Here is a 65,359-nt window from a genome sequence, read left to right as displayed (position 1 = left end):
AGGCCTGCTCTGCGGCCCCTTGGGGCAGGGTCAGCCCATCCTGGCCCCCTTCTGGTGGGGTTCTCCTCTCTCTGCCCTGAAGCCAGGGAGAGCTGAGACCATCTCCACAGTGGTCTTGCTCCCAGGCCTACAAGGGGGCCTCAACTCAGCACCCAGAGGCCAGAGCCTGCCCAGGTCCCTGATATGCTGTGTGTTCTCAGGTCAGCACCTTGCCCTCTATGGGTCCCTGGGGGACAGAGCCTGGTCTGGTTGACCCCTGAGGGTGGCCCTGCCCCTGCATTCTCCCTTTTGACCTTGTGGCCATGCCCATGCATTGCCCCCCACCCCACCCGCCTCTCCAACCCTTTCATCTGTGGAGCCCCCAGCACCTGGTACCCAGCAGGTGCCAATTAGGGCGGCTCCTGCCTGGGCCCTGACTCAGAGGTGCTGTGTGGCCACGCTGTCTGTGTGTGGTGGGTGGAGCCCAAGGGTGGCTGGAGTAGGGCACCTGTCACCCCCTACCTCCAGGGCCTGACACTGTGCCGAGTGTCTGATCCAGCTTTATAGCCCAGGATGGCCTTCGGGCTGCGTTCAGACTCCCCTGCTCTGGACTCACCCTGTGGAGGAGGCTGGCTGCCTATGCTCCTGCCTCGGCCTGGGCCCTGTGCACTTAATCACCGGCTCCTTCTTATTAGAGCATCGGCCTGCAGCCCACCTGGCCCAGGGGACCCCCCGGGGCCCCAGCTGGGGATCCCCAGTGGTCAGCTGCAGCCCTGGAGCAGGGGCAACCCAGCCTGCAGTACACCTGGTGGCAGCACAGCCAGCAGGAGGCCATGGCCTTGGGGTGGGACATGGGAGGGCCAGCCCGGTGAGGTGTGGTGGGAGGAGTACTGGGAGTTCAGGGCAGGGTCTGTGTCCTGCCCCACTGCCCCACCTGGCCCCATAGGTTCTGTCCTATGGGATAAGGCCATGACTCCCCACCCACAGCATATCTCTAATGGCCCTCCCTCTAATCCTACAGGGCTCTGTTGGATTGCATACTCCTGCCTGCCCTGGGTCTGTGAATCCCTGTCCAGAATCCTCTTCCTGCCCTGGGTCTGCATCCCCTTGTCCGAGATCCCCTTCCTGCCCTGTGTCTGTACCTTCCTATGTCTGTACCCCTGCCTGCCCTGGGTCAGCACCCCCTTGTCCAGGACCCCTTCCTGCGCTGGGTCTGTACCTTCCTGTCTGGGATCCCCTGCCTGCCCTGGGTCTACACCCCCTTGTCTGGGACCGCCTTCCTGCCCTTGATCTGCACCCCCACCTTGTCCAGGATCCCCTGCCTTCCCTGGGTCTGCACATCCCTGTCCAGGGCCCTTGTCCAGCCAGCTGTGGCCTTTCTGCAGAGAACGGCTCTTCACCCCTGTGCCCTCAGGGATGCCCTGGGGCCCAGACACTCCAGATACTGAGCTGGCGGGCACAGGGCTTCTCCCCATCTGCCCTGGTGAGGCCTCCTCCAGCCTGCCCCAGCCTCCTCCCTTCCAGCAAATGGCCCCTGCAGGGTGGCTGTGCTGGGCCTGACCTCTAAGAGGGTGGGGGCTGGGTCTTCAGCTCTTAGCTTCCTATCATCTCTCTCCCATCCCTCACCCATCCCAGCCTGTGCCCCCACCCCTGACCCCTCTGCTTTTTCCCTCCCTGTGCATTGGTCTGGCACGGCACACAAATGGGGCACAGTAGGGCAGAGACAGGAAGAGGGATCCTGCACCTGGCTTGGAGAGGTGAATGTGTGGCCTTGGGAAAGCCCGGCCCCCACTGCTGTTCAACCCTGCAGACCCCACATACCCCGAGTAGAGTGGACGTGGGTGGGCAATAGCCACGGAGAGACCAAGTGGGACTCTGTCCAAAAGGATGCCTCGCTTACCCTGGGGCTCTCCCTGCCTGGCCTGAAAGGAGGTAGGGGGCCCCAAAGGCAGGGTCACCCCATCCTCATCCCCAGGTCTTGAGCATGGTGCTGGGACGCAGCCCACCATACACTTAGAAGCTGCTGACCCCTGCCAAGCCTTGCACACTTGAGCTATGTCCTGCCACAGAGGGGAGGCCAGGCACCCAGGGTCAGCTCTGGCCCCTGGCCTGACGTGGACATGAACAGGTGGGGGCCCCTGGGGGATCCGGGCCTCGTGCAGTGGCTCTCTGCCAGCATGAGATGTTCCTCGTGGCCTCCAGGCTGGATTCCAGCCAGGTGAGCTGTGGTGTCTAAGTTAGCCTTGGCCAGAGGCAGGAGAGGCCAGGCCCAAGAGAGTCACCCTGATTTTCAGGCTCTGTCTCAGCTGGCAAGCCTTGAATTGAGGTGGTCTTTCTTGCCTCCCAGCCAGGCCAGGCTGCTGGAAAACCCCGTGACTGGGCCATGATGGGGACCTCCAGGAATGTTCACTGAGTGAAGCGTACTGTGGATGTTTGGGGACATGTGGGGCTTACAGTTGACCTGGGGGAAGACCCACGGCACCACTGATTTGTGTGAGGTCTTCCTGCTGCACCGCACATCCCCGGAGGCAGGCAGGCCTTCCCCACCCCTCTGTACCCCTTCTGTCTGTCTGCAGTCTGCCCTGCCCCAGGACTCAGGGCCGCCTCTTTTCCTTGGTGGCCATCCCTCTTCCTTGTCCTGGACTTCCGGCCTGTGGAGGCCACAGCAGAGGCCCCCAGGGTCCCTGAGGCATGCTCCTCTGTCATGGCCTTCAGACATCTCCCCTCCCAGAGGACCACCGCCAATCCAGCCCCTGTGCCTCACCAACCCATTGCCAAAAATCCAGTACAATCCAGGCTCATTTAGTTCTTTTTTTTTTGTTTGTTTTTTACTTTCCCCATGGTTTGAAACTCACAAGCTATGACTAAAATAGTTTCTTTCATAGAAAGAAAAGGAAACCGACAACAACAACAACACATCTGTTTGTCTAGCTCCAGTGTATGGTGGATATAGCAGCATCGGAAATAAAATTAAAATCAAAAATGCACAATTCAAGGCAGAGGGAGGTTGTGTCCCAAGAGGTGTGCCGGGCACCTTGCCTGGGTGCGGGCCCTCAGGGCCAGGGGCTGGGGCACATTTCACAGTGGCAGAGGCTGGGTGGGGACAGGTCTCCTGGTGGGAGGTCCCTGTGGGCAGTGGCCAAGGGTCCATCAGCCTCTGGTTCCCAGGCAGGGCAGATGAGTCAGGGGGAGGCTCCAGAACAATGGCCAGTGGCAGCCAGGTCAGGCACACAGCAGCAGGAGCTGGGGTCAGTCCTGGCCATGGCGGGGGGGGGGGGGGGGGGGCAAGGGGAGGGAAGACCACCCTTCTGGGGGCTGTGGGTCCTTTGCCTGCAGCATGGGTGTGGACCCATCCTCCTCAAAACTCCCAAACAATGCAGCCCAAATCCAAGTGAGCATCTGAGGCAGGGTATGGAGTCTGGCAGGGCAGGGCCTGGACAGCAGCAGAGATGAGTTGCTGGGGCAGTCTGGCCCCCTTCCTGCCTTCCTCTTACAAGGGCAGTGGACCAGGGAGGTGCAGGGAGGTCCAGAAGCTCAGAGGGAGACAGGGTGGGGCTGGAAGTTTCCAGTTCCAGCTTTGCTCCTCTCCGGTGGATGTGAGATGTGAGGACAGGGAGGACGATGGGCCAGGCAGTCTGCATAGTAGAGGTCCCAGCTCATCAGGTCTGACTGCAGCCTGGGTTCCTGGAAAGATGGCCCGGGGGCAGTCTGAGGCAGGAGCACATAGCAGCCAGGGCACAGCTAGGCCTCGGGGGCCAGGCCCCTCTGCTACAGGACTCCTTGTCTTTTCCCCAGTTCTTGGGGCTCAGCAGGGTGAGCGTCTTCCCGGTAGGTTCCTGGTTGCGAGCTGTGGCAGATGCCAGGGTGAGGGAGGGGTGTCACAAGACCTCCAGTCGCCTGAATTGTTGCAGAGCACCAGACTTGGAGGGTGGACTCCAGGGCCCATAGGCAGGGGTGGGAGGGCCGGATGCCACCCCACGGGGTCCCCGCGGCTAGTTCTGCCCTGAGAAGCTGCTCCTCTCTCCGGCGAGGTGTAGCGGAACCTTACAGGTAGGCCGGTGGGGAGGAGGGGGGCAGCACGGGAGCCCCGCCCCCAGAGATGACCCCTCCCCACCCGGTAGCTCCACCCACGGACCCCGCCCTTCCAGGGGTAGCTCCACCCCGCCCCGTCCCCATCCAGGGAGCCCGCACCTGTGTAGGAGAACCCCACTCCACTCAGGAACCTCACCCTTGCCCTACCACAGGTTACCCTGATCCCATCCAGGGGAGTCCTAGTCCTGGGGCCCCGCCTCCCGAGAGAAGCCCCGCCCCATCGAAGGAAGAAACCAGAACCAGTCGAAGGACCCCGCCCCTATCCAGGGATCCCTATTTCCGCCCTTCTAGGGAGGAGCCCACCCCCATCCAGGAGCCCCACTCGGAGGCCCGCCCGCAGAGAGGAGCCCTGCCCCATTCAGGGAGAAAATCTGCACTTGTAGGGTGGCCCAGTCCCCTCCCAGGGAGCCTCATTTCCGCCCTGCTAGGGACGGGGCGGGGAAGGTCCGGCACCCATCCACGAGCCCTGGTTGGGAGCCCTGCCCTATCCAGATTGGAGCCCCGTCCCCGCCCTATCAGGGAAGAAGCCCGCCTCCATTCAGAACTCTCAGTTGGGGGCCCACCCCTATCCAGGCAGGAGTCCTCCCGATTCAGGAGCCCAATCCCCACCCCCAACACCCTATCCAGGGAGGAGACCGCCCCCAGAGAGGAGCCCGCCCCCGACCTATCCGGGGAGGAGTCCTCCCCCATCCGGGACTCCCAGATGGGAGCCCCGCCCCCAGACAGGAGCCCCGCCCCCGCCCTATCCAGGGAGCAGCCCGCCCCCTGCAGGAGCCGCACGCGGGGCGGGCGCGCTACTTGCAGGTGTGCACGTCGTAGACACGCGAGCACTCCTGGCAGCTCACATAGCAACACCAGTGGAAGACGCAGTGGCACTTCTCGCGGCGCCGCTCAGTGCGCGCGTTGTGGCCGCGGCCGCAGCACAGCAGGTCGCAGCCGTCGATGCCGTGCGAGCTCACGTTGCAGGTGCGGTCGCGGGTACCGAATGAGCCGGTCTCGGGGTTGGGCTCGCAGAAGTTGGGCGAGGCCTCGTAGTAGACTAGGTCGCGGTCCGTGGGCACCTTGAAGTAGGTGTAGCGCGGCCGCAGGGTCTCCACCCACCCGCGCGACTCGCGGTGCTTCTCCACCACCATCTCCGAGGCGCTGTCGTACTTGTCTTTGAGGAAGTCGCCAATGGCGCGGAAGTCGGGCTGCGACCACCAGCAGGTCTTCACCTCGCAGCTGCCCGACAGCCCGTGACATTTGCACTTGAGGTGCATGTGGCTGGCGATGGCCTGCAGGAGCGCGCCAATGAGGGGCATCAGGGCCCGCCCAGTGCAGCTAGTGTGTGCTGGGGGGGAGGGGGGCTCTCCCTCCCTTCCCCGGGGCTGTGCTCTTGGCCTGTGGTCCCCCTGCCCCATGTTCTCCTGGCAAACTCAGTGCAACCTGTCTGTTCCATAAAGTCCCCTCTCCAGTGCCACCTCTTGAGCCAATGCCTCCCCTGGCCGACCCAAGATCACCGGAGGGCACCTCCGGTGCCTGACAGCTTCACCTCTCTCCTTGGCTGTGTCTTATGACTGGGGGAGGGAGGGAGGGAAGGGACGGAGAGTAATGATCAGGTTCAGGCATGCAGGAGGGAGGACATTAATTCTGACCTGGAGAACCCAAAACCGCAGCCCAGAGGACGTGTACATGGCCTGGTGGCAAAGCTGGGGGCTGAACTGAGCGCGGATAATGGGAGTGGCTTGAGCAGAGCCCCTTCAGGGCCCAGAAAACTGGATTTATGGGGCTGTAAGGGAATAGGAAGAGGAGGGACGTAGTGCAGGGGGACAAGGCTGGGGGATCTGGGGGTCTTGAGGAATGTGTTTCTTTCCTTCTCTCTTTTTATTTTTATTAAAAAATTTTTAAGTGTATTTATTTATTTTGAGAGACAGAGAGAACGAACAGGGCAGGGGCAGAGAGAGGGAGAGAGAGATCCCAAGCTGGCTCCACATTGTCAGTGTACAGCCCCATGTGGGGCTCGAACTCACCAACCATGAGATTATGACCTGAGCCAAAACCAAGAGTTGCTTACTTAACCGACTGAGCCACCCAGGTGCCCCTCTTTCCTTCTCTCTTTGAGGGAAGGGATGGGATTGGGGGTGAAGGGGCCTGTGACTTAATCCAAACTAAGGTTGCACTGCCCACTGTGGTGGGCACCTGCCACCTGTGAGCCCTTGAGATGTGGCCAGTCCACAGTGTGGTGTGCTGTATATACAAACCAGATGCTGGCTTGCACAGAGTCCCCAGGCTTCATGCAAGAAAAGTACATAAAATATCCCCTTCACTATTTTAATATTGATTGTGACCATTATGGCACTGATAACACGTTGGTTGATATACTGGCCTTAATAAAATTTCATGGTAAAACTAATGCCACTTGCTTCCTCTTTAAATGTGGCTACTAGAAAATGCATAAGTATGTATGTGAGTCCCATCATACTCCTGTTGGACAGTGTAGGCTGGGCTCTGTGTCCATATGCGAGTCCCATTATACTCCTGCTGGACAGTGTAAGGTGGGCTCTGTGTCTGTACATGAGTCCTGTTATATTCCTGTTGGGCAGTGTAAGGTGAGCTCTGTGTCCAGATGCTGCCTGCACCCCGTCCCCCTCACCTACACTTCCCTCTCATACTGGCCCTTTCCGGGGGTATCTGTAATGACTGCATCCCTCCTCTCAGTTAATTTCTGTCTCATCTCCATTTTCTTCTTTTCTCCAGAGACCTCTTCAGTCTCTTTAATTTTAATTTTGTCAAAGTTATACATGCATATACTTTAAAGAGACCAAGAGTTCCTGAGACTTGCTCCCACGACCATGCACACACAGCACCTGACTGACCGGCCAAGGCAACAACTTGTGCATCTTGCATCTCTAATAGAATGTTTGCTTGCTACTCCTTGAGTTTGGGGGGTTCGGCAATGTCTCCCCTCTCACCATGGAGGGTGGGAAGTCAGCTCTTTATCATCAACCCAAACATGCCAATGCACATCTCCCCAGCCCTCTCCACCCCAAAAAACTAAAGCAGAATCCAGTTACATGGATATCGAGTGCTGATGCTATTGGAACTGTGTTCAATGTCATACCCAGCTGAGCCCTGTTATAGGGCATGATTACTTTTTCTTTCCTACAAAACTTTCTTGTTGCTGTTTTTAATGTACTTATCACGGATTCAGAGTCAGACTCTCCCCAAACTGTGTAAATATTCTCTTCAAGATGTTCAAACATATCATGTATTCTAAGATTTCAGCTTCTCGGAGACATCTCTTTGAGAGACCTTCTGGTAAATTTTGTGAAATGTGCATGTCTGAAAACACAGTTTTTCTACTTGAAAAGTTGACAGGATGGTTTAGCTGGGTATAAAATTCTTGGTTTACAATATTATTTCCCTTCCGAACTCTGAAAGCAGCACTCCATTTTTATTCCAGCTTCCATTGTTCTTCTTGGAAATTCCAATGCCATTTTGATTCCCAATCCTTTGCATGAAACCCAAGGCTTGGAGGGCTTCTCTGTCATGGGCTGTGAACTTCAAAACGCTAGGTCTTGGTATGGGTCTCCTCTTTCATATGCCAGTCACTTATTTGGGCTGTTTGGTCTGAAACTTGTGATCTTCAGTCCTGAGAACCTTCCTGCCTTCTTTGCTGATTTCTTCTTCATGTTCACCATTGACTGTCTCTGACAGAACCTCCATATTCTCCATTCTTTCCTATTTTCCATCTCTTTGTTATTTTCTTCTACTTTATAGAAGGGTGTCTCAAGTATCTGCCAACCTTTCTGCTGGGAGATTTGTTTCTGCTATCCTACTTTCAATTTCTAGTGGCATTTTTTCCTTCTCTGAATATTCTTTTAATTTGACATCCTGTTCCAATTTTATGGGACAGTATTTTATATCTCTGGGTATAGTGGTTTTTTTTTTTAACTCTTTTCTTTCTTTTTTAAAACAGTGTTTATTTATTAGGAGAAAGAGAGAGAGAGTGCAAGTGAGGGAGGGGCAGAGAGAGAGGGAGAGAGAGAATGCCAAGCAGGCTCCATATTCAGTGTAGAGGCTGACTCAGGGCTCAATCCCACAACATGATCCTGAGATCATGACCTGAGCCAAAATCAAGAGTCAGACACTTAACCGACTGAGCCACCCAGGTGTCCCTAAAATTGTTTCAATTTTTTTTTAAATTTTTAAAATATAAAAACAGGGAGGGGGACAAAACATAAGAGACTCTTAAATATGGAGAATAAATAGAGGGTTACTTGAGGGGTTGTGGGGGGGGATGGGCTAAATGGGTAAGGGGCATTAAGGAATCTACTCCTGAAATCACTGTTGCACTACATGCTAACTAACTTGGATGTAAATTAAAAAAAAATAAGTTAAATAGAAAATATATAATCTTCTCACCCAACATGGAGCTCGGACTCATGACCCTGAGATCAAGAGTTGCATGCTTTACCGACTGAGCCAGCCAGGTGCCTGAAATAGTGGTAGTTTTGAAGTTTTCATCTCTCTTTACAATGTCTCTTTCCCATAAGTTTTGTTTTTGTTTGTTTTGGTCTTTAACTTTGTGGTTACAGGAGGCCTTCCTCAGATGTCCTGTGATCCTTGGATGTCTGCTCATATTTAAAAGCAGGATACCAGGGGCCCCTAGGTGGCTTAGTTGGTTAAGCACCTGATTTGGCTCAAGTCATGATCACAGCTTGTGTGTTCAAGCCCTGTGTTGGGCTCTGTGCTGACAGCTCAGAGCCTGGAGCCTGCTTTGGATTTTTTTGTCTCCCTCTTTCTCTGCCCTCCCCCACTCATGCTCTGTCTCTCTCTTTCTCAAAAATAAATAGACATTAAAAAATAAAATAAATAAAAGCAGGACACTAAACATCTTGTTGGAAGCTCATGTGCTTGGTGGAGACTTGTCAGCATGGGCCCTCACTACAGTGTGACCTGGCTGTGACGATGGGGGAGTCCCAGGTAGGTATCTTTAAGTCTCCTCTTGGGTTGGTCCAATTCCCAGGGGAGAATCTTTGACTCCTGTCTGGAGGGTCAAGCGTCACCGTGGCATATGGAGACTAGGAAGAGAAATGCATGTGTAGATGGGGACTACTTTCACTTGGGAAACCAGGCTGTGCTTGGTGTCCCTCAGTCCAGACACACTGTGCTTTGCCCTTTTCAGAGACTACATACCCAGACTTCTGCCATTGTAAAGGACAGGTGTTTCCTGGATGTAAGGAGATGGACAGAAAACCTGGTGGGTTCCGAATTGCTTTTAAAATAGATGATCAATCCATTTCCTGTTTTTAGACCCAGTATTTGTCTATACTTTTCAAGACACCTGTTACTAGTAGTTCCTGGGTTGGCTGTCAGAGTTCTCCTCTACTGGTTTAGGATTCTGCTTTCTCCTAAGACCCAGTTATTCATGGATCTGCTTCTCAGTTTGCAAACTCTGGCTGCCATTGTTAGGTACTGCTTTCCACGTTTTCAAGAGTTATCATGAATTTATATGTTATGGCATTCATTTGTTATCATTTTAGTGGGGTTCTGGGAGGTCGCAGAGGGAAATGCTTATGTTCACTTTGTTGTCTTTCACTGGGATTTCTCATACATCTTTCACTTCTACAATTGCGATGTGATTGTTTCCTAAATATATTCTATGCTTTTTATAGTTTCCAGTTCTCTGCTGAAACATTCAGACTCGCATTTTGGCTTTGTAAGCCTAAATAAGCATGTATATTTTTTCACAATCTGTGTCTCGTAATTGTAGTATCTGGAGTCCCTGTGGACTCATTTCTGTGATTTTTGCTGATGATCACTCATTCTGTCACCAGCTCATGTGATAGGTTATCTTTGATTATGTGCTGGACACTGTGGTTGAAAAATTATTTGTAGTAACATTTTTTAAACATTGAATAAGGTTATCATCCTCCAAAGAGGATTTGTCTGCCTTTTTCCAGGTGCATGGGAAAACCAGCAATTTGGAATCACCATAATTTGTTCTCAGATCTTGGGATTTTTCTAGCCTGCACATGTGTACCAGGGCTGGGCTACTTCTGGTTTTCCTTTAGTCCTCAGGATCCCAGGCTAAACTGAGGAGTGATGTCCTAGAGATAGCACCCTTGATGAGCCCCTTTGGGGCTCAGTCGATTAAGTGTCTGAGTCTTGATCTTGGGTCAGGTCATGATCTCATGGTTTCTGGGATTGAGCCCCATGTTGGGCTCTGCGCTGACAGCATGGAGCCTGCTTGGGATTCTATCTCTCCCTCTCCTTCTGCCCCTCCCCCACACACTCTCTCTGTCTCTTTCTCTCAAAGAAAATAAACTTAAAAAAAAAAGAAAGAAAAAAGAAATCTTTGCCTACTCCAAGGTCACAGAGATGTTCTTTCATGTTTTCTTCCTAACATTTTTGTTTCATTTTGTTTTACCTTTTACATTTGGGTTTGTAATTGGCTTTCTATATGGTGCGAAGTAGGAGTCAGGTTAATTTTTTCCACCATATCGTTATCCAATTCACTGAGCACCATTTATTGAAAAGAGACTATTTTTTTGTCTGCACTGGACTCATTGTCCTTGGGATAAGTCAGGGGACTGTATACTGGTGGGCTTCCTATGCTTTTAACAGGGCACTGTCACATCTGACGGTGTGCTTTGTGCCCAACACGAAGATGAGTCACTCATCTTGTTTTCTGTTGCTGGCAGGTGAAGCCGCTGGTTCCAAGGCCAGCACCATCTTTGTGCTGATCAATCTGCTGGAGCCCTCCAGGTCCCCACATAGATCCCCTCGCATAGGCGGTCAGTCCTTTGGGCCCAGTCCTTTCGAACAGGGCTTACAGAGCCCTTCACGGCTTGGTCCCTGTTTCTCTGTCCCTCCTCTGCTTTCCGTGTTCTGTTCTTCCAGACAACCTCACTTGCAGTCCTGTCCTACACTGTAGGCTGCCTGAGGCTCTCCTGGCCTCCCCCCAACCTAGATAACTGCTGGTTACTTTGCACATCTCCTCTCAATGCTACTGCCAGCAGGAGGCTTTTTCTGAGATGCCAGCCTGGAGTGTGGCCCCTCTGCAGTGCCTGAGTCACCTTGAGAATGTGCATTTCCTTATCACAGAACTTCCCCACTCTGTGCTGTAGTGGCCTCGCTGTCTTCCTCCCTGGACTTGTGGGCATTCCTGCAGGGCAGACCCTTATCCCCCCTGCCTTCCAGTGGCCTTAACTGCACCGGGCTGTTTCAGATGGCCTTGCCACCCCAGTCAGCCCTCCCACAATACTCCCAACAAACCACACCCTGCAGGGAACCAGGTCACACATCCTGCCCAGAAAGCTTCTATTTCTCTGGGGCCTCAGGAATGTGGCCAGAGGGGTTTCCCAGTGCACCCCCAGACCCCACAGGCCCATGGTAGGATGCCTCCCCACTCTACCCCCAGGATGCACTGGGCCTGGATGGATGACCCCCTGTGCACCCCAGAGTGTGCAGGGTCATGGTCACAGCCACTGCCCCATGGTCCCCCGGGACGAGCCAGGAGCTGTCAACATACCTGGCGTCCAGCCTCATTGTTGTGGCGGTTCATTGCAGAGCGGGCATCTGGCCGGTTCTCCCGTGCGTCTGCAAACTCCCGAGACACCATGCCACCGAACTCGATGTCCTCGCTGCAGCCGCCCCACTTCCAGCCCTCACCCGGGGAGCCCTGGTGGCGGCTGCTGCAGCCACAGATGGTGGCGGAGCCCTCAGCACAGGAGCGTGTCACGGCAAAGGCCACACCGGCAGAGGCAATGGCATGCACAAAGGCGGACTCCCGGGTGGCTGTGGAGAGAGGCAACAGGGTGGGCAGGACCTGGCAGGGCTGGGGTGGTGAAGCTGAGCCCTGGGCATCGCCGCCCCTTTCAGGGCAGGGCTCTGGGCACCTGGGGTGGACATGGGTGCTGGAGGCCAGGCAGGGCTGCAGGGGAGAGGGGTGCCCTGTGCATAGGACCCAAGGAGGAGGGTGGGTATTGGGAAAAAGTACTTGGAAGGCCTACGGGCCCCAGGAGAGATGCTGGACATCACTCCCCGCGAAGAGCCACAGGGACCCCTGTAATATGAAGGTCAGATCAGAGCCAGTGCTGGAGAGGATGTGCAGAATCTGAGCACTGTGCACTGCTGGGGAACTTGGTGCTGCATCTAGGAAAGCAGTTTGATGGCTTCTTGCAACCCTATGCGTACCAGGTGACCAGGCCACTCAGCTGGGTATTCACCCCTTGAGGAAATGAGGTGGTCACAGAGACCAGGGAGCAAACATCATGGCTACTTTATTTGTAATAGCCTCAACCTGGAAGCTTCCAAATGTCCATCAACAGGTGAATGGACAGAAAACTGTGGCACCAAATCAGTAAGTCCGGGGACATGATGCACCACACGGTGACTTGTCAGCAATACCGTGTTGTGTGCTTGAAACTTGCTAAGAGGTCTTACATGTTCCGGTCACAAGAGAAACAACTGTAACCAGGCTGTGCGTGATGCGTAGTCACCAGACAATCATTTTGGTGATCGTTTTGCAGTATATACACGTGCATGTGGGGGTGGGCCCGACCTGGCCTTCCATGCCGGGCATGGGGCGTGTGCCCTGCTGTGTCCCCGCATCCATCCTGGGCAGCAGGCCTGGACGGTGCTGGGGCTCCCAATGGCTCCTGTCACGGTCACGGGGATGCTGCTGCCTCCTGACCCACATCAGTGCCCAGGGGACTTTGGTCCTGGGAGGGGGTTGGGCAGGGAGGCTTCACCCTGGGAGGGGGATGGGCAGGGGGGCTTTCGTCCCAGGAGGGGGATGGGTGGGGGGGACTTTACCCTGGGAGGGGGATGGGCGGGGGGGGGACTTTGGTCCTGGGAGGGGGATGGTGGGGGCTTCACCCTGGGGAACCAGCAGAGGCTGTAGGCTACCCCTCACTCTTCCTCAGGCTTGCCTGCCCCAAAGCCCAGGCAGGTGGAGGCAGGGGAGCAGTGAGGGTTCCAGCCAGGAGCATGCACACACTGAGACTCACTCAGCACCCAGCACACCTGTCACTGAAAATCCCACATTTATTCATCTGGCACTGCCCCCCCTTCCCTGTGAGTCCAGCTTTCAGCATCAGCCAGCTGCACCATCAGAGGCTCCTGGTTGGAACCTGCACTCCCAGCCTGCAGCTTCCCCCATCCACATGCATGTGCCACACGTGTTGCACACACACATACACACACACACACACACACATGCACACGCATGCACAGCCATGCAGGCAAACACACATGCACATACGTATGCACACACGGGCTGTGCCTGGTCCCTTTGGAGTTCCTGGCCTTATGTCCTTGCTTCACCTGCACACAGGCCTCCCCCACACTTAGCCCTCGTCCTTCCCTCAGGCTATTTCCACTGCTCCTCTGGTCACGTGCACCTGCCCTGTCCCTTGTCTGCTCTTCAGGGTACGGGCCTTGCAGTCCCGGTGCGGTCGGTGCCTGGCCCAGGAAGCTCTCTCTTCAGTCCTCTCCCCAGCATGCAAGCTCCCTGGGGTGGGGGGCTGTGTTTCGTTCATTTTTGGTTTCCAATTCCTGTAGATGGTGGGTGGGGAGTGAGGCCTGGTCTAAGCAGAGGGCTGGGCTCTGGGATGGACGGGGAGGCCCAGCAGGGCCAGAGCCTACCCTGGACAGGCCTGTGCCATGAGACTGGATCTCCACCCCTGCCCACTCAGCATCCTTCCCTGCCCCTTTTCCCGACGGCCAGCCAGCGGCCACCTCCCCCAGATGCTTGATGCCTTGGCCTCACTTTGCTTCCATAATATGGCCAGCAGTTCTCGAGCAGGCATGGAGTGGCCTTCTATGGGCCCAAGGCACGGTGAATAAAGGCCAGTGTGCCCTGGTTGTAGACCCCCTGCCCTTCTGTCCCTGCACTCCAGCGGAGCCATGCCTTTGTTTTGCCTTCCCTGAGGGTGGGCTTGGCTCCTTGTGTCCTCACCCCTCCAGAACCCAGGCCTGGGGCTGCTCCTGCCCTCCAGGCAGGGCATGTGGGCTGCTGGGCCAGGCAGGTGTTTCCTAGGTATTCCTGGATCTCAGTGCACACAGCCGGGTGCCTTCCGCCCTCTTGCTGCTTCCAGCTGGCTGAGGGCCCCCGGTGGCCCTTCTCCAGCCCCTGGGTACCAACTCCTGCCCAGGGGGCCAGAACTGCTCCTTCTGGAGAACATGCCTCCCCTCCTCTGAGACAAGCAGAGAGCCAGCGAGCCTGGGGCCTTGCACCTTCCTTGAACAAGGGTGTGGCCGCTTAACAGGCTCAGGCAGAGGGGCCAGGAGGGGCCAGGTCACCAGACACACTCGAGGGGAAGGGCGTGCTCAGGGCAGGGGGAGGGGTCTCCCTTGAACTTGGAGGAAGAATTCAGTCCTGCCCTGCTCTCTCACCAGCTGGCTGTGTGACCCAGCCCTGGCCTCCCTTCCCTGTGGGCCTCAATCTCCCCTACCCAGTAAGGAAGGGGCTTGTCACACATGAGGTCCTGAAGGCTGACGCTACCTTGTAGCCTGCCTCCAACTTGTTCATGAGGAAAGGAAGCCTCTAAGGAGAGGCCACAAGACCATGGGAGCACAAGACCACAAGAAAACCATGAGAGCTTGTTCTGGCAAAGAGAGTCTGCTTAGAAACAGAAGTCACAGCCTCCAAGCACTTTGGGATGGCCGTGCCCTGACTTTGCAGATGCCTGGCCCACCCCACCTTACCTGAGGGGTTGGGGCTGCGGGGACCACAGCAGCGGACAGGTGGCTGACGCAATGTGCCTCCTGAGAAGATGCTCTAGGGACACCATGGAGGCCTTCTCAGCAAAGAATCAGGAAACGTCAGATAGATGCAAGAGGCCTGACCTGGTTCCTCCTAGTCTTGTGGGCACGAAGGGCCAGGGCCAGGCATACCCAGGATGGGATCCCAGATGGGTGGGAGAATGGGAGAAACCTGGGAGTGTAGTTATCATGGACGGATCTTTGTGCTGATGGATGCAGCTGGCTTTGTTAGCACTGGGGATGTCTGGGAGCGGACATGGACCCTGAACATCACTCTTGCCACATTTCTGTATGTCTACAATTCTTTCTAAAGAAAAAGTTAAAAGACATGCTGAGGTCATGGAGAAGGAAGACCCCAGCATGTCCAGGTGACACCTCACAGTAGCAGGGACATCTGACCCAGGGGTGTGGGATTAGGCTTCACTGGGGCAGGAATCACAGGGCATGCCGGAAAGTGTGTGTGTGTGTGTGTGTGTGTGTGTGTGTGTTGGATAGAGAGCCCATTGCTTTTATCAGATTTCCACAGGTCATGAGCCTACTGGCTGGAGTAGGAGGAGGTAGGACAGGGCTCCCCTGAGGCTGTGCGTGGGGAGGACACAGTGAGGACTCCGACCAGGGTCTGGAGCCCTGGCAGTCGCCCCAGTCACAGGAAAGTTCTTAGCCACTGACAGCTGCTTTGTCAGACGTTTCTGCTTCTGTTTACACAACAGAGGCAGCTAGGGAGTGGGAGGGGAGCCATCACACCGTGGGAAGGAAATCACATCTTTGGAATGAGATTGGAGACACCTCCATTATGTCACTGTCACTGGCAATGGGCTGCAGCAGGTCAAGAGAAGAAGAGGGGGCATAGGCCCCTGGGAGGGAAGCCAAAGGGCCAATGCTGCCAGTTTGCCAAGTCCCTGGGACAGAGCCTGCATGAGCCTTTGGAGCTGCTCAGGACTGCCCTGCTGGCCCCAGGATTCTTCTTCACACCCGTGAGATGGGCTCTGCCTCCCTGGGTCTCAGAACTTCAGGACTATACCCATCTTGCTTCCAGACTCGGATTTCACAGGCTGGTCAAATACCAGAGATCATTTGAGGATTGAATTAGGACTGCCAAGGCTTGTTGCTTTTCCATGAGAGTATAAGATATGTGAAAAATGACTATCATAATTTTGGAGGTGAGGTCAGGGTTGGAAAAAGGAAGAAGAAAGGGAATTTAGTGGCAAAGTCATTCTGTGAGTTAAGCATCCTCCATGCGGAAAACCATCTTTGCCAGAAATTTGCCATTGTTTCATTACTAATTAGTTACGGAGTTCATGCAAAGTATCAATGATCTATTCTTCCTTCCATTCATCTACCATCTATCCATTTATCCATCCATCCATTCATCCATCCATCCATCCATCCATCTGTCCATCCATCCACTATCCATGTATCCATCCACCATCCATTTATCCATCCATCCACCCATCCACCATCAATTTATCCATCAAACCATCCATCCATCCATCCATCCATCCATTTATCCATTCTTCCACCCATCCACTATCCATGTATCCATCCACCATCCATTTATCTATCCATCCACCCATCCACCATCAATTTATCCATCCATCCTCCATCCATCCACCATCAATTTATCCATCAAACCATCCATCCATCCATCCATCTGACATCCATCCATCCATCCAACCATCTATTCACCCATCCAGCATCCATGTATACATACATCAAAACATCCATCCATCCATCACCATCCATTTATTCATCCATCCACCATCAATTTATTCATCAAATCATCCATCCATCCATCCATCTATCCACCATCCTTCCATCCATCCATCCATCCATCCGTCCATCCACCATCCTTCCATCCATCCATCCATCCATCCATCCAACCAGCCAGCAAGCCATTTACCCCTCCAGGATCTGAGAGTCTATAAGAAGCTACACACTAGGCTCAGAACTAGGAATATGAGGTGAGTAAGATGTAAGGTGCCCATTCTCAAGAACCATGGTAAGAAATCTGTAAGATAGTGATTGCTGCTCTCTCTGATGAGATTTCTAACAGCCCAGGCTTTTTAAATTTCAAGGAATTACCCATCTAATCATTAATTAAGTAGAAGCTGGATGACCCACTATCAAGTGGAAGGAATCCCTGCATTGGCAAGGCGGAGGGTGAACCAGGGGAATCCTGCCTTTAGTGAGAGACTCTACTGTTGTGGATCAGGTTCTTTGCTTTGGGCTGTGCTAAGTCACCTGCCATTGGGATCTTACAGTATATGAGGAATAGAATAGAGGAAACAATGACACACAGTGGCAGTGTGAACTCTGGGGCAGGCTTGGGATGGATGGATGGGTAGATTAACTGGTGAGTGAGTGGCTGGCTGCCTGGCTGGATGAATGGGTGGGTGGGTAGATGGGTAGTAGAAGGATGGATGGATGGATAGATGGGTAGATGAGTGGATGGATGGATGGATGGACGATGGATGGTGGACAGATGAATATTAGAAGGATGGATGGGTGAGTGGGTGGGTGGGTGGATGGGTGGATGGATGGATGGAGGGTGGTGGGTAATGAGTGTGTAGATGGTTGGATGGATGGGTGGATGGATGGATGGATGGATGGATGGGTATGTGGATGGATGAGTGGGTGGGGATATATATTGGATGGATGATGTATGGGTGGATGGATGGATGGATGGGTGGATGGAAGGATGGTGAATGAATGGATGGATGGTGGATGGATGGATGTATGGATGGATGGATTTATGGATGGGTGGATGGATATAGACAGATGGATGGTTAATGTCTGGGGCAGCTGAGGGAGTCCCATGTGGTGAGAGGTGGGTGTCTAGCAGAGGGCAGGGAGAGATGTCCAACTGGCTCCATCACAGCTAGGTCAGTGGGGCACTAGGTGTCACCTGTGAGATCGGCTTCGGCAGTTACTTTGCTTCCCTGGGTTTCAGAACTTTAGAACTAGGCACCTAAACAAATTCTGGCTTCCAGATTTGGGTTCCATGGGCTTGTCAAGTATCAGAGATCATTTGAGGACTGAATCAGGATTGCCAAGTGTTGTTACTTTTACTATTTCATGAGAGGATAAGACAAGCTTAACTATCATAATTTCAGGAAAGAACATTTAACAGAAAAAAAGGGGTGATTTTTCAGAGTACTTTATATTGAAGAAAGTTCATCTTGCACATTTCACCATGTAGCTAGAAGTTAGCAACCGTTAATTGAGCATCGACTGTGTTTTAAGTGGACAAGAAGGCTGCAGCCTCTGTTCTGGAGCTGACCTTCCTATGGGGAGGTCCCCTTGGGGGGCTGTTTCACCAGGGACCAACAGGCCACCCTGCCTTGACTCTGGCAAATCCTTTTATTGGGGCTGAGAGAACCGGCTCAGGCAGGAGGAGGGGCACTCCTCTTTGCCCGCTGCTATCACAGGTTCTGCAGGCCCCTTCAGCCCAAGCATGCAGAGGCTCAGAGTGGGTCAGCCACAGACCCTGGGCTGCACAGTAGTGAGTGCTGAGCCCAGACAGGGTGGAGGGAGAGGCTCCTGCACCCCCAGTAAGGCTCCTGCACCAGGCCGTTTCGGTGGCTGCAGCCTCGAGGTGGCTGGGCCCACCTGTCCTCTCCTGGGGGAAGGCTATGGGAGCTTACACTGGATGAGAGGATATGGACACTCATATATGCTCTTGCGATGAGACTATTAGCCCGAGGGGGCACTGGGAGGGCTTTTCTAAGAAACAAATGTGACCTCTGGCAGCAGAAGGTCCCGGAAGGGGGCTGTGGCTCAGATGTGACCACTGATGGATGAGGTGAAGCTTCTGGAACATTCTGTGTCTGCCTGGGTGGACCCCTCAGGAAGCACTGCAGAGAGGATGGCCTGGGGGCTGCCCCAGCACCAGTCACTCCAGTCAGTGTATCAGTGCAGACACCTGTGGGCCCCGGGCCATAGTTCTTGGAAGGACACCTATTTCTCTAAAGGGTCCCCAGGTGATTCTGATGAAACCCTGGGCTGAGCCCACAGGCTGTATTATACCCTAGGGCTCCATGACTCGCAAATTCACCCCCTCCTCAAGATGGTGGCCAGACCCAGCATGTGTCCCTGTGGAGGGAGGCCCCCAAATGGCACCCAGCCAGGAGAAGGGAGGGAGCATGGGGAAGGGGGAGGGGATTTCTGATACCACCTCCTTAACAGGGATGTGCAGGGGCCTAGCATGGAGGGTTCTGATACTTGCCCATCAGAAGAACGTCAGTGGGGGGGGGGGGGGGGTTGCTAATAACAGGGGCTTTGATGCTTTCCCCCCATCAGAGGGACATGGGGGGCTAAAAACAGGGGCTCTGACACCTCCCCCATCAGAAGCACATGAGAGGGCTGATATGGGGGATCTCTGACATCCCGCATCAGAGGGACTTGAGGGGGCCAAAATGGAGGTCTATGACACCTCCCCCATCAGAGGGGCTTGGGGGGCTGATATGGGGGACTCTGACACCTCCCTCATCAGAAGCACATGAGGGGGCTGATATGGGGGATTTCTGACATCCCCCCTTCCTGCATGTGCGGCAGACATTCTGTCTGGCCCCCACATGAAGCCTGGCTCCTGATTGCCAGCCTTTGGGACTTAGGGGTCTGTCTCCTGTCAGATGGCTGCAGGGAGGGACCTGGGCCCAGGGCAGGGTAGGTATGAGTGCCCCTGAGAGCTACAGGGCCTATCAGAACTTTTCTTGGCTGACCAGAGGCAGAGGAAGGGCCCTCCCTCAGGTGAGCTCACTTCCCTAAGACCCTTTGGGACACTGGGCTGTGTTTCTCCCCTGGACAGGGCTGACCTTGAGGCAAGACCCCCAAAGCACCAAGGTTAGTGCTGCTCACATGTGTGCAGAGGAGTGCAGCGGGGGTGGGGGGAGGGCTCTCCTGTCTCTATGGAGCCCCCCAGGACACTGCCTGCAACCACAGTGGCCCTGGCCAGGGCAGGGGTTCCCAGTCCTCAGCCCCAGCACTCGACCACCTTGCAAGGAGGCTCCCTGAGCACACCCCGCTGCGGCTTCCCTCCCACCAGGTGTGTGGGGTGAACCCCCATTCTACATACCAGCACTGCCCAGCCTGCACCCACCATGAGTCCTCCCGATGCTCTGGATGAGGAGAGCACATCCCTTGTGGTATCTATGGTGCCCACAGCTGATGGGCCTTCCCAGAGCCTAGGATGGGGGTACCCAGCCTCGGTGAGGGCCTGGAGCATCTGGGAGAACATGGGGTGCATGTGGCACCCCCAGCATAAACAAGGCGCAGGCCTTACTGAGCTCTCTCCCTCTCTGGGGCCTCCCAGGGCCCTGCCCACCTGGCAGGTGAGGCCCGGGGGAGGGGAGGACACAGAAGGGCAGGTCAGGGTACCCTGCCCCTTTCCTGCCGCGCCTGAGCGGGGGCACAGGCCAGCAGACGCTCCCGTCTCCCTCCCTCTGGCCAGCGCGGGCCCCCAAGACTCCCCCAGAGCACTGAGTGCGCTGGCGCCTCCTCCGCCCACCGACGCTCCAGCACCAGGAGGGGACTGCGGCTCCGCGGGGCCGCCAGACGGTCGGGAGGCCTGCCAGAGCCCCGGGCCAGCAGGTGCGCCCCTCCGACGACGCCCACCGGCCTTGGCCCGCGGGAGGGGGTGTCGCGAAGGCAGCCGCACAAAGGAGGGGGCACCTGAGAGCGGAATGTGCCCGCGCCCCACCGCGGCCGCGGCCCCTGACACCGCCCGGCCGGCAGCGCGGCCGGCGTCCCGATTACCTGCTGGGGCTAATGAATCTGGCTTTGTGAGCCACTGTCACGCCGCGTTAGGCCCACAATGGCCCGCGATATTTTATATGAATTTCCCCCTCGTCGGCGATTAGGCCATAGCCAGCCAGTCATAGCAACCGGGAGGTATGCGCGGCCGAGGGGCCGGCGGCGCGAGGGGAGCGCGCTATTCACACGCTTTAACACAGCGCTCCGAGGGCGTGTGAATCGCCCGCAGCATTGCTCTCTGCCTTGTGCTTAATCTTGTCCTCGTCGTGGGGACATTGTGTTCCGAGCCTGGCGCGGCGGGGCGTCGCCGGGGTCTCTCCTGGACCCTCTACGCGCCCCCGCTGCGCAGAGTTAATGATATACAGGGGAGGCCGCGGAGACCGGCCGGCTCCCCCCCAGCCACCGCCAACCGAAACACTTTCCGATGCGGGTCAGGGGTCGCAACCTGGATTCGGGACGCGTCTTCCCCCCCGCCCCCCAGGGGCCTCAGTCTCTTCCCCAGGCCCCTCCTGGGCCCTGCGGCTTGTGCCGGGCCCCGTGCCTGTGCGCTGGCCTGGACACACAGTGCGCCGATGGACCACCCGCTAGAGCCTGACCGAGGAGGGGGGGAGGGGCTGCTCCGGTTGGGGACGGGGCAGACACATCCCCAGACCCTCAAGGAGACAACAGGAAGGTGGGCATCAGCGGAGGGAGGGCACTGCCCTTGCAGAAAACGTGATGGACACCTGTGGACCCCACCCAGAAGCTCCTAGAGAACTGACCACTCGATCCTGTCAGGGATCAGCCCAGGCGCCCCCAACTCAGCTGCCTAGTGGGTGAGGTCCAGCTGCAGACCCCACAGTAGGGTCAGTCCACCTCTGCATGGGCAGTGAAATTCCCTCCCCATGTACTGCTGGGGACATCTGCTCCCTGATGCAGAGGAGCAGGCCTAGCTCGCCTGTGGCCCTGACACCCCAGGGGAGCCGGGGAGTGCGGCCCCAGGGCACCGGGGCTCTGAGTGAGTGGATGTGCGAGCTGGGGCTCGGGGTCCTGGCTGCACCATGCCTGTGCACTGCAGTGCTGGGGTGCTGATGGGACAGGCATCAAGGCCCCTGGGCCCCTTTCTCTGCAAAGTCACATGCTACCCGAAAGCCCACGGGCCTGGACCTGAGCCACTGTGGCCACCGAGATCCCCCAGGGGCCCGTCCTGGCTGGGCCTCCTTCAGGCTGGCAGCCAGCCTGTGTGCTGGGGCACCGAGCCCTGGGATGGCCCCCTCACCTCCTTGGGGGTCAAGAGGAGGTGTTGGCCAGCTCTCTGAGGAGAGCTGGTCCTTCAGGTGCCTGGGGGCCTGCCTGGAGGCACAGATAGCTGCCATGCACTCGACATTCTTCACATGCTTTCTGCCCCAGGACACAAGTCCCTTCTGGGGTGAGCAGAGGGCGGTTCTGCCCAGCCTGGGCTCACTTCGAGTGCCCAAGCCCAGGTTCTGTGCAGGCAGCTTTTGGGGGCCCGGCCAGCCCACCCGGCCCCCAACCCCGCATGCACACATGTGCTCACACACACATGCACATGCTCGCACACGTCCACACAGGGCCCGGCCCCTCTCCTCAGCTGGCTGGGCGGCGTTAAGCCCTGTTCAAGAGGCCGCCTCAGCAGGGGTGGCCAGGCGCCCCGTGGACCCCGCCACAAAGACTGGGTGACCTCTGACACGATTAGGGTCGCCCTGACCCTAATCCAATCAGATTGATTACCGCAGGCGCGGTCAGGCAGGCAGGCTGGGGCCTCCACAATGGCCTCCCAGAGCTGGCCTCTCTCTGGGGCACCTGGCAGCTCCTTCCTTGAGGGCCATTCAGCTCTGTGGCCACAATGAATTCCGCCATTTCTCAGCCCCGTGGAGGGCAAGGGGGAGAGGGGGCTTTCTATTTCCATCAAAGCCAAGTGGTGAGGGCCTGGGGGCTGAGACAATTTTCCTGCAGCAGAAATGGAGGAAGGGTGGAGGCAGAAGGGGCAGACGGGAGGCGGCAGGAGAGCAGAGGGCAGAGAAAGGAGTGTGGACATGGGCAGGAGACATGGGGGTCACGGGGGAGTGGATGTGGGCAGTGGATGGAGGTGGGCACAAGGAGGGGACATGGGGAGAGGATATGGGGACGGGACGTGGGAGACATAGGTATAAGTGGACATTTTATAGGAGAGGTGCCAGGACACAGGCTTTCAAGAAAGCAAGGGGGTACAGGTGAGGATGGGGCTCCCTGGGGCTAAAGCCCAGAAGCCGGGGGCTTGTGTGGTTCTTGGGTCCCTGCTCCCTGGGCACTGGGGGGCCTGCTCTCCCCTGGAGAGAGCTCTGCTGTCATCCCAGACCCCTGGCAGGTATTCTCAGCACCCTGCAGCCCCCTCCACAGGCTAGGGTGTCCTCAGGAGTCCTGGCCTGGCCCTGCACCACTCCTCAGTGTCCTCACTTGTGACCAGAGCCGCCATTCACCAGATAAGAGTTGGATTCAAGTCCTCCCTCCATGTGCGAACACTTAGCATGCCCCTAGAAAGCACTGTAAACATGCCCCTTTTCTCCAGCTCAGGTAACACCTCCTCTGGGAAGCCCACCCAACCACTCAGCACTTCCTTCTGTAGCACCAACTGTGTGCTTGGCACTGCCCCAGTGTCTTCCCTGCTTGCGTGCTGCGTGGGCATCTGCTGTGTGTGACGGGGGACCCACGGTGTACTGAGAGCACTCCGCAGTGCCTGGTGCTTGTCCTGGGACTGTGATGGTGGGGACGGAGTCAGGAAACGTGGAGCAGCTGTGGGGGCCTGGGCAGAGGGTGAAGGAGGAAATGGAGCTGAAGACCATGAGGACAGAGCCGAGCCGCTTTCAGACTGCAGGGAGCAGGGAGCAGTGAGGACAAGGTGCACAGGCAGGTCTCATGGGCAGGAAAGCCTGTGTGTAGTGGCAGTCCAAAGGGGTGGGGAGTGGATAAGTCCCAAGGAGAGGGCTGGGGAGTAGGTGGTGGTAATGCAGGGCAGAGCAGCGGGGAATGGGTGCAGGGGCCAAGGACCCTCAGAGGCCACCCTGCCTGAGGAGTTTGCAGGCATGTCTGAGCATAACCAGCGGGTTGTGGGTTTGCCCTGAAATGATGTAACCTGATGTATGCACATGTCTGAAAGGGATAGAGCTTGTGGCCAGGGAGAGTGCTGCTGCATCCCAGAGGAATGACGGCTTACCCCAGGGATCTCCCAGGCAGGTCCATGTATCGCAGGGGGCAGTGGGGGCAGTGATGCTGTGTCCAAGCAGAATGACGGCTTACCCCAGGGGTCTACCAGGCAGGTCCATGTATCGCTGGGGGTGGGGGGGCATGGAAACGGGCCAGGATCCTTGGATCACATGGGTGCTCCCAAGGCATCCTCACTTCCTCTCTGCCTGCCCCCTTAAACCCACCATCCCCAACTTGTCCCAGGAGGGGACTCCCTCCCAGGCTTCCAGGCCCTGGAGCTCTGTGCAGATCAGGTACATCCAACTCCTTGCTCTCCACAGTGAAAGGCAGGCCCAACCGAGCCATGAGCTGACAGATTTTTAAAACTTCTTGATAATAGATCACTATGTAATTTTTGTCACACATAACTCAGGAAAAATTCAGAGAATCGAGAGATGCATCATAGCAAAACTCTCCTGTGTTACCTATTCTTTTGTGTGAATGAGGAACCTCACACCTGGATCTTTAACATTTAAGAACAGGTTGCCCAGTGGTGAAAGACGGAAAGCTGCCCCTGAGATCAGGAGGAAATTGGGGTGCTCATTCTGCTCGCTGCCGCCCCACATTGTTCTGGAGGCTCCAGCCAGGGCTAGGAGCAAGAAAAAGAAATAAAGCGTATCCAGATTGGGGGGAGGAAGGAAAACTGTTCCTGTTACTAAATGGTATGGAAACCCTATGGAATGCATAACACCTCTATGAGAACGGATAGACCATCAACAACATTACAGAACATGAGGTTGATGTTGGAAACCAATCATCCCTTTCCATGCACAGCCACAAATAACCCAAAGGTGAAATTAAGAAAACGTTTCCACTTACAACAGCATCAAAAAGAGTAAAATACTTTGGAATAAATGAAACAGAATAACTGTAAGGTTTGTGTGCTGAAAACTGCCCCATGTCCCTGAAAGAAACTGAAGGAGGCCTAAGTATATGGAGAGACATTCCATGTTCATGGATTGTCTTAACATCAAAATGGCAATACTCCCCAGAGCGATCTGCAGAGTCAACCCAATCCTTAAAAATTCGAGGTGTTTTCTTTTTCTTTTTTGCAGAAATTGACAAGCTGATCCTGAAATCCATACAGAATGATAAGGGGTCCTGGATAATTGAGCAGTCTTGAAAAAGCAGAGCAAAGTTGGTGGACTCACACTGCTTTCTAACCGTATGACAGAACCAGCAGAGAACAGACATGTAGACCATGGGGTAGAATAGAGGCCAGAAGTCAACCTACACTTCCTTCTCTGGCCTTCTGGTGGGGTCTGACCCAGCCTCACACTGCCTTCCTCCACCACCCAGGGGGTAGCTTCTCCAGGTAGGTCAGGCTCCTCTCTTCTTCCTGACATTCTTTCTCACCTGGGCAGCTGGAACCATCCGGGGGGTGTCTAGGGACCTGCTGGACACGCCTTCTCAGGCCACAACACCCCTGGCCACAGGACACCATAGGACCTGTGTGGGTGGCAACCATACCACACATGTGTGCTTACACATGCACACACACATACATGTACATACTCACGCACACATAGGCACACCCACCCACCACACATGCCCCCACATGGCTGATGCGCCACAGTGTCCTGTGACCCTGACTCCTCCCACACATGGCAGCAGCTGTCCCTATGGGGATGACCATGTAATTACCCCAACCAGCAGTTCTGTGAAGTCAGCTGAGTGGCAATTAGTCTCCCATTTTATAGACAGGGACGCTGACACTCCAGGAAGTCAGCTGACTCACCAGTCAAGGTCACATGGTGTGATCCCCCTCCCCTACATGGCCCCTGGGCATGGCCACAGCCACTTGAAGTCATGGAGCCTCAGGCCCTTGAACAAATGCCATCCAGCACAACCAACCCTCCATGAATGTTGGGTTGCACTCTCAGGAAACCCTTCAGCTCTCCATGCACACCAGTGGTCCCAGGGCTCAAATGTCTCTTGTCCTGCCTTCCTCGGCATACCAGAGGCAGCTTCACTGGTGGATGTTCTCCCTAGGGGACCTCAACATGCCACTGAGGGATGGGGTCTGTGCCCCCTATCTTAGAACCCAGGTGGGCCTTTGTAACTGTCTTGGACAACAGAATGTAGTGCTGCATGGCCTCTGAGGCCAGTTATCAAAAGGTGGTATGGAGTCACATCAGCAAAATGGCAGAGTGAGAAGCTCCCAGGGCCCAACCCTCCAGAGAAACATGGAAAAAAGTGAAGCAAAAACTGTCAGAGCCAATGTCATCAGAGCTCTGAAAAGGGGTTCAAGGTGGTTAGCAACCAGGCAAATGCTGACTCCAGGAAAAGGTATCTCTGAAAAGGTTACACAGCCTGCCACCCTCAGCAAAGAGAGGTCTTAAGATGGCCAAATTTACTGATCCCACGTAGGTGGATGGTTCCAGAGGGAGGAGAGTAGATGTTCTCTGGAAGAATTTGTCTGATTTGACCTGTCTGGGGGTTCCCTGAAAAACTGATGCCCACCTCAGAACTCTCTTGGGGTGTAACAGTGGTTAAGCAAGGGGTATTCCTGGAAAACACTGAAAATGAAATGAACAAGCTGCTGCCTGTGAAGCAAAAAATTATAGTTGGGGCCAACAATAGACATACTGTTCGCCTGGGGGGAAAGGTGGGGGAGAGCTGCTTTGGGGAGTGAAGGGTTTGCAAATCTCCTGTGGACCAGGAGACCTAAAGCCCACGTGCAAACCAAGGGCAGAATGCATACTCAAGAGAGACCTTCAGCTTCCACCTGTGCTGATCTGCTCAGTGCATGCAGGAAGCGAAGGCTAAGGCAGAGCAGTGAGCAGACTAGCTGAGGTTGAAGGCCTGCACACAACACAGCCAATCTGCAGAGACCAGAGGAGTATTCTTTCTTCGCTTTGTTTCCCTTTTTATTTCCTCCAAGAAAAGGAAATTTTTGCCAAACCACAAGCTAAAGAAGAGTCGGTAATGAAACAAACTAGTACAACCCACAATAAGGACACTGAACTCTGTGGAGGGGAAATAATTTGATCTCCTGAGTGACCATTTACGATAATCACAAGGTACAGATTCCAACAAAAAGTTTCAAGGCATGCAAAGATACAAGGAAGTACAGGTCCTTCATAGGAAAAAGGAAGTTAACAGAGGGTATCTCAAGGAAGCACAAATATTGGATATAGTGGACAAAGACTCTGAATCAACTATCCTAAGTCTGCTCAAAAGGATAAAAGAAATCAGGAGAACACGGTCTCAACAAAGAGAGAATTTCAGTAAATAGAGAGAAATTACAAAAGCAATGAAATAGAAACTGTGGGGCTGACAAGCATGATAACTGAAACAGAATATTTGCTAGAGGTTTTCAACAGCACAGCTGAGCAGGCAAAAGAAAGAATCAGTGACCCTGAAGATAATTCAATTGCAATAATGCAGTCTGAGGAACAGAATGAAATAAGAATGAAGAAAAATGAACAGACCTGTGGGACACCATCAAATGTAGCAACAAACACCACATTGTGGGAGTCCCAAGAGAGGACAGAGAGAAAGGGGCAGAAAGAATATTTGAAGAAGCAATGGCCAAAATGCTTCAAATTTGATAAGGAACTTGAATCAATATATCCAGGAAGTTCAACAAATTTCAACTTGGATAAACATAGAGATCCACACTGATACATATTTTAATTAGCTATCAAAAGACAGGGATAAAGAAAATCTTTAAGCAGCAAGAGAGAAGCATCTCATTGTGTACAAAGAGTCCTCCATGAGATTAATAACCAATTTCTCATCAGAAACCAGAGTCAGAAGGCAGTGGGATGATATATTTAAGGTACTGAAGGAAAACAGTGTCAACCAAGAATTCTATATCTGGCAAGACTATTCTTCAAAAATGAAAGATTAACCTAGATGAAATGGATACATTCTTAGACACACACAAATACCAGAACTGATTCAAGAAGAAATAGAACATCTGAACAGACCTAAATAACAAGTAATAAGATCAAATCAATAATTTAAAACATCCCAAAAAAGCAAAGCTTCGCTTGTGGACTCTATCAATTAAAGAAGAATCAATCAACACCAATCCTTCTCAAGCTCTTACAAAAAATAGAAGAGGAGGGAACACTTCCTAACTCATTCTCTGAGGCCAGTGTTGCCCTAATACCAAAGCCAGACAAAGACACTACAGGGAAAGAGAACTACAGACCAATGCCCCTTGTACATATTGATGCAGAAATCCTCAACAAAATACTTGCAAACCAAATCCTTCAGCATGTTAAAGGGATTATTGACCATGACCAATGGGGATTTATCCCAAGAATGCAAGGGTGCTTCAGTGTAGAAAAATCAACCAATAATAACACATCACACTAAGAGAATGAAGGAACAAAACCGCATGGGCATCTTCATTGGAGCAGAAAAAGCATTTGATATAATCCAACACCCTTTCATGATATGAAAACGCAACAGATGAGGAATGGAAGTGAATTTCCTCAACCTGATAAAAGGAAGTTATGGAAAATCCACAGCTAACCTCTTACTCGATGGTGAAAGACTTAAGTGCTTCTCCCTAAGATCAGGAATGAGACAAGCTTGCCCGCTGTCATCACTGCTACATGACATAGTGTGGCAGTGCTGGACAGAGCAATTAGGCAAGAAGAAGAAATCAAAGGTATACAAATCAGACAGAAAAAAGTAAAACTGTCACCATTAATAAGTGATATAATCCTATATATAGAAAATCCTAGGGGTGCCTGGGTGGCTCAGTCAGTTAAGCGTCCATCCTCAGCTCAGGTCATGATCTTGTGGTCCATGGGTTTTGACCCTTGGGTTGGGCTCTGTGCTGACAGCTCAGAGCCTGGATTCTGCTTTGGATTCTGTGTCTCACACTTTCTCTCTCTCTCTCTCTCTCTCTCAAAAATAAACATTAAAAAAAAAAAAAAAGACAATCTAAGGAACCTACAAAAAACCTCTCAGAGCTACAAGACAAATGAAGCAAAGTTGCAAGATATAGGATCAAAACACAAAAATTAGTTATATTTCTATATAGTAGCAATGAACAATCCAAAAAGGAAATTAAGAGAATAATTCCAATTACAATTACATCAAAAAAGATAAAATACTTAGGAATGCATTGATGAGGGAGGTACAAGACTTGTACACCAAAAACTACAAATTGTTGCTGGAAGAAACCAAGGAAGACCTAAATACACAGGAAGGCATCCCATGTTCATGGATCAGAAGGCTTAACATTGTTAGGATGACAATACTCTCCCAAATAACCTCCAGACTGAATGTATTGCCCATCAAAATCCCCAAAACCTTTTTCACAGACATGGAGAAGCTAATCCTAAAATTCATATGGAATTGCAAGGCACCCAATTGCCAAAACAATTTTGTAAAAGAAAAACAGACTGGATGATTTGTACTTCCTGACTTCAAAACACACCACAAAGGTAAATCCATGCAAATAGTGTGGAACTAGCAAAAGGGGAGTTGTATAGACCAAAGGAATGGAATTGAGAGTCCAGAAATAAATCCACACATCCGTGGTCAATTGATTTTTGATGGGGGGCCAAGACCATTCAATGGGGAAAAAAATAATCTGTTCAACAACTGATGGGGCTGGAGTAACTGGATTTCCACATGCAAAAGAATAAAGCTGGACCCCTACCTCACACCACACACAAACATTTACTCATTATAGATCAAAGATTAAATATAAGAGATGAAACTATAAAACTCTTAGAAGAAAATACAGGTGTAAATGTTTGTAACCTTAGATTAGGCAATGCTTACTTTGATATGACATTTCAATAGATAAGTTGGACTTCACCAAAATTTAAAACTATTGTGCATTACAGGACACGGTTACAACAATGAAAGGACAACCTATACAACTGGGAAGATTTGCAGATCATAGATCTGATAAGAATCCATTGTCTAGAATATATAAAGAGCTCTGAGAACCCAACAACAAAAAGACAAGCACTCCAATTAAAAATTGGGCAAAGAACTTGAGTAGGAATTCCCCAAAGAAGACATACCGATGACCCACAAGCCCATGAAAAGATGCTCAACATCATTAGGCATTGGGGACACGCAAAGAAAAACCACAATGGGATACCACTTTGCACCCACTGGGATTGCTGAAGGGAAGACACAGAATAACAAGGGTGGTAAGGATGTGGAACTGGAACCCTCGTGCACTGCTGGTGGGAACGTGAGATGGTGCAGCCTCTGTGGAAAACAGTGTGGTGTTTCCCCCAGAACTTACACAGAACAATTAATTCCATGCCTGAGAATACATGCAAAAGATTCAAAAACAGGTATTTAAACAGATACTTGTACAAAAATGTTCACAGCAGCGCTGTTCACAAGAGCCAAAAGGTAGAAATCACCCAAATGTGCATCAGTGACCAATGCATAATAAAATGTGGTCTATCTGCACAGAGAGCTATTACTCACCCCTAACAAGGCCTAAAGTGCTGACACACGCAGTGTGGACGAATCTTGAAAACATTATGCTGAGTGAAAGGCACCTCTCTCCCTCCCCACCTGTCTGTGGGGCCCAGCCACCATATTGCAGAGGCCACTTTTGGGTGTTGTTGCTGAGCATAGCCTCAGCTCCCAGACGTGTCCCAGACCAGGGACCAGCTGAGATGCAGCACTGTTGACCTCTGATTTGCAGGTGTCGGGACATATGGCACATGGTTATTACTGCATAAACCATTATGTTTGGTGAAAATTTGCTCTTCCCCAAAAGTTAACCAACACCCAACCCTCATCTTCTTCTCCTTCCCGGCCCCAGGACCCAGGATAACTCCCTCGGTGTGCCTCTGTGGCCCCCAACCCCTCCTCCCCTCCCTATGTTTTATTGTTTTAATACAAATTTTGTTATTTTCTCTCCAAGACCCCCCTGAAGGCCTGGCTTCTGTGGGAAGCCTGCGATGGTTAATCTCGTCCTCCTGAGACCATACAATTTGCCTTGGGGAAGGGGAAGCAGGAGGGATCTCTGCATTACCCTACTCCTTTTGGAGCTGCAGGAGCCCCCTAAGAGGCTGAGGTCTGCAGGGCACTGCCCGCCCGCCGGAGGCGCCGCTCCTATGCTGAGCACAGGGGAGACACTGAGGTGGGTCAGGGCAGAGCGGCTCCTGGCACTGAAGGGGAGCTGCAAGGACCTACCACGTCCACCTGAAGGCCAAGATGGGGGCCCGCGTACCTTTGTCCAGCACGGGGCCGAAGATGGCCAGGCTGTTGTTGACGGTGGTGCAGTTCCAGCGGCGGCCGCGGAACTGGTGCTGGCACTCCTGAATGCTTATCTTGATGCCCTCCGCCACGCTGGGCATGATCTCCACGTAGTTCCGGCAGAACCGCAGCTGCTTGGGCACCAGGCCCGGGATGCTGGCACACAGGATGGGCTGAGTGCCCAGGGATGAGTACTGGGGCCCGATGGCCAAGGACCTGGGGAGGAGGGGAGGAGGCCTGATCAGTGGTGCAGCCGCCCTGCCCGCGCTCCTCAGTGCGCACGCGGCCATTCTGCATGAAGGAAGAGCGTCTGCACCCTGTACCTGGATGGTACCAAACATCGTCCAGATGTGCATGAGGCGCGGTGGGAAAGCAACCAAGGAAACGGAGAGTGCAAGTCTGCCTGGTGCTCTGCACAAGTATAGGGGCTGTTCTGTCAGGGTGGGGGTAGCAGGGCAGCGGAGCTTTGGAAACGTGGGGAGCACAGTGTGCGACCGGTCAACCCCAGGGGGCTGCCCAGAGGAGGGGGTGCCGGCGGCCAGACAGGGCACAGCAGCGGCTGATCCTTGGGGTGAAAATCACCCTGCACTCACGCCCGCGTGACAGCTGCTCTTGGTTATTTACCCAACAGACAGAAGGCCATGTGCCCTCCATGCCACGTGCCCATGGACATTTACAGCGCTGTGATTAGGATGGAGCCACTTGAGTCTGCACCCACAGGGCGCAAGGGTGAACAGCTGCTGTTCACTCCCTCTCGGAAATGCAGCCCAGCGTGCTTCTGACAGGTAGCAGGTGCCAAGGGGACACCTGGCTCGGCCAGTGTGTGCCTGCACCTCCGACTGTGGCCGTGGCCATGAGCAGTCGTAGATGAGGACATAAACCAGGGCTGCGGTTCCTCCTGAATTCCTGTGGGAGTACCCCCCTGAGCGGAGGTGCAGAGGGAATGTCTCGGGGATGGTTCCCACTCACTGTGCACCTATGAAATTTAAGTTAAGTTGAACAACAAAAGAGAGAGAATTTTGGCTTTCCAGTCCCACCAGCTGCACACAGCTGTGGCTACCGAACTGGACGGTCAGATAAGGGACATTTTGGTCCCTGTGGAAAGTTCTATCAGACAGCACCGGCCTGGGGCGATGGAAGTGCTCTGTGTTGGTTACACACGCGTTTATGTCTCGAGGCTGACTAAACCATGTCTGTTTTACTGTATGGACTTGCATCTTGATTTCAAAGAAAGAACTGTCAGGTCCTTTTGGGGGCAGAGCAGAAAGAGCTTCTACAATTGTATGGGTGACAAGTTGAAACACCTGCCTGGACCCGTAGGGGACGCTGGATCCCACCACCTGTGGACACGTCGGCCCAGTCCTGTGGGGAACACTGGATCCCGCCACCTGTATACTCCTCGGCCCAGTGCCCCAGGCGATCCTGCTGCCTGTTCATGGTCTCCCACGTGCTCTCCACCCCCACCTCGGGAGCCCATCTCTCTGCTTCCTCTGGGCTGCTGGGTATGCTGCGTCCCACGCCTGGAATGAAGATCTAGAGCAGCCCCTGGCCTGGCCTGGCAGGGAGGCCCCTGTTTATCTGGTAATTTACTCTGGTGGGCTCCCGGCGGGAAGGCCTGACTCTCCTTTGTTTGGAGGGGGAAACGCCTCAGCTGAATCCCCAGAGGCTCTTCTTGTTTGTGTGTGTGTGTGTGGGGGGGGGGGGAACCCAGCACCCAGAGAGAAGGCAGGTGGGAGGCTTCTGTATGTCTGAGCCATCCACATCCCTGCATGATGACACTGATGTTCCGGATGTCCTACGTGGAGTCTAACCCGGTTCCAACCAGCTGTGGTGAGAGCCATAGGAAGCAGGGACTCACTGTCAGAGAAACAATCCTCCCCCCTGGAAAGACTCTGGAAATACACAGCAGATCCTCCCGCCCGCCTCCCGCCTCCCCCCCCCCCTTCCCTCCTTTCCCAAACCTTCAAGGCCTCCTTGCCAGTAGGCACCAGCCCAGCCCTCCAGCACCTGAGGCTGCCTCCTGGCTGCAGAGAGAAGCTTCCTCAGTGCTGTCCTGCCCAATCCAGATCTGTCTGCTCTCCCCACACAGCCTGTGGGCCTTGTGCAGTCACACTGGCCTCCCTGCCTCCAGCAGACCCTCCACTGCCCCTGTGTGGGTCACCCTCCTGGGCTCCCTGTGCAGCACCTCTGCCTCATTTAGGAAGCCAGCTGGGGAGCAGGCCACTGGCCCTGGAAGTCCCACCTCCACTCGTGCTCCCCTGGCCAACTCCTGACAGCGTGTGCTCCCCCACATTCCTGGGTAGACCACCACATTCACCCTGTCCTCACCTCCCCCCCTCCTCCCCAAGAACATCTCCTGAGAACTAAAACCTATCTCTCTGCAGCCAGATGCCTGAGCCAAGCCTCCCTGCTACAGGCAGCGGGTCCTGTGTCCCTGATCTTCCATGCCCTCAGTGTCTTGGGTCCCTTCCACTTTCGAGCCCCAGTATCTGACGGCCCTCCCTTGGCGTGCTCCCCACCGGTCCTGTCTGTCCTCACCCTAGTGCCTTGATGAGCAAACCGGCCAGGACCCCGTGTCAGACACCGCAGGCCACACCATTCTCGAGTATGTCTGTGTCCCTGGCCTGGCCTGGGATAGTGGGGCCGGGCCATTGCTTGTGGGGAATGGGGCAGCAGGGCTGGCTCGTTCCCTCGCTCATTCCTTCATTACACACAGACCCTACTGAGTGCCAGTTGCCCGGCCATCTTTCTTCCACACCCACCCCACAGTCCTGAGAACCTCAAAGTTTCCAGAAAGCCCAACCATGTGCCTCACCCCTGTGTGGTCTTTCTTCCCCAGAAAGTGTCCTGTGATCTGGGCCTGGCTCTCCAGCACCCCGGCCTGCACGGACATCTGGGAAGGGAGACCAGAGGCAGGGGCCACTCCCATGGGGACCCCTGCGCCGACCTGGGCCATGAGCATCCCAGGGGGCTGGCAGAGCAGGTGGGCGGTGGATGGGAGGAGAGCTCGGCTCGTGGGCTGACCGGTGGCATGCAGGCCAACGTCAGTGTTCTCTGCCCTCGGGGAAGGACCCTCAGCCTGTGGGTGCAAGCAAGGCCTCTAGGCTGACAAGATGGGCCTGGCCAGGCTGGAGCACAGGAAGTGGGCAGAGAGGCCAGGGGGCGCAGGGGGACGGTGTGGGGAGAGACAGGCGGCATCTGTCCTGTGTTCCCTCCACTACTCAAGCTTGCACAGAGAATCTGTAAATACAGGGCGAACTCCCCCAGCCTGTGCTCCTTCAGAACATTGCCACCAGCACTGCATGTCCAGGCCACTCCTGCCGGGTCCTATGCCTCCCACCCACCCACCATGCTGCCTCTGTCCTAGCCCCAGGGACCCCAGCCTGGGTCAGTGCGTGTGCCGCGCGAGGGTGGCTCTGCCCACACCTGCCTAATGTCAGGTGTCTGCCTCCACTGTGAGGTATGTCTTGAAGTGAACCCTCCTCGTGTTCCCACCGTCCACACGCATGCAGCACGCTCCAGGAGAGGTCACATGCCCTTCCCCCTCTGCACCACCGGATGTCAGCAGGAACTGTTGAGGTGACACCCTCCCTAATGAGTGGAGGGACCCAGGGGGAGGGTTCCGGAGAAGCAAGTAGCCAGGCCTTGTGAGGACACAGCTGGAAATAACACAGGGCGGGACCTGAGTGGGGGTGGTGGGGTACTCTTTCAGGATCCTTCTTCAGCCTCTACGGCCTTCCCATATAGGAGTCCACCTCTGTCTCCCTCTGGGGGAGGCCTGGCTGGTCACCCACGAGGCTCCTTTCTGCCTCCGACCGAGATAGGACTGCTGTGGCTGGTCCTGGAGGCCACACCGGGCCAGGGAGGTGACCGTGGGAGCCAGGCTGATGATTTTCTATCCATGCACCTTGGAGCATCCAGGAGCCCAGGAGAGGTGCCTTGGGGGCCAGTTGGTGGGCGAGGCTGGGGACCAACTGTCCCAGTTTCCCCAGGACTGTAAGCTCAGCTGGTCACCCCCAGTGAGGTTGCCCTTGCCCCTGCACTCCATGAACCAGGATGCCTCACTGATGCAGGACCACACAGGCCGTGATTTCACACAGATGTGGACCTCTTGCTACTGATGAGCCGGCCCGCGTGCTCGCGGTCAAAATGAAAATGTGAGATGAACAGATGGGTGCGTGGAGGCAGTGGTCAGCAGCGGGACAGCCAGGCAGAATAGCCCGGGGCTGTGGGCACACAGATGTTCCCGCAACCATTCCAACCGTGGGCCGTTCTCCACAGGCAACACTTGGAAGGTCTGACGTCACGGTCTGGTGCGGGGCTTTCCGATGGGGGCTGGCTTCCTCCAGCTTGTCCTCTGTGGTCACAGCCTTGCTTCAGTGAGGAGGGGTGGGGAGGGTCTGCTAGGAGGAAACTCACTCACTCCATTTCTCTCTTCTTTACTTGGAGACTTGGGACACGTGGAAAAGAAAGGCACCCCTTAGTTCAGACACACTCCGTCAGGCCTGTGGTGCTGGCCTCCTGGCCAGATGCCAGAGCCAGGACTCATGCCGGGCGGAGGCTGGGAGGGGGACAGAGAGCCCAGAGCCTGCCCCCCGCCAGGACCCCTCAGCTCCCAGGTCAGAGCCTGCCTTCCATCAAGCTTCCCTTATGCCCCCCAGGCCATGCCTTGGGGAGAGCAGAGCCGGGACTTCCCAGCTCACAGCTTCTGGCAGCAGCCTGGTTCCGGGGTGCTGAGTCAGCTCCTGCCCCCCCACCCCCCTTCCAGGGCAGGCCCCAGCTCGCCACATCCTGGAGCCAGGCATCAAGGCCAAGGTGCCAGCCCAGATGCCGCTCCAGCTGTTCCAGCCCTCTGCCCCACCCCCACCCCCAAGCCCTGTCTGGGTTCTTCTCACACCCACGCCGGACCCCATGCCCGATGCCCCTTGGACTGCTTCCAGAAAGTTTCCTCTGCCCCAGAGGTGGCCAGGGGAGGGTGGAGAGCTGGGAGCTGCCGGTCCCACACAGAAGGGGGCTGGCATTGTGGGTGAGAAGCGGTCAGGGGGGCTTGGCGGGACACTGGATTGTGGCTTGGCCTCGAAGGCAAAACCCAGTCATTAAAAAAAAATCACATTAAAAATTTAGCTGGTGTTCACGAACCTTAGTGTGGTGATCATTTCATAATATATGCATGTATCACATCATCATGTTGTACACCTTAACCTCACACAGTGTTATCTGTCAGTTATGTCTCCATAAAGGTAGGGAGAACATCCACAGTGGATGTGCACTATCCCCCCGTACTCCCGGATCCAAATTCCTCATATACAGGGAAGGTAGATGTCCTCCATCCATCAACACTTGGGAAACCACAATCTCTAAGTCCCTCCTCCCACACCCTCCTGGGAGGAAGCGGGGCGCTTGGGGTGAGGCCAGGGGCAGAACAGGAGGGCAGGGAGAGGCTCTGAGCCATGCAGTGGCTGCCTCCAGGGGATGGTGATGTACTGGCCTGTCCGAGGGCCTTGCCAGGGGCTGGAGGCAGCACTGAGAGGTAGAGGGCACCACCATCCCCGTGCCCTTTGTTCCCCCAAGTTCTCTGAGCACAATAAAATGCAAGGGCACTGAATGCACTCTGAACTCCTGAGTCATATCCCGGAGGAAAGGACATCCTGGAAAGGTGGTGATGTCAGCCTGCGCTGGCTGATAGTAAGGCACCGGTGGTCACTCCACCCTGTGATGAGAGCGATGCGAGCATGAAGGGATGGGTGGGGGCAGGCTCTCGGTGGTCCTGTCAGTGCCGGGGTGGGTAGGGGTGGCACAGACGGATGAAGATCTCCATGGTGCTGTCAGTGCAGGGGTGAGTTCGGGTGGACTCTCCGTGGTTCTGTTGACCAAGCAGAGGAGCCAGAAACGGGACTGAGTCGCAGCACAGGGTAAGCGAGCGAGCCCACCCGGTGGTTGATCAATGCCTGGCTGTCATATCTGGTTTCTCCTGGTGACATTGGCTCCCAGGCCCATCACTGCTGCCCTTCGTCAGAGGCAAGTCTGGTTGCTGTTCACGGTGGGTGCAAATACCGATATCATTTCCCCGTCCCGGGGGTCCCACACCCCGAGCTTCTAGGAGGGGCTGCGTGGCTGTGCACCCTGGGAAGGAGGCACTCCCTCCAGGCCCAGACACTGAGGGGCCCCCAGAGGCCCCACCCCGCTGCCATGCCATCGGGACCGTGACCATAGCCAGGATGCCAGGCCACACTTACAGACGTAAATCAGGATCACCTATCTCACACGTGCTTTCAAAGCACAGCCTCTGTCCAGGAGGAGAGGTCAGAGATGTTGGGGCATCCAGAGCAGCCGCTGGCTCTGTGCCAGGAGCCCACGTCCCTGGACCAGAGAGGCACCCCTGCCCCAGGAGCTAGAACGATCTGGCTGGCAGTCGCCAGCACGTGGAGACTGGGTTCCCCGAGCCCAAGGACCCACACATGACAGTGGGCGAGGTCAGGAGTTCACTCTCCCCCAGACGAGCTAGCACTGTGAGTGAGGCTCCAGAGACCACAGTGGGGACCACAGATGAGCCACCCAGATGTGCCACCTGCTGAGTGCCAGTGTGTGCCGTTTGAAGCTGTGGAGTCTGGCCACTTGTAAGCGGCAAAGGGGGCCTACTGTCTGCTACCTGTCCCCACAAGCTGCTTACACCCAGGGGACAGAACTTCCCCAAGCAGTCGAAGGGTCTCATCACCTGGGCACCTTGGCCTTTGTGAGTCTCTCCTGCCCCTTCCTATCCCCCCATAGGCCCCACTGGCACCATCATGTCACCTGTGTGGCCTTGCACTTGGCTGGCCCAGTGCGTGACTCCCTGTGACCCTCGCAACCTTGTGGATGGCACCCTGGGACCTCCTGGACCGGGAATCTCGGCCCAGATGAAGACACCTGTCTGGCATCCATGTGTTAATATGACTGGATGGCTCCTAAGGGCCCCTTTCTCCCCATACTCCGATGCCCTTAAAATGCACTGAACTCCAGGCTTGCTGAATAGCATTTAGGGACCAGAGTCTCAGGCAGTGTAGGCTGCCCCAATGAACACCATGGACCAGGGGGCTTACACAAAACACATATATCCCTCACAGGTCTGAGGCTGGACCTCCAACATCCAGGTGCTAGCACATTCGGGGTCTGTGGGGACCCCCTTCCTGGGATCCTTGAGATCCTCACGTGGTGGGGACAGAGAGAGCCCTGGGCTCTTGTTCTCCTTATGAGGACATGAAGCCCGTCACGGGTCCCTCTTCCTAACACTGTCATCTGGGCTCATGCATGAATCTGGGGGGTGGGTGTGAACATGGGTCTGTGACAAGTCAGATATATGTCGCAACACACAGCCAGCACTAAAGACCCTCAGCACCACTAGTCTCTGGGGCCCCACTCAGCCCCGTGTCCCCTGCAGAATGGTCACAGAAGGGTGACGTGACTGGCAGCCTGTGACTGCCCCCAGCCAGCTGCGTTAGGACCCACTGTGCCTCAGTTTCCCCTGCTGACACACAGGTATGCAGCTGTCTCTCCTGATGTCAGCACAGGGGCCACCCAGCTCCAGGTCCCAAGGAGGTGAACCCGGGGTCTCTGCCCCGCACTGTGAGGGGGCCCAGGACCTAGCCTCACAACCCTTAGGCACCACGCTGAGCTGTCACTGGGTGTCGGGGCTTTGGGTTAAACCCTCATCTTGCCCTCGGCCTCACAGCTGTTACAGGTGTGTAAATGGCTCCAGACAGGGATGGGAGGGGTGGGGGTGCAGCCAGCCGTCCCTCACTTACACCTCTGTCCCTCTGTCTGGGTCACAGTGAGGCCCCGACCCTACTACTTCCTTCACCCTGCACCTGGTGCCGTGATTCAGCCTGTGAGGAATGAGAGCACTTCTCCACAGTGCAGGGAGCCGTCCCAGAAGGTGCCCACACCCGGCTGCCTGGCCGGTTGTCACGCCCAATACCCTGAAGGCCCCTCAAACCCAGAGTCCCCTGACCCTGAGACACGGTCCTCCTCCTCTGAGCCTCTCCCCAGAGTCCCAGCCCTGAGAGACTTTCTGCAGGGCCGTCCACACGGCTGAGGGGCCAATGTCCAGGAGCAGGTGGCGGTGGCCCCGCCTTGGACCTGGGACAGGGTCCCTGAGCTGCAGACCACATGTGGCAGAGAGGCCGGCTCAGGCAGAGCAGACATGGCGCCCCCACAATCCTGGGAGATGTGTGAGGCACTCAAATGGAAGGTGGCCCACTAGGGAGTGTTCCAGGGTCCGGGGAACACACGGTTGCTTAACAGTTTAGCGATAGCTTGTTTCTCAGGAACCGGGGGATATCACCTTCAACCCAGAGCGCACATGCGTGCGGCCTGGAAAGCGGCCCCTGGACTCCAGTCCCAGCCTGTGGCTGGGGCCACGTGAGCCGCGCCTGCCGCCCGCCAGCGTTAATGGTTTTCTCCCTCCCGGGAGGGCAGCGCTGTGGAAGTCTGGGCGCCTTGCCAGGCCATCCTGCTCAGGGTGGAGCGGAGGCGCTGGCTGTAACACGCAGGGGAGGGATGGGCTGATGGCCGTCACCCGCGGGCTTATATCACGATGGTGCAGCGGGGGTGGAGGGCACAGAAGCGGCTCTGGGCAGAGGAGCCCCACTCGCCCCACAGATGCAGGAGGCACCTGTGCACTGTTCCTGCAGGTCTTGTGGGGCAGCAGCCTCTTACGTGTCTGTGAACCTGGCTGGGTTTCCTCCTGCAGTAAATCTCAGCAGGCACAGGGTGCCTGTGGGCTGTGGGCTCCGCTCCATCCTCGCCTGTGGCCCTGTGTGCTCCGGGGTGAGCAGAGACTTTGTGAAGTTCCCAAGGACTGTGGGACCACATCTGCCTGAGGCTCCAGAAGGGGCTCTGAGCAGTGGGGTGGCATGTCCATCTGCACCTTCTTGAGGAAGCGCTCTGTGGCCCCCGCCCTGCTGGCCCCCTTCTCCAGGCCCCGCAGAAGCCGGCAACGTCTTCTCTTGTCCTTCGAGGACACAGAGCTGCACATGGGCCCCGGGGGAACAAGGAGGTCGGGGGCCCACACTCTCCCTGTGGGTCTCTGCCCAGGAGGGCTCTGGATGGTCCCATGGCTCTCTGTCTTGGGGACAAGGTGTGAGGTCTCGCCGAGCCCTGAGGGCTCCCTAGAAGACGGAAAGGGGTCTGTCCTGTCTGTATGGAGCTGTCTGGGAGCCACAGGGGCCACGGACTCCTCCAAGGGCATTCTCTCTGCACCCTCCATGCACTGGGGACCACTGGGAGACCCCTACTTGCCTCCACGCTCCTGCCCTCTTCTGCCTAGAAGACCCCTGTGGGAATTTGTGCAACTTGGGCACTGGGAGGGCCCGTGGGGGGTTGCTGCAGGACCCTGGTCCGTGCTGGGTCCCCTCCCTGCCTGCAGCCCCCCCCCCAAGCCCCGCCGGCTGAGCCGGGATTACTGACACATACTTTGAACAAGTCCTGGCAGGCGGGCAGAGACTCCTGTGCCCACGGCCATGCATTTGCCCGCTTCCCTGGGCGGCTGCAGCACGTTTTGTTGGGGAAGGAATGCAGAGGCACCAAAGCGTGAGACACCTCCAGGGTGTCACCTGGGGAGGCTGTGAGGGAGACCGAGGCAGCGCTGCCCAGCGTGCTGTGGGGATCCGGCCCCAGAGCTGGGAAGTCAGCCAGGAGGTGTCCCGGGAGGAGCCCAGCCAAGGGGCTTCTGTTTTTCACGGGAAAGATCCATCATTCACTCTGGAGGTGGGGGTGTCAGGTCTCCGGGGCCGGAGGGCTCTGCCTTCCTGGGCCTCCACTCCTGCTCCCCATGAAGTGCAGCTCACCACCTCCCAGCACCGTGTGGGCACGACCGTCACCTTCAGCAAGCCCATCTGGAGCCACTCCGCCTCTGGAGACTTCTGAGCCCTTCACCCGGGCTTGGAAGGAGCAGACGCAAACTCTCGCATGTGGACAGTGCTGGGTGGCTGACTGTGGAGGGACGCTGGTCCACAGGCAGGATCCCCCACCCAGGCCTGCCGGGCAACGTAGAAGGTGTTCCCTGACCTAACAACTTGGGTTTGGGGTTTTTCAAGTGTCCAACCCACTATTACAAAGTGCATAGAAATGCTGCATGAGAACAGTACATAATACAAAACCCAACAGGTCACAACAGCCAGGACATCCCCAAGCGTCCCCTGTCTTCCATTTCTGTTCTTATTTCTTCACGGACAACTGTCCCAGGACGGGCCCCGGGGGCCACTTGCAGCGTGACTGCTCCTTTCATTGAGACTCCAGTCCTGGGCCACGCCCGCCAGCCCCTGGGGGCTGGAGATCTGTACCCGGGAGCTGGGAGGGAAGCACAGCTTTACAGCTTTTCTCTAAGACCATTTCCTCCATCTCCTCCCCCATTGTATTGCCTGCCACAAAGGATTCTAGCAGGTTTATGCAAATAAAACAGAAAATTGTCTTCTAAAACAGCGAGCCCAGTGAGACACAGGGGACACCCTGGCTGGGAGAGACAGTCTTGAGTGTGTGGGCGGTCAAGTCGGGGGAGCCCCAGGTGGGGGTGCAGATGTGGACCTGGTGGTTCTGACCATGCGTGTTTCACCTGTGGCCATTTCTCACGTGGCCCCTTGATACAAGGATGGCCACTGGTGGGCTCCCCGCACCCTGAGATCCTACAACACCAGAGGAGTGACACCATCTGGTGTCTGGATTCCTCTGATCTTATGACCTCACTACTGTCCTCACCAGCCTCAGGGCTAAAGAGAGAGGCAGAGAAAGAGGGAGAGAGACAGAGACAGGGAGAGACAGAGACAGGGAGAGATAGAGAGACACAGAGAGACAGAGACAACAAGAGACAGAGAGAGATAGAAACTAGGAGAGACAGAGACAGCGAGAGACAGAGAGATAGAGATAGGGAGAGATAGGGAGAGACAGAGACAGGGAGAGACAGAGAGACAGAGAGAGACAGAGACAGATACATAGCGGCAGGCAGACTGGAGAAGTGAGCGGCAGGGGTGCCCTGGGGAGGGGCGCAGGGGTGCAGAGTCACCAGAGGCAAGGTAGCTCCGGGAAGGCTTGTGTGTAGGCCCTGCTGTCTGAGCAGGTGAGCCCTCAGGTCCCAAGTCATCTGACACAGGCCACCCCTCACCCTGGTGGCTCACCCCTGGGGCCATAGTGGCGCCTCCAGAATGCTCCTGGCTGGCTACTCTCTCTGACCTCAAACACACACCCCACAAAACACCTGCACCCCACAAACACAGAGGAGACCCATGTGGGGGCCCGAGGGGCAGCATGGGACAGGGGCATGCAGAAGAAGCTCTGGGAGGTGGGCAGGCTTGTTGCTTAGTTGGCCTTCCAGGTGGCAAGCAAGGCATAGGGGCCAGATACTTGCTTTTAGCTGGGAGTCCCCTGCCAGGAAATCTGTGTGGGGGCAGTGGTTAGGGACGGTGAGACGACTCTGGTGGGGGGGGGGGGGAGAACCAGGGAGCACTGCAGTGGGAGCACGTCCCAGGCCACAGATCTGACCCGGGTGGCTTCACAGGGGAATGTCCTGGGTTAGCCCGGGTGGCATCTGCTCCCAGCACAGAGGCTGTGGAACGCAGGGTCTGACTCAGATGGGTGAGGCTTTTTGTGCTGATGAAGACAAGGCAGCTAGCTGCTGGCCACTGGGGCTGTCACTGCAGGGCAGTGAGGGAGTGAGGTGGACGGCAGAGGGCAGGCTGGCCAGAACAAGCAGGACACGGTGGGAATGGGGCAGAACAGCCTGGTGGGGGTAGTGGGGGGCCTGGCCTCTGCTAGGGGCCCAGGTTAGGCCCAGGGGGCTTACAAGATGCCTGCAGCCCAGACTCAGGGACACAGGAGGAAGGGGCTCAGAGCACGGCACAGAGCTCTGGTGCCTACAGAGTACTGTTCTCCGTGTTCCGCGCATCCTGTGTTTGCTTAGTTCTAATTCCGTGACACTCCTGTCTGCTCAGAGGAGTGGTGCAGCCCTGTCACCTCTCTGGTTCCTTCCCTGGGAGCCCCCCCCCCCATCTGTCACAGGATCGCATAAGGAGCCCACAAGGCACGCTCTCAATGTTCAGGTCGTGGGACTGTGACCGGGTCTGGGCTCCGCAGGGACCTGCCCCTGGCACCGAGGGTGAGGGCCGGGTGAGGGGCGCTTCCGCCCCGCACTGGGGAGCGGTGGCTTTGGGATTCCCTGCAGGGCGGCGGCCAGCTCCTCCACCCTCCCACCAGGAGCCACACCAACTTCAAAAGCCTAATTACTCCCGATTTGGGCTGTTTCCTCAGCGTCCTGGCAGGTGAGAAAGCCCCCGTTACTTTCACTTTTATATGCAAGGTGTGGGGAGAAGGGGGGTTGCGTAGCTTCGCTGGGGGAGGGAGGGAGAAACGGAACAACCAATTAGGGGAGGCTGAGCGTGAAGGTGAGAAGTTATAAAGAGAGGGTCCCTCAGCCGCACTGGGGGGAGGGAGGGCTGGGGAGAGGAGGGGCCACGAGGGGAAGGTCCTCCAGGTAGGGCGTGCAGACAGGAAAGCTTTCCCCAGCTAGAAAACCCTGAGTCTCTCCCTGGGAGCCGTCCTTCCGGTCTACTTGGCCTGGGAGCCTGTGGGGGTACAGCTCCTTCCCCTGCAGCTGGCCGGGGCAGAGAGGACGAAGGAGGGTAAATCCGCTGTCCCCAGGGAACCCTGAGACTGTGTCCACCACAGACGCTTCTCCTCAAGAAGCAGAATCCCCAAGCGTGAGAATCCCACCAGGAACAGAGTTGGGGTTCGGGGGCACCCTTCTCTCTGGGGCCAAGGGCTGCTCCAGAATCTTGCTGGGGTGGATTGCCCGGAGGAAGGGCCTCTCCCGCTGACCTGGGGAGCGCAGGGTGCCGAGCAAGTGCGGGTGCGCTCACATGGAACACATGTGGTCGGGGTGGAAAGGGGGGCATACCTGTGTTTGGGGGGGTGGTAAGGCCAGGGAGCCTCAGGGCCAACAGGACAAAGATCCTGAGGTGTGGGGTGGCCAGGAGGTTGGTGACAGGGCCCTTCCTTTCGGGAGGAGCGCGGGGGCGAAGGGCGCTTCCTCCTGTGCCCAGGAATGCGGCGGCGGGTTCTAATTAGAAGCTTGCGCTGGAGTGGGCGGCCTCGGGGCTCTCTCGGACGTGCCCCCCAGCTCCCCGCGGCCGGCGAGGCGGGCGTCAGGGTCCCCGAGGCCGCAGCCCACGCTCCAAGGCCACAGGGCGCTGCAGGTGCGGCGCGCGCCGGTGAGGGACGCCCCGGGTCCCCGAAGAGCGGCCCAGCAGCCTCTCCCAGGTCCCTGGACTGGCCCGGGCCTCCCCTCCCACCCCGCCCCGCCCCGCCTGGCTGCGCCTGGACCCGCGTCCCCAGCCAGGCGCCCCTGCTCCTGAACCATCTCGAAGAGAAAAATTATTATCGGATTAGATGTACTTCGGCTCGCTTGGTTCCCCCCACCCCTTCCCCTCGGCGTAATTATTATAATTCCAGGCAAGCCGTCGGAGAAGGTTCCTGTGTGTGTGTGTGTGTGTGTGTGTGTGTGTGTGTGTGTGTGCGCGCGCGCGCGCGCGCGCCCGCCCGCCCGCAAGCATGGGTGTGGGGAACCTTCTCTGGAACCCCGGGTCTTCTGGTCTCATGCCCCCACTTGTGACCCTCAAATCTTGGGCTTCTCAGAGCGCAACGCCGCATACTGCCTTCCCCCTTTCCCTACCGCCGGCGACCCTCCCGGTGGGGGCTCTGCCAAATCAGATCCCGAAGGGATGGTAACAGTGATCCCCCCCCCCCCCCACACACACCATATCTGTGCAGTAGACACTCGGGACCTTTCCTTTGGTTCGTCTACATTTCCATCGTCAGATTGAGGAAGGTCTAACTGAAATGTGCCTCCGACGGGAGGACCATGCAGAGAGAGCCCCAGCGGCCCCTCTTTCCTTCCCTGTTCAGACAGGGGCTCACGAAGAAACCCCTCGGGTCGCGCCCCCCGCACCCCCCCGAGCCTGAGAGGCCAAGGCTGGTGCTGGCCCCAGGGTCCTGGCCCGCCACTCCGGGCAGGTCCCGCTGTCTTTACTTAACTGCGCTGCTGCCCCAAGCTGTTGGGTCTGGTCTCACCGACTTTGTTTGAAGGTGTGCGTGCGCGTAAGACCGGGTCCGTAAGGAACGTGTCCTTGTCCCCCGCGCTGCGCCCAGCTCGCCCGCCCAGCTGCTTCGGCTTCGCGCTGCCTGGCTGTTGGTGCCATCTGCGCAGACAGTGTTCCCGCCTCTCCCCAGCCACTGCGCCCTTTCCGACGCCGGGGGCCCCTCTAGGCCCGGGACACCACTGTCCCCGGAAGCTCCGACACCCGCGTCCCAGCCCTGGCCCGAACAGGTCGAAAGTGGCCGCCAAGGAAAACAACCCGCCAGTGCCCCGTGGAGCCGCAGGGGCAGGGCGCGGGCTCCGGGCCACCGCGGGGCCCTGCCCGAGGGGACGGCGGCGGCTTGGGGCCGCTCACTCACCACCAGATCGGGTAACTGCCCAGCGCCTGCTTCAGGCCGTAGAGGAATAAGAAGTATACGAGCAGGGCCATCGCCGGGCGGGAGAGCGCAGAGGGCCGGGAGTCCGCCCCGAGAGCACGGGCGCCGGGGCGGGCCGGGCCCTGGGAGCTGGCGGGCGGCGGTGCTGGGCCCTCCTGCGGCCGTGAGGTGCGCGGGGTGCGCGGGTGTGCGCCGGTGCGCGGGCTCCGAGGGCGGCGCTGCGCCAGGTGGGCCGGCGGCCGGGCGGCGGGCCGGGGCCCGGGGCGGCGCGGGCCGGCGGGGGCGGGGCAGCGCCGCGGGGGGCGCCCGCCGGGGCCCGGGCCAGGGCCGGGGCGGGGCGGGCAGGGGGCGGGCGGGCGGGGCCCTGGAGCTGGGGCGGCGGCGGCCCCTCCCGTGGCCGCGGGGCGCGCAAGGCGCGCGGGGCGCGCCAGCTCCCAGGGCCGCGCTGTGCCAGATGGGCCGCTGGTCAGGCGGCCGGCGGGGGCTCAGGATGGTGGTCCACAGGCGCCCCTCCCAGCCCCAGGGCTGTGCCTGCCCGGGACTCCAGGGCCGCTCTGCGGTGTGGAGCCCTGCGCGCCCTGCGCTCTCCGTGTGACGCACGGTCCGGCTCTCGCTCCTGCTCCTGCTCTGTAGTGCGCTCTGTCTCTGCTCTCCAAGTGGCGGGTCTGCTCTTCCTTTCTTCCATCTCCTCGCCAGGGGGGTCTCTTCGTCCGAGGCCAGTCCCTGGAGCCGCTCCCCGCTGGTCCACTGGGAACCGAGCTGACCGCGCAGCTCTGCTGCGGAGACCCGCGGTGATGAAGGCGGCCTGCCCTGGGGACAGTGGCTGGGTGGGCGGCCAGGGCACGGGCCCCTGTCTGAAGGTCAGCACTGGTACACGGGCTGTCTGGAGGGTAGGTGTTGACGCCTCCACTTTGTTCTCCGCACCCCACCAGGAAAGAAGACGTCCAATCCCGGGCGCTTCCTAGCGAGGGCAGGCAGTGCAGCCGGGCTTCTCTCGCCCTGGGACCTCCAACCTCTGGGGCGGCCCAGAGCTCCTAGTCTTCCCCAGAAGGGATTTCTGACGACCTAGGTAAGCTTTATGATTTAGCTGATGGGGAAAGGGCAGACCAGAGAGTAAAGAGACCTATCCGAAGTCTCCAGGAGCAGCTAGCCAGTACCCACCGGATAGTCCACTGCAAAGCCCTCCTTGCATATTCTGGGGTATGCCAGAAAGACACCAGGGAACTTTTATTTGGGAGGGGAAGACCCGGTTCCATGTCTCCCCAGCTTCCCCTGGGGAAGCTGGTAACAGGTGAGAGGGCCTGTGCCTGCCAAGCACCCTGTGAGAGACCTGTAAGTCCCTATGATAGGAATTCATGTCACTGCTGTGGAGTTTAGGGGAGCAACCTGCGGGTAGAAATCCCAACTCCCGGCTCTTTGATGTCTCTTTTCTTGTGGGTCACCTGCTTCTCCCATGAGTCCTCTCCAGCTGTGCCTCACCACCTGGCCTGCAGTGTGGGGGCCCCATGGAGAGACCGTGGGGTGTGCATGTGGCCTTTTCTCTGGGCAGAGGTGCCTTAGCGTCCCTCCAGGTGCCCCAGTGAGAAACAGAGGCAGGCCACGCCCACTGCTTGCTGCCCCCACCCACCTTGGTTTCCACATCTGGGAAAAGAGTCAGCCCCAGGGGTGGGTCACCTGGGTGATGCGTCAGGAGTCTTTTCCCATGTATGGAGCGAGAGCCCTTCTCTTTCAAGGAAACTTTCCTGCACACTGCCTTTGGGATCCAGTTAAGTCTATGCATGCCCGGACCCTCTACCGCACCCCTCCCCTCACCTCCAGTCACCGCAAGCCCCCCACCTGCGGAGGCAAGGAGGAAGATTCTGGAATGAAGTAGGGTGGGTGGGAGGGGAGCTGGCTCACCCGCCTCTGGACTTCCCCTCTGTCTCAGTGAAAATCCCACCCAATTATCGCATTACCGGGGGCCTGGGCTGTGGGAGTGGGGTGGGGGCCCCGCAGAGGCAGCTCCTGCTCCCCCTCGAAGCTGTGGGGCCAGGGGATTAGAGTACTAACGGGGAGCCCCCAGAGGCTGCTGGCTCTGCACACACAGAGGGGATGGAGCTGGTGGACACAGTCTTCTCATCTGCCAGGCCCCTCTGGGCTCCCTTGGCCACTGGTTTCTCCCTCCTTTGCCTCTTCCCTCTGCTGTGCAGGTGAGTGCAGGGGAGAGTGAGCTGGGCAGCGCTTTCTGATGCAGGGGGAGAGAGTGGGGGAGTTCCTCCGAGGATGTGCATCTTGGCAAGCTTCTGGGCAGGCTGCAGCCTGGCTGAGCAGCTTGATGGTGGCCCTGGGCTGGGGGCTTCGAGAGCCCTTCCTTACCCACCTGTGGTCTTTGCATGCAGAGACCTTGGAGGGAAGGCTTGCCTGGCTTGGCCTCCTGGGTCTGGATGGCAGGGGGCCACCAGCCCTCCAGGGATCCTGGGAGACACCACAGAGGGGGAGTGGGCATCCTCCATGCTCCGGAGTCTGTTTCCTGAGACCCCAGAAGCATGGGGGTGGGGTGGCGTTCTTTCCCACTCCCTGACTTTCAGCGGGAAATTCTGCATCTTGGCATGAGGGTAGAGTCCAGCCTGACAGGTCTTTGCTCTGTGCTGGGGGGTTCTGTGGCGCCTGCCAGGGGCCCGCTGCCTCCAGGCTTCCAGGAGCCCTCTGTGGCTGAGGACGGTTTCCTGGCAGCGCCCCCTGCTGTCATGCAGAGGGAACTTCCTTGGCAGACCCCCGCCACAGGGCTGTGGAAGTATTCCCCACTCAGGGATGACCCAGTAGGAAGGATCCCATGGTGGGCTCCCAGAAGCCCCAGGGTAAGCCCCCAGGGGAAGAAGGCACTGTCCCAGGAGGTCTGGGAGGCCAGCTGAGAGGGCAGTTTGCTTAGTGAGGTAGTGAGCTCCCTGTCAGTGGTGGTATTTGAACCCCCTGTGTCAGGTGTCAATCCTTCCTGTCCAGGCTGCAGACCTGCTTAGTTGCTTCCTGGAGCCCTGGAGCCTGTGGTTGTGGCATCAGGAGGACCTGGGATCCTGCCCCATGCACGGGTCACCCAGGGACAGCTGCTTGTCAGGTGGAGACTTTCTGTCCCTCATCACCATTTACAGAACCCAGGCCAAGAGAACAACCTGATGGTGTGGCTTAGTGAGCGACTTGGTCCAGATAACAAACGTAGTAACCAGTAGGTCTTTGAAAAAAGTACGGTTTGTAAGTCATTTTCCCATGACTGCAGTTATGTGGGGAGGAGGCGAGGCCCCTCATGTCACCAGCACCTCCTCTTTATCACAGTAGCAGCCAGGAACCCAGCGGAGGCAGCACGTATCTCTCCCACAGATGAGGCTACTGCTGTGTGTCTGTGAGCATGGGAAACACTCCCCCCACACACACCCTCGGGGATTTGCTGGCACACCTCTGGGTGCCTTGGCACACAGTTTGGGAACAGGGCTCTACTGACAGCAGCGGGGGCAGGGGGAGGGGGAGGTCCGCTGTCACCACTGGCCCACAGTTTCCCTCTTATGTTGTGTTCTAAGAGCCTTTCCTCCCCAGCCCAGATCCGAGTCAAATGTTCACTCCCTCTTGGTTTCCAGAAGGTCCCTGTAAAGGTAAGCTGTCACATCAGATGACTTGTCTGAGACTGAGTACAGTGATGATGCCACATGCTCTGGGGCCCTCGTCCCCCACTGTCCCGGGAAGGGACCCCAAGGAGGCTCAGGGCGGTGTACCACCAACTTCCCCTATGCTCCAGAAGGACTCCAGGCAGGTCAGGGCTCTCTGTGGATTACATATGCCACAAAAGTAAGGCCCTCCAGATCTGAATGCCAGTGGTGGGACTCAGGGCCTCGAGGCGGGGAGAGAAGCCAGGATGGGGTGGAGAGGGGGTGGTGGGGCGTGTTCTTGTGGGGAGCACCCATGGTCCCTGGGGCTCGTCTCTGTGCCTGGGCTCCTGGGAGATGGGGCAGACCTTCTGAGAACCCACCCATCTGTCTCAAGTTACCCTCCACAGTGGGCACTCCACCCCAGCTGACACTGGAGCCCTGGGTCAGCCCCTTCTTGCACAGAGGAACCGGGCTCAGGGCAGTGACAGGAGACCCAGGGGTGTCTGGACCCCTCCTCCAGACACCTCCAATGCCTTTCTGCTGGGGGATCACCAGCCTGCACCTCTGGGGCGTTCCATGGAAGGCCGCCATCAGGCTCAGAGAATGTGTGTCCCCCACAGCCCAGACCCCCCTGTGCATTCTGGGGTGTGCAGCCCTAGCTCATGCGTCTTACTCCGTGGTCACCCCAGACTCCTGCCTCTGCTCCACTTAGGACATGGCCACCTAGCAGGCGTGGCTGACACTGTGCTTGCCAAAGCTTGCGTTATTCTTGAGTCCACTGTCCCCGGCCACTCTGACAGACAGAAGTGGCCTCATGATGTTGGAATTTGGAGGGCAGGGGTGGGGGGAAGGGTGGAATCCTGGAGTCATAGAAGCGGGGCCCCAAGTTCTAGGTCCCCAAGTAGCCACGCTGTGAATTCTCCGTGAAGGAGTACATTTGCTCCTGATGTGCTGGCGTCTCCCAGCCACAAAGTCATGGGGCCCAGAGCAGCTGGAAATAGAGCCATTGAATTCTGGCATCATATGATTCCCAAAGCAGGGAGCCACAGCTGGAGAGTCTTAGACCCATAAAAAAACAGAATGTGGGGGTACAAATAAGCATGGCAGTGCTGTCATCACCACTGTGCGCGCTGTAAGTCAGCTGCCCTGGGGTCTGGACCTCTCTGGGGTCTCACTCACCTGCCAGATGCTGAATTTAGCCCAGCCTTCCTGTCCAGGGTGCTACCGGTTTGCACAGCCGCGCTTCTGGGCCGACAGCGCCACCATGTGGAAACGCTAAGCGAGGTAGTGTGGTCCGGAAACCAGGGGTCGCTTGCGGATCCCCCGCCTGCAGGCCTCTGGGCTCAGCTGCTGGTGGGGCAGGCCCAACCCCTCCTCAGTCCTCAGCATTCCTGCCTCTCCCACCCCCCTCGAGTGCAGATCACTCTCCTCCTGGTAACTAGTGCCCACAGCCCTGGCTAGTCTGCATTGGGTGCAGCGGGAAAACTGCTTGATTCCCAGACAACTTGAGATGTGGTGTCACTAACCCTCAGGGCATGAGTCACAGCTCAGGCCCCAGGGGTCAAGATTGAAGCTCTTGGGGTGGGCGTTCAGAGTGTCAGGGCCTCGTTAGTGGCACCCTTCCTGTGCTGCCCATGACCTGCCCACGGTCTGTGATTCCCTTGACACCAAGACCCTCACTCCTTCTGTGCACCCTCAGTGCCACCTCTGGTTCCATCAGCAAAAGCAGGGGGAAGCATGCACCCCTCCACGCCCCTCCCTGGTCTGAAGAGGCCAGATGCCACCTCCCCACACCTCTCTAGTGGGCACTGTGGGTCAGAAGGGGTGAGCAGGGCAGGGCAGGGTCTCCACTGGCCACTCCTTCCATTTTGCTGCATTGGTATGTGGTGCTGTGTATCCTGCAAAGCTCCATCTCTGCCTTCCTGCTCTGCAGCCCGCCCCCCCGCCCCCCCCCCCCCCCCCCGCCTCCCCAGCTTCCCCATGAAGTAGCTTCTCTCCTTCTCTAGGGGACAGTGTTTCCACCAGTCCAGCTGGCCCAGGAGAGTCAGCAAAGCCTGTGTTCCCATGTCCTGACCCCACAACCATCTCCTGTCTCTGAATCTTCCACCTGCCCTACAGCCCAGCTCCTTCCTCTTAGGCTACAGGCTAGATGCTACCTCAAGTGGAACTATGTTTTCGCATTTCCACTTCCATTCCTTGTGGCTACTATGTAGAAATAATACTGATTTTACTACATTGAACTTCCACCCTTCCTAAACTCACTTGCTAGTTCTAGTAGTTTCCCCCCCACCTCCATAGATTCTGTAGGGTTTTCTAGACAGACATGCTGTCATCTGTCAATAGAGACCCTTTTACATCTCACTTTCAACTCTGGATATATTTCATTTCTTTTTCTTGCCTTATTACATTGGCTAGAAATGCCATAACAGTGCTGAATTAAAGTGGTGAGGGTCAATACCTAGTTTTGTTCTTGATTTTGGGGCACAAGCGTGCAGTGTTTCATTTAAGTATGATGTCAATATATATATATTGACATATATGATGTCATATATATATATATATGTATAGATGCCCTTTATCAGGTTGAGGAAGTTCCCTTGTCTTCTTAGTGGGCTGAGTTTTTATCCAAATGTCAGAATTTGTCAGTTGATTTTCTGCATCTGTTGAGACAATTGATACTTTGTATTATTTTGGTCTGTTAAAATACCAAATAGCATTAATTGATATTTAAATATCAAACCAACCTTGCATTCCTTGAATAAATTTCATTTGCTCATGATGTACTGTCCTCTTTATATATTGTTCAATCAAACCTTAGTTAAGGTTTTTTGAATCTGTGTTCATGAGGGATATTGGTGTGGTATTTTCTTTTCTTATAATATATGAGTTTGGAATCAGGATAATTCTGGCCACATGGACTATTCATGAATATTACAACTCATTAGTGTTCTAGAAGAGTTTGTGGAGAATTGTTAGTATTTTCCTTGAATATTTGGTAAAACATGCTGATCAGCACTCAGGGATGATTTGAGGGAGCACTCTGCAGATCATGGGAGTGGTGTCCACACAGTTCTGTCATCTCTGCTGCTCTGTCTTGTGAACTCCAGCCAATCTGTATTCCTCCACTCCCAACTGTGTCCCCTTAGCTCCACGAAGTCTGAGGACTCCTGCTGGGTCATCCTCCCTCTGGCAGTGGGGACTCTCCCCAGTTGGCCTGGCACTTGTAGGGCTCAGCTTGTTGTTTCCCCTCTTTTAGGGATAACTGCTCAGCATGTTTTAACCCTCACTCTCTGTAGTTTCACATATTTTTCTCATCACTTTTCTGTTCTTTGTTGTGGTTGTTTTATATAGGAAGGCAAGTCCATTCCCTATTCCTCTGTGTCAGATAGAAGCAAAAGTCTTCGTGTCAGTCATCTTGACTCATTTGGTTTTCATCTGGATTTTTTCTAGACATTTATGTACCTTCTTACTTTGAGGTATCTGGGTGTTTTACACATGGTCTCATTGATATTTTTGCCTTCTTTTTTGTTTGTAGAAGTCCTTTATACATCATGGATGCAAGTCCTGTGTGTGTGTGTGTGTGTGTGTGTGTGGTTTCATGAAATTTTCCCACAGTGTAGAACTACCACTATAATCTTATGAAACTACTCTACCACCTCAAAAAACTCCCTATATGATTCCTTTTGTCCATAACCCCTGGAGACCACTGATGTATTCTCCGTTCTCAATAACGTTGTCCTTCTGAGAATGTCCTATAAATGGAATCATATGGTATGTGACTCTTTGAGACTGTTTTCTTTCACACGGCATAATGTTTTTGAGCTTCATTCACATTGTTGAATTTATCAATAGTTCATTCCTTTCTGCTACTAGGGAGTATTCCAACATAAGGAGGCACCATGTTTGTTGACCCATTTACCCATTCTCTTGTTAAAGGACATCTGGGTTTTTACCAGTGTTTGGCAATCATGAGTAGGGATGCTATTAACTTTAGTCTGCATGTTTTTTTGTGTGAACAAAAGTTTTGTTTCTCCCAGGAATAAATATCTAGGAGTTTTACAGACTGGCTGCGCCATTTTGCATATAATGACACATATATGTCTCACCAGCAACATAGAAATTCCGGATACTCCACATTCTTGTTAACACTTTGAATTTTATTGGCAGGGACTTTTTTTTAAATCTTAGCTGACTTAATAGTTAATGGGTATGTAATGATTTTCTACTGTGGTCTTCATGTTCATTTTCCAATGGCTGATGTTGGTGAGCATCTTTTCATGGATCACTTTACCTTTTGTGCATCCTCTTTGGTGATGTATGTTCTCAAATCTCTTACCCATTAAAAAATACTTTGTATTTAAAAATAACTAGATCCACACACACAAAAATACATAAAGTTTCCATGTACCTTCATTTGCTTTCCCTCCTTGGTATATATTACATAATTACAGTACAATGTCAAAAGCATGGAATTGGCATTGGTATGATGTGTGTTTATGGCTTTTCTCCTCTACATGTCATTTACTGCCACCACAACCAAGCTATGGACCTCTTCCACCACCACAGAGCTCTCCCTCAGGTTACCTATTTAGAGAGTCATCCACCCCTGCCCTCAAATTCCTACCCTGGCACCATGCATCTATTTTTCATCTCTATAATTTTGTCATTTCACAAAGGTTGTACACATAAAATCATACAGAATGTGACCTGTTCAGATTGGCTTTTTCACTCAGCATAATGTCCTTGAGATCCATCTTAGTTGTTGTGTGGACCAAATGTTATTTTATTTTTGTATTTGTAGGTACTACATTTAATGGGTGTGCTAGAGATTGATTAGGCATTCACCTAGATATTTTGGTTGTTATTTTAGCTATTACAAATAAAGTAAGCCATTTATATTTAATGTAATTGTTGATATGTTGTGGCTTATATCTGACATTTTATTTTTCATTTCCTGTTTGTTCCCTCTGTGTCTCTGTTTTCTTTTACATACATTCCTGTGGGCTACTTGAACACATTTTAGAATTCCACTTTAGTTTATCTACAGTGCTTTTGTGTTTTTTTGTGTGTTTTTGAAATAATTTAGAATTTTAATACAGTTATTTCACATATGAGTAAAATGAGTCTTGCTAATAAAACCAAATACAAATGAGTTTTAAAAATCATATTCTCGGGGCGCCTGGGTGGCGCAGTCGGTTAAGCGTCCGACTTCAGCCAGGTCACGATCTCGCGGTCCGTGAGTTCGAGCCCCGCGTCAGGCTCTGGGCTGATGGCTCAGAGCCTGGAGCCTGCTTCCGATTCTGTGTTTCCCTCTCTCTCTGCCCCTCCCCCGTTCATGCTCTGTCTCTCTCTGTCCCAAAAATAAATAAACGTTGAAAAAAAAAAAAATTAATAAAATAATAAAAAAAAAAAAAAAAAAAAAAAAATCATATTCTCTACTGTGCTTTTGAGTAGAGCTTTACTTATGACTTTGTAAAGCTTTTTTACTGGTCGGTCTACATATTATATTTTATGTATGTAACACACAGTCTACTGGAGTTTGAGTACAAGGTAGAAAACTTCCATCTCTTTGCCAGATATTTTACCAGTTCAAGAACATCCTTTCGTCATCTTTCATTTATAACATCATCATCTTGAACATTTCCTTCTACAGACTGTGAGAATCGCACAAAACAGTGTTCTAATTTTTGCTTAAACCATCAAACACAATTTAAAAAACTTAAGAGGGGGAGGGAATCCTATTGTATTTACCTACATTTTTAGTCTTTCTTCTTCCATAATGTTCCTTGATTCCTTCTTTTATCATTTCCTTTCTGTTCCATGAACTTCTTTTTTTTAAATTTTTAAATCTTTATTTATTTTTGAGAGAGAGAGAGAGAGAGAGAGAGAGAGAGAGAGAGAGACAGAGCATGAGCAGGGGAGGGACAGAAAGAGAGGGAGACACAGAATCTGAGGCAGGCTCCAGGCTCTGAGCTGTCAACACAGAGTCTGACACTGGGCTTGAACTCACCCACTGCAAGATCATGACCTGAGCCGAAGTCAGATGACTGAGCCACCCAGGCGCCCCTCCATGAACTTCTTTTAACTATCCTTTCAGAGCAGGTGTAATGGGGACACATTCTCTTCATTTTCCTCCCCCTGGATTGACTTCAGTCTCTCTTCATTACAGGAGAATTCTTTGGCTGACCATAGAATTCGAGGTTGACAATTCTTTTCTTTCTTTTGAAAAATATGCCACTTCCTTTGGTTTCCATGGTTTCTGATGATAAATACACCACAATTCGAATGGTTTTCCCTGGTCAGTAAGGTGTTGCTTTCCTCTTGATCTTTTCAAGATTTTTTCTTTGTCTTCAGTTTTCTCAAGTTTGACCGTGACAGGTCCTGCTGTGCATTCTTCCCATTAATCTTGCTCAGCTTCTTGAATCTGTAGGTTTAAGTCTTTAAAAAAAGTTTTTTTTTAATGTTTGAGAGAGGGAGGGAGGGAGGGAGGGAGAGAGAGAGAGAGAGAGAATGAGTTGGGGAAAGGCAGAGAGAGAGGGAGACACAGAATCTGAAGCAGGATCCAGGCTCTGAGTTGTCAGTGCAGAGCCCAACATGGGTATCTAACCCATGAGCTGTGAGATCATGACCTGAGCCAAAGTCTGCCACCCAACCAACTGAGCCACCCAGGCGTCCCTGTAGGTTTAAGTCTTTTACCAACTTTGGGAAATCTTTCCCACCCTGGCCATCTTTCTCCTGTCCTTCCAGGATTCCAGTGACACAGGAGACCTTCTGCCGTCCACGGGTCCTTTGGCTCTGCTCTTTTCTTTTCTTTCTGATGTTCAGATTGGGAGGTTTCCATTGTGCTGTCTTCGCATTCCCTGAGTCTTTTATCTTTCCTCTCCATTCAGCTGTGAAGCTTTGATATTTTTATTTAGTTGCATTTTTCAGTTCTAAAATTTCTATTTGGTTCTTGTTTATATCTCCTATGTTTTGTCTGACAGTTTCTTTTCCCCCCATTTATTTCGAGTGTATTTGTAATTCCTTGTGAACCATTTTTCTGATGGCTTCATTAAATTCCTTGTCAGATAAGTTCAATGCCTGTGTCATTTTGGTGTCCATTGATTATCATTCAGGTGGAGGATTTCCTGGTTCTTGGCAGCATGAGTATAGGGTGTCACATTGAAGTCTGTTGTGCAGGTCTGCTGTGACACCAGCCAGTGAGGAAGGGGAGGCACCACCTCACTGATCCCAGGGGACAGACGTAGCACCTCACCACGCTCCCCCTGCACCTCAGAGATGAGGTGGGGGCTCATAACTCCCCGGGCACTGATCTTCCATATCATCTTCTTACACAGCGTGTCCTGCTACTTCTGCTTCAGTTGGTGATGGTGTCTGGTGGCTTTTGTTGTGAGATGTCTGGCATTTCAGGTCTGTGCTCCTTTGGGGGTGCAAGCTCCCTGTTGAGTCAGATGAACTGGGGAGGCCAGAACCAGCTCTGGTCTGGGTCGATCCATGAGTCTAAGAAGATGGCATAGATTGAGCCACAGGGCACTAGGCCCAGGGCCCACAAAACTCTGTGAGCCACTGTTCCTGCTGTCACTCCATACTCTGGTGTGGCAGGAATTGACACTCAGGGAAACGCAAGACCAGGGGCCCCTGCTGAGGTCCCTGGGCCAACCCACCATGTTTGTGTCTTCCCCACCAGAGCTTTCAGGTGGCCCTGAGATTAGTTATATAGAGACACCAGAACCAGGGTCAGGATCCACAACTGGTGTCTGTGTCTAAGGGGCAGGTTGAGAAATGGGCGGAGCCAAGATCAGACATAAGAAGTGATCCTCCTACTGAGAATAAAACCCAATATATAAGACCACCACAGGCACCCTTATATAGCAAGACATCCTTGGGTGCATTGGCTTACCTATGCAGAGCACAGGAGGAAGCAGGGGCACCTGGTACTGTGCTGGGTGATTCTGAGAGCATCTGTGAGACAGAGCAGCTCTGGGTCATGAGCCATCAGTAACTGGGGCCCTGGAAGTCTTCGTGGGGGTGGGGCAGGGTGGGGGCTGGAGGGAAGGAGTGGTCCTCAAGTGCTGGTCTCTTGGAGGTGGGCAGTGCAGCTTGGGGATAAACCTTCTTCCCAAGGCCTCTGTCTGTGGGAACCCTAAGTGAAAATCATCATGGAAAGTCAAGTTGTGAAGGAACCCCTTGACCGAAGCTTGGCTCAGGTGTGTGAATTTTCTGTTGGCATGTAACAAATCAGCACAAGGCCAGCCAACCACCAGGCTAACGTATCACATCAGTCTGTAGATGGAGTCTGGGCACAGTGTGGCTAGGTCCTCTGCTCTGCATCTCACCAGGCAAAACCAAGGATGTGGGCAGCCTATGTCTTCATCTGGGGGCTGGACTGGGGAAGGAGCTGCCCTGAATCCCCCTGCATCATTGGCAGAACTGTGTCTTTGTGGTTCTAGGGCTGAGGTCCCTGTTGTCTCACTGCTGTTGGCCGGGGACTGCTCTCAGGAGCTAAGAACCATCCTTGTGTCCTTGTGCTCCTGGCCTCTGACACTCCTCCAATATCTGCGACCTCCAGGAGGAGTGGTCCCAGGTACAGGGTCACCTCATTGAGCCAGGCCCACCTGGATATTTTTTTTAATTTTTTTAACGTTTATTTATTTTTGAGACAGAGAGAGACAGAGAATGAACAGGAGAGGGGCAGAGAGAGAGGGAGACACAGAATCCGAAACAGGCTCCAGGCTCTGAGCAGTCAGCACAGAGCCTGACGCGGGGCTTGAACTCACGAACCGTGAGATCATGACCTGAGCCGAAGTCGGACGCTTAACCGACCAAGCCACCCAGGCGCCCCTATTCAGCCTTTTCAAAGTCAGCTGGTCAGTAACCGGACCCCATTACACTCACAGGTTCACCCTGACTGAAGGGTTGGGGTTTCTGCAAGGGGTGCACACCCAGACTTGGGAATCTCGGAGACACCCTGGAACACTGCCTACAACTCTGGGTTTGGAAACCAATGCTGCTTGCCTGGGTCAGAGCGATGCATGGGGCTTCAGTCTCTTAGGCAAGAGAGAGTGGTGGTTTCAGACTGTGAGGTCCCAGTTTCTATGAGTTTGGGGGGCAAGGCTTCTCAGAGCAGGTCCCCCTGTGCATGGACATGCAGATCCACAGGCTCACGGTGGCCTCTCCCTTAGTGCTGCTGCGTCCATGTGTGCCTATCCTGGTGGGGTTCTGTGGCTGCTGTGCAGTGCGTTGTCTGTCTGTTACTGGTGTTCTTGGTGTCTGGAATCCAGGGCTGACTTTGCAAGATGGGGGTTGCAGCCCATTCTAATCTGCCATGCCAGCGACTGTTTTCTGTCAGTTCTATCTTTGATGCCAGTGACCAGCGCGACACCTCACGCATCACATTCCTGGTGCTCCCATCTGAGCCAAGCAAGGGCAGCCCAGCCCTGGGGCCACCCGGCTCTCTGCCGGGCTCCCTGCCTGTCCCTGCAGGGCTGGCTGGAGCCTCCCCGGTTCCTTCTTCCCTGCTTGCACTGCAGTCCGATCTTAGTGTGACAGCCTGAACGACCCACCTTAGGCCCCTGAAGTGCATGCCTGCTCTGCCTTCTTGGTGTCTGACTCGCTCCTTGCCCCAGCCTCACTCACCTCCCTGCTGACCTCCAGCGTGCTGTGTGCCCCACCCCAAGGCTGCTCAGAGCTCAGCCCTCACCATCTTCTGGGCTGGAGCACATGCCACTGTCCCAGTGAAGCTGTCTCTAACCTGGCTCCCCCGGACCCCTGATGACTTTTCCCTGATTTAAGTGTCCTGTGCCATTGCCACTTGGGCTCTCTCCCTCCCTGTCATTCGTGTACCTGCCCGTCAGTCTGTATGCTCATCTATGGATCTGTCTGCCTATCACCTATCTTCTATTATCTATCATCTGTCTATGTATCTATCTATCCATCCATCATCTATCTATCTATCCATCCATCATCTATGTATCTAATCGATCATCTATGTATCTATCTAATCAATCATCTATCTAATCTATCATCTATCATTCTGTATTATCTATCCAGGCATCCATCCACCCATCTATAATCTATCATCTATGTATCTATTTAATCTATCAACTATGTGTTTAATCTATCAATCTATCTTATCTATCTATTCTATCTAATGTATGTATATTATCTATGTATCTATCTAATCTATCATCTATCAATCTATATTATCTATCTATCCATCCATCATGTATTATCTATCTAATCTATCATCTATCAATCTATATTATATATCTATCTATCTATCTACATCATCTATCTAATCTATCACCTATCAATCTATCTATATTATCTATATCTATGTATCTATATATCTATTATATTTCTATCATCCATCATCTATCTATTATCTATTTTCTATGTATCTATGTATCTATATATTTCTACCTATCATCTATGTATCTATGTATTTATTATCTATCTAATCTATCTATATTATCTATCTCTCTAACATATCTATATTGTCTATCATCTGTCTCTCTCTCTATCATTTGTCAACCTATCTACCTGTCATTTATCTATCACCTATTGATCTGTCTATCATCTGTCACTTAACTACCTACCTCCTGTCTGTCTGTCCACCTATCTGATTTATTATCTGTCTTCCCGTAGTAGAATGTAAGTTTCAAAAGGGCAAAATTTTGCCTGCCTGTTCCCTGCTCTATCGCCGGTACCTGGCAGAGCTCGCAGCCCTTAGTGTGTGATAAATCTTGGTCAATGAAGTGAACGAATGCATCTGAAGCAGCACTAACCAGAGGGAGACCCTGATGGGCATGCTCTGTGCATGTGCTGCCCACTGAAGGAGCTGTTGGCTGCATCAGCTTCCTCGCACCTGAGATGCGGCCGGGGCAGCTGAGGACCTCAGCACTTCGTGGTAGCTAATTTTAATTAATTTTGGCTTGCATTTAGGTAGCCACCTGCCAGCTTGAAGGTGTTTGGTGGAGACATGGTGGGTAAGCAGCACCTACTGAAGGCCCAGTGTCACCACGAAGGTCATGCCAGCGCTGTCCCACCACAAAGCACATGCCAGCACTTTTTTGCCATTACCCCTTGGGATTCAGCTCTGCTGGTAGCCCACACATGGACTGCCTGGACTCCTTCCCAGCCCTGCAGGAGGGCACTTCATCTCCTGTGTTGTCACATGCATACCTGGTGGAAACCCCCAGCTTTGTGGGCACCGTGGGTACACCTGTCAGGCTTCTGGGGCCCATGTATGGCTTGTGACAGGTGCACAGGACACTGCCAAGTGTGGGATTGCTGAGCCTCAGCTGAGCGAGGTGTCCAGAGATCTCTGTCCCTGAGGTCTGAGGTCCCGGGTCCAAGCACAGGCACCCTCAGCTGGCTTTGGTGAGATAAGAAAGCCACAGCATGGAGATGCTTGGCAGGGCTGTGGCTTCCAGGACTTTCCATCAGAGCGCAGGCTCAGAGAAGAGTGGTCTCCACACATTCCCGATGCTGGCGGGCAGACAACCCGTCTGCGTCTTACCCTCCTGGCATGCCATGTAATAAAGAACCTCAGAACGTCAGCTCAGACGCCCAGGCTTCACGCTTTGCAGGTGGGCAGGTGAGGCCTCCAGACCTACGGACAGATGCAGCAGAGTGTGTGGCCTGGGCTGTGCCCCCTCCACCTTCCTCCCTTGGATCAGGGCCCCTCAGTGGCCTCAGTTTACCCAAATCACCTCTTTACAGGCTGTCTCCAAACATGGTCATACTCTGAGGTCCTGGGAGTTGAGGCGCCCACATATGGATATTGGGGCAACGATCCAGCCCACGGCTGCCTCTGTGGACTCCAGCTGTGTTCTCAGCTGGGGGGTCTGCTGGACCCCACCCTGACTACTCTCTAGAACCCCGGACTCCCTCATCTGTTTTCTTTCTTCCAGAAGTCTGCTGTAATCTCTGCCCGGCTTCTCCTGAAGACTGTCCCTTGGGCCTTATATGTTCTCATTCATTTATGATCATTTTAGTGAGGTCTGGGGGAGGAACAAATCGATGTGTGAGCTCCAAGGCTATTTTTTTTGTTTTGTTTGTTTTGTTTTGTTTTGTTTTTAACAAGAAGTTTCCTTGTATCTCTAAACAGTTAAAATTTCCTGGAAACATTGTCTGAACACAGATCTCCTCTGGGGGACATTTATAATGCTTGTAATTTTGTACCATTGCGAGTACTGCTTCAGCCACCATATCCGTCCAGAGTGTGCATGTCTGTTATTTTTCTAGCATAAATGCCTAGAACCTGGGCCAATGCTTTGACGAGGCTGAGACTTCGGAGGTCTATTGCCAGATGCCCTACAGACACGTGCAACATTTTGCTCTGGGACCACTGACGTTTCTTTCTTATGCTTAAGAAGGGCTTTCCCACCCTGAAATCAACAGAAAGGTGTGTATTTCACTCTCACTGGGTTATATTTTCTTATACCTTCTGAGCATTGTTTATGGGGATGTGACTTCCTCTTTTTCAAGTAGTTAATTCCTTCCTTTTATTTATTTACTTATTTACTTCAATTCCAGGATCTTCAAGTGTTTTTTTTTTTTTTTATGTTTTTAAGTTTATTTTTTATTGTGAGAGAGAGAAAGAGCATGTGCACACATGAGCAGGTGAGGGGCAGAAAGAGAGAGAATCCCAAGCAGGCTCCATGCTGTCAGTGCAGAGCCCCATGCAGGGCTCAAACTTATGAACTGTGAGATCACAGGTCCAATGCTTAACTGCCTGAGCTACCCAGGCACCTCATTCATTCCCTGTAAATTGGGTTTCGTTCAGCACTGCCCCCTGCTGGACGCTTATGGGTCCTCCCTCCTCCAGCTGGCTGAATGCAGGACCACAGACAGCCCTGGGGTTGGACCGGCTGGACAGCCGGGTGGACTGGCTGCTGGGTAAGGCTCACAGGGACGACCGTCATGTCAGGACAGTCCTGCTGTTGTGACAACAGTGACACGACCAACAGCCTCCCTCATGGGCTCTGGGACAGCCACACCAGTCCTCACTGAAGGACATCTTTCTCATCAAAATGTAGACATCATAGTTTAAAAAATTTTTTTAATTTTTTAAATTTATATCCAAATTAGTTAGCATATAGTGCAACAATGATTTCAAGAGTAGATTCCTTAATGCCCCTTACCCATTTAGTCCATCCCCCCTCCCACACCCCCTCCAGTAACCCTCAGTTTGTTCTCCATATTTATGAGTCTCTTCTGTTTTGTCCCCCTCCCTGTTTTTATGTTATTTTTTCTTCCCTTCCCTTATGTTCATCTGTTTTGTCTCTTAAAGTCCTCATATGAGTGAAGTCATATGATATTTGTCTTTCTCTGACTGACTAATTTCACTTAGCATAATACCCTCCAGTTCCATCCACATAGTTGGAAATGGCAAGATTTCATTCTTTCTGATTGCTGAGTAATACTCCATTGTATATATATACCACTTCTTCTTTATCCATTCATCCATTGATGGACATTTGGGCTCTTTCCATACTTTGGCTATTGTTGATAGTGCTGCTATAAACATGGGGGAGCTTCAAAACAGCTCACCTGTATCCCTTGGATAAATGCCTAGTGCAGTTGCTGGGTTAGGGAAGTTCTATTTTTAGTTTTTTGAGGAACCTCCATACTGTTTTCCAGAGTGGCTGCACCTAGACATCATAGTTTGAGCAGAGACAAATGACTCAGAGATGCACTCACGTTTGTGACTGAGATTTGGCCCCACACAATTTTTGGAGTTGGTTACCCAGCTCTGTGCAGCTGCTTGTTTGGAAGCCCAGGGAGGCAGAGGGAACGGGGCAGTGGAGGTGTCCCTGCAGGACGCGCTGTTGACTGTGGCATGACGGTCAGCACACACGGTGGGAGCAGGGGGCCTTGCTGACTAGGCTGCACGTTCTCCTCCACGCACCTGTCCTGAATCACATGCAGAGCAGTCCTGGGGGTCCAGGCCCCTGAACTTGCTGGAGGAAGTTGCAGGAAATGCAAGTCCAGTGACTTTGGAGTCAGGGCTCCACAATGGAGGGGCTGCTCAGTGCCCCTCGGCTGCTGGCACCTGCCCCCCACTGCTGAGCTCAACAGCCATCCCCTCCCCAGCCTCAGAGGAGCCTGCAAAGCCTCGGAGCCTGGTGGGTTCTGGTTCAGGGTCTGGCCCTGGGGAAGGACTCAGCATGGCCTGTTCGTCCACATCCTCCCTTGTGGGGGGATCAGCCACAGATATCAGGGGGACCTGATGAAACACGGAAGCCTTGGGGTCAGAGCTCTCTGGGGTCAGTGCGGCAGAGGGAGTGTAGAGTGAACAGCCTGGATGAAGGATCCACGTACCCCCAGGCCCTCCAGGGAGCCTGCAGCTAGGGTGGGAGTCCCAGTCATGGGGTGGGGACTTCTGGGATGGGGCACTGGCCCCTACATGCAAATAGCTCCCCTTCTGCTGAGTCCTGACCCACAGTGCGGGTGTGAATGTCTTCTCAGTCCCAGTGCCTGCCCAGCTTTCTCTGCTGGTCTGGGGGTGAAGGTCAGTCCACGCGTACCAACCCAGGACCATATCCTGAGTGGCACCATCCCTGCCAGCAGTAGTAACAATATGATAGAAATGAAATGCTTTCTCAAATCAGGTTTTGCCATCAAGTCAGGGCATGGACTATTTCTGCTTTAGTTACAAATGTGGACATGTATGTTCTGATTTCCCTTGAGACTCGGACCCATGGATTATTCACAAGTATGCATCTTAGTTTCCAAGCATTTGGACAATTCCCTGATGTCTTTGTGGTATTGATTTCCAGTTTGACTTCACTGTGGCCAGAGAAGACACCCTGTATGATTTCAGCTCTTTCAAATTTGGTGAGGTTATGTCACACCCCGCGGTACGGTCTATCTTGGCAGATGTCCCATGATATTTGCAAGGAGTAAATGGTCTGCTGCTGTTGGGTGGTGTTAATCAGACTGTTTGGTCAATGGGCTTGCTGATTTTCTATCTAGTAGCTTGATCACCTGCTCACAGAGGCTGAGGTCCACAGCTACAAGGTGAGTTTGTTTACATCTCCTTTCAGCTCTAACAATTTTTACCTTGTGGATTTTGAAGCTCTGTTGTTTGGTGTGTACACATTCAGGAGGGAAAAGGAAAATAGAACATATCAGAACGTGTGGGGTGCAGCAAAAGCAGTGCTGAGAGGGAAATTTATAGCACTGAGTGCTCACATCAGAAAATAGGGCAGGTTTCAAGGCAATATTGTCAGTTCCTGCTTCAAGGAACTGGAAAAGGGGGAGCAAAGTAAAACCAAAGCCAGAAGAATGAAGGAAATAATAAAGTTAAGAGCAGAAATGGATGAAATTGGAAACAGGAAAATAAAGAAATCAATGAAACAAAAGCTGGCTCTTCAAAAAACTCCATCATGTTTATAAACCCCTGGCAAGACTAAAGAAGTTAAAATGGGGGAAGACACAAGCCACCAAGATCAGGACATCAGGACAAGGGGCATCACTACAGACCCCAGGACATCACAAGTATCATGAGGCAATGCTACAAACAACGTTATGCTAAAAAAGTCAACAAGTTAGAAGAAACAGGACCAATTCCTCTCAAACTATAGATTACTGAAACTCAACCAAGATGAAAGAAATCACCTGGATAGTCCTATAATTTTTTTTAATGGTGTAAATAAAAAGCTCCTAAAAAAAAAAGAAGTCTCCATTACCCAGTGGTTTCATTGAAACTTTTATCAAACATTTAAGGAAAAAACATCAATTTTATACAATTTCTTTTTTTAAACGTTTATTTATGAGACAGAGAGAGACAGAGCATGAATGGGGGAGGATCAGAGAGAGAGGAAGACACAGAATCCAAAGCAGGCTCCAGGCTCTGAGCTGTCAGCACAGAGCCTGACGCGGGGCTCGAACTCACAGACCGCGAGATCATGACCTGAGCTGAAGTCAGACGCTTAACCGACTGAGCCACCCAGGCGCCCCTACAATTTCTTCTAGGAATATAAAAGAGATGGAAATAGACCCCAACTCATGTTAGGAAGCCAGTATTATCCTGTCTGATGCCCAAACCTGGCAAAGGTACAAAAAAGGAGAAAACGACAGACTAATAACCCTTAAGAACTTAGAAGCAAAATTCTCAGCAAACTATTAGCAAACCAAATGTAGCAATGTTCAAAAAGAATTATATACTATGGAAAGTGGGATTCACTTCAGATGTGCAAGTCTTGGTCCACATTTGAAAATGAACGTCTGCAATCAATCAC

The 65,359-nt window shown here is 54.2% G+C and overlaps 1 protein-coding gene across 1 annotated transcript; it reads right to left on the bottom strand.

Moving 5' to 3' along the window:
- Positions 1–4,796: 4,796 nt before the first annotated feature.
- Positions 4,797–45,732, bottom strand: WNT3A (Wnt family member 3A). Its single transcript, XM_086706973.1, has 4 exons — positions 45,478–45,732; positions 30,974–31,215; positions 11,588–11,853; positions 4,797–5,345 (listed from the first exon to the last, which is right to left on the bottom strand). The coding sequence occupies exons 1-4, from the start codon at positions 45,546–45,548 to the stop codon at positions 4,866–4,868; spliced, it is 1,059 nt and encodes a 352-aa protein (XP_086563099.1). The 5' UTR covers positions 45,549–45,732; the 3' UTR covers positions 4,797–4,865.
- Positions 45,733–65,359: the final 19,627 nt, after the last annotated feature.

This window comes from Puma concolor, chromosome A1, assembly GCF_028749965.1.
Source record: "Puma concolor isolate L17-30 chromosome A1, mPumCon1.1.hap2, whole genome shotgun sequence".
Taxonomy (NCBI): domain Eukaryota; kingdom Metazoa; phylum Chordata; class Mammalia; order Carnivora; family Felidae; genus Puma; species Puma concolor.
This window is presented reverse-complemented; position numbering and strand designations above follow the sequence as displayed.

Coding starts and splice junctions, on each gene's coding strand:
- WNT3A (XM_086706973.1), bottom strand. CDS start 45,548: ATGGCCCTGCTCGTATACTTCTTATTCCTCTACGGCCTGAAGCAGGCG. Junction 11,854..30,973: donor CGGCCCCGTGCTGGACAAAG/GTACGCGGGCCC, acceptor CTCTCTCCACAG/CCACCCGGGAGTCCGCCTTT. Junction 5,346..11,587: donor ACAATGAGGCTGGACGCCAG/GTATGTTGACAG, acceptor GCGCTCCTGCAG/GCCATCGCCAGCCACATGCA.